Raw genomic sequence first — 72,089 nt, forward strand, 5'->3', positions numbered from 1 at the left:
CATATGGACGAGTGGTCGTTCATATGGGCGAGTTAGTCTCCAAATGGAGACTACTCATAGCCTTTGCTCTAAGAACACACTTAAGGACAATTTTGCTAGCATGTGACAAAAACTTTGCCTTCCAGCCCTGTAAAGCATCGTAATATTTACTAAATAGAAGTTTAAAACTAGTAGTTCTATTTCTATACAAATAACATGGGCGTGCCTAAATATTTATCATTTTTGGAAATTTGCATGACCTTTAATATTATACTAATAATTTTATAATGACTATTATGGAGTTTAGGAGAAAGATAAATTTTTGACTTTTGAAGGCTAATCACGACCATACATTTCACTAAAAATATTAAGAGTGTCCATCGAATCCGTTGCTTTTGAGAATAAGAATTAGTCATCTACAAAGATTAGATGAGACACCAGAGGGACATATTTTCACACTTTAATTCCAGAAATTTTCTTATCACACGCAGCCTTATAGAGGAGACCGACAATAATTACATGCACATATTAAAAATAAGGGCACAAAGGATCCATGTCTTAAGCTCTTATCAACAGTAAAGGTCTAAAGGTCTGACCAGGTATATTGTTGAGAAGAACAGAAAATGAAGTAGTGGCAATACAGGTATAATGATTTGACACAAATTCTCGCTGAAACCAAGTGAATTAAGATTTTCTTCAAGGAAAGGCCATTCAACTATATTGAAAGCTTTCGATGGATCAAGTTTATGAGTAAAGTGACATTTTTTAATTCCAGAAATATTCATCGTTTGCGGAATTTCACGAACAATGATGATATTATCCGTGATCTGACGACCAGGAATGAAAGGAGATTGGTTTTAGAAAACATTTTACCTAAGTAAGGATTTAACCTATTAGCTAGAATTTTCCAAAGGTCTCTCTCACTTTTTATTTATTTACAACAAGAATCAATGGGCAATTTTTCAACCACGTGCCAAATTTCCATTTAGCTATTTCTAAGGGTTCTTAAAGATAATTGTTTTGATATTACACACGCGTGACTGCACGTGCAAAATTAATTGCAAATTAAATTAAATATATATATATATATATGAACAGTATTAAATTATTATTATTGGTATTAGTTTTTACTAGATGTGCGCCCGTGCTTTAGTAATTGAATGGAACAATAATTCAAACATTTTGGTCAAATAAGTTGTTCAGAATTCAGATGCCCCAGAGTTTATTTGATAAGAACATATAATTCTATTATTTTTTATCTTAGTTCAGATTAATAATGGAAGAAATAAAGTGATAAAAAACGAAGTATAATGTTGCTACAAAAACATCAATTAAACAACTTAAAAGATGGTACAAAGCAAGTCTTACGCTTAATAATAGAATGAGAAGTTACATTTTTGAAGTCTTTAATAGTTGAGTAGGCTGTGGTAACTTGGATTTAAAGATTCTTAAATTGCAACCGATCCAAAAAGTCAACAATATGGCTGCAGAGAGGAGATCCAAAATGGACGGCATGAATGAAAATAGGCCATTAGTTCATCCATCACAAAGCTTTCGTTGTAGTAAATGATCCTGACTTGCCATCATCATCGATTATGAAACCAGAATTGTTCCATCTACCTTTTGCGATGGCGCTATAACCCACTTTTGATGTCAATCAGTACGTGCTTGAATGATACTCTCCTTCCCTATAAAGACAACCAAGAATTTTGCAAAAGGTAACAATACATATGTTCCAAATTTCTTTTTTGGTGGGTAGAAAGTACATTGAACACTAAGAATAATCATACATGGGAATCAGTATGTCCATCTTCAAATACATGGAGAACCAAACAATAACGATGACCATAATTTTCTTTGAACAACTCTACCTACTGCATTGTCATAAGAAGTAACTGAGAATCAATCAATAGAATAATTTAGTTTCAAGTTAGCCCCCTGTCTATCGTTCATGACAAAACACTCTTATGAAACCTAAATAGTATAATGTGATGAAAACAGTAACTTGAGCATTCACATCGATAAATAACACCCATTTACTGTATTTAAAATTAAATCCTAATGCAATTATAATGGAAAGATACATATACTCATATATCTTACACCCATTCAGTGAGTAATAACAGGAAAAGAGTGTCTTATTAATTGTTTGTTGTATTTTGGAGTAACACCAACTGCATTCAGTAGAAAGATACATATATTCCAAAATGAACACAAAAGACATAATGGACACATCTTGACATTCAGGGCAATATTCCCTGTCTGATTTAGTTAGTGGAAGACATTGAGAGTTACTATAAAAATGATGTCTTGACTACAATATGTATTGCTTGGGTTTAGGCATGTAGCCTTGTTGTAATGTCTACCCAATTTGAATATAAAACCAAAATTAGTTTGTTTTGGGTTAAATGAACAATGAAATTCATTATTCAAATGAATTTGTGTTTCTAATTCTTTTGGGATGAAATGACAAAACTAATAATTTCCATAAAGAATGAGTACTACTTGCTGATTTGGTGTAGTTGTACCGTTGATGATAGTGGAGAATAACATAAAGATGGTACTGATGGAATATCGTCTATCCGAAATATGTATAGGTTCCGTCCAAAGAAGGAATAATTACCTCTTATGGTGGTGTGTTTTCAGCTTTACTTACAACCAGTGTAGGTCTCCTGCTGCTCGCATTAACCACACCTAGGTTTACTCTAGAAACAGTGCGAACAATGGATTCTCGTTCTCGATCCAATGAAATAGCCATAATCACCTGAAATCACATTTTATCTTCAAAAAACACACGGATTAACAGAATCTACCTATTGTTGTTATTTGGTCCACGGAGACTAACCCTCACCTGCAAAATCAAAACGGAAAGAAGAATCAAAACACAGTCAGATACATCAAAAATCAATAATTGATAATGAACAATGAAAAAAATGGTTAAGAACCCCAAACTACATAAAGTGAAATTTACCATAGAGCTTTATTCAGCTAAGTGCAGAGAAAATAAGCACACGCGATTAGAAGACTGAAAGTGAGAAAAAAGAAAAAGAGCAGAGATGCGACAAAATTAAATATTTAGTCGTGGGAGAGTTCGAGAGATTTTAATGTATTTAGGTTTTCTCCTGTTAGTCCTGAGAGAGTTTGAGGGAGTCTCTCCAAATCTCCGTTAGTTGTGGGGGAGTTTAGAGGAGTCTACTAAACTCTCTAGAAAACACCTGTTAGTCGCTTGGGAGTTTTAAAAAAGCTCTTGAACTCCCTGTTAGTCATAAAACCCTACAATACTAGAGAGTTGGTTGCTTTGGGGAGTTCGAAGGAGTTTTTAGTGTATTTTGGTCTCACAACAAATCTCTCAAAAGAGTAGAGATTTGGGAAGGAGTTTGGTGCGTAGAAAACCATAGGAGAAAGAAGAGGAAACGTTTTTTTCCAGGTATGTTTTTTTTCTTCTTTGATCTCCATGATTGTTTATAATAGTTTGATTTGTGTACTATTTTGATTGTCTTTCATATCTTTGATCTCCATGATTGTTTATTTTGATTGTGTGTATAGTTTTTTTTTGTGGGTACTCTCTCTCTGTCAAAATCCTAATTTGTGGTTCAAAAGATCTTGGTAAGAAATTGCATGATTTGATTATAATGATATCTTTAAATTCAACCGTTGGAATATGATTAAATTTGAGTATGTCGTAGTTTACCTTGTTATAGAAGTACAGTAAAATTTTCACGCGGATCAGGTCACGTTTGCTACTGCAAAGCTTGCACAATATATGACTATGGTCTGCTGAGTTTAAATCCCGAATAGGGGACTGATTCCTATTTATCTCATTCTCCGCTTATCGGACAAAGCTGAAATTTTAGTATGATGTTTGTATATATGAAGGTTACCTACTGTAGAAATTTCATGAAGTTATAATCACTTTAGGTACACCAAAGTGTGAGAAATCCGGAACTGAATTCTGTATGCACGTATTGAAAGTAGTCGGGTTCTGAGTAATGTATCTTTTTAATGAACTGTTGGAATGCTATGATTTTTGAGTGTGTTGTGGAATATTGAGTTGTAAGTGTACCATAAAAATTTAAAGAGGATCAGGTAAGTATTAGTACTGCAAAGATTAGACAATCTGAAACTGTGTTTCGGTGAAACAAAATTCCTTTACTGCTATCTTCATAATTTGTTATGTCATCATGCATTAATTGGCTTGCTACTTTGCATGAGTGTCATAGATAATCACTATCACTTGTTAAGTCATCTTATTTAGACACATACTTCTCTTCTATTCTATATGCCAAAGTTCAATACAGTGGCGTACTTCATTCCGTATTGGCGTGTTTTAGCCAATTCATACGGTACTTTTGTTGCAAGGAGTTGCTAAGGGATTTTCTTTGATTAACAATTTGGCTAAGTAGCTCTGCGTGTTAGTATTGTGTAATCTAGTATCACATTTTTTTATCATGTTTACATTAGACTGTTTGGTGTTATTACTATCCTTGCTTTGTTAAGTTCTAGTATTAGTCTAAGTACTAATGTAGCTAACATGTCACACCATAGAATGGAAAAATCCAGCCAACCTGCTGAAAACAACAAGAAGAAAAAGAATGTTAGGAAGAATAAGAATACGGAACCGGAAACGGAAGTGACTACGAATTACAAACAATGGACAACTCGAGAGACTGAGAAATTATTGGAACTGTTGGTAGAAGCTACACTTGAGAAGAAGAAAGACACTAGTGGATGTTCGTGAACAAAGGGAGTTAGAATTGTATGGAGACCGTTAAATTGAAGGGAAAAAAATTATCTCGTTGCACAAAATAACATACTATTGATACATAGATATGATCATTTTCATTTATTTTTTTCTTTTGATTAAAGATCAATGTTATTTGCAAATAAGGGTTTATTGTTTCTTAAAAGAGAATGAGTTAGGAGTGAACTCTCTCAAACTCCCCCAAACTCCCTCTAATAAACTCTCTCAAACTCCCTACACTCCCCCAAACTCCCTGAACTCAAAAACACAAAACTCTCTCAAACTCCCTACACTCTCTCAAACTCTCTCAAAATACCTGAGATTTAAAATACACTCAACTCCCCCGAAATCACTCGAGGACTAACCCCCTGTTAGGGTTTTGCAAATTTTTTTGTTTATTTTCTTTCGATCGGCCTGAACCCGAATAAAACTCGTAAATAGTAAAATAAAGTTTGGTGGTGTTCGCAGATGAAATATTGGTGGTGTGAAACAACTGGAGGTTTTTATTGGTCGAGTACTTTTTGGTGAGGCCAGAAGCTCTAGAATTTGAGCTTGATACAGCTTTTAACCACAACAGATTATTTTCACCCGAAACTATATATATAATAGTTTCAATCACGATCAAATTATTATTATTATTACAAAAATATTTTTTTATTATTGAATAAAGAATATTATTACAAGAAACTAGTTGGAAGCCTCACAAACTAAGCTCCAACATCGAACTACTACATTAGTTGAACAGGTTGCCGTGCTAGCCTACCGGCATCATGCGCCTCATTATTATTATTACTATGAAGACTGCCACATAGGCTTTTATTGAAACACAAATAGAGTATTACACATCATTTTTTGGTAGCAATTTCCGTTTTTTTTCAAAGGAGAATATTATTACTACCTCCGTTTCAAAATAAATTTACGCACAAACCTGCCTATTATTTTGAAACGGAGGGAGTATTATTATTATTGTAAAGAGAGAAAGAATTACAAAGGAGCAGTTGGTAACCTAGCAACAAGCTGGGCACCAATACCTTTCTGTAACCAAACTTAATATATGAAAAAGAAAACTACCATGACCACTACAAGCATCAAGGTTAGCCAGATAATTCTTAAGTCTCTTTAGAAACACTAAAAAATCCTCACCAAGTTCTCCCAATGTAGTGAAATCCCAAACCCCCAAACCATAACCATGAGATGCACATTTATCTAAATATTTTGTACGTTTATGCGAAACTGCATTGGCAATGGCTTGGCCTGGTATGAAAACACTCCCAACAACAGTAGTGAAAGGTGAAACACCAGTAACATCATAACACATCCTGTCCATTCTCCCAGCCATAAACGAGGATGTCTGCGGTTTTCAAGGCTTTGCCATCCGAAAGAAAGCCCAACGACACTTCTTTCCTAGCATGAACACCAGATTGATAACACATGCATATCAGCAACATCATCTCTAACAAGGTCATGACAATATTTGAGACCAACCTCACTGGCACAATGAATCGCATGATCACAAAAAATGTCCATATCTCGCTTACAACAAGAACACAAACCATCTTTTGGAAAGAGCGGGATACCGAGTCGATAGCACAAAACAACCCTAAGCTATCTAGGCCCAAGACACTGATGAAGCCCACTAGTAGGTACAGACAAAAGATACCCCTGCTCATGTTTAATTATATTGGATTGCCACAAAATCGAGTCTCTCTTAGACATGATAAATTGGTTCGGGATTTTCTTCTTCACCGCATCAAAGTAAGCAACTGCCAGCGTATGCATGGATGGGGGGCAGTTTTATTATTATTATTATTTTTATTAAATAATAAAGTTTACAATATTATTATTATAGAGATATAACTATTTATATTATTGTCAAAAAGTATTATTTTCTTAACCACCTTTTACTATAAATATAATTTCCAAACAAAAGATAAAACAAAAATTATATACTAATTTAATATTTTCTCTTATTTTGATTCATAATAGATTTTTTTCCTTCATTGAAATGGTATATAAAATATAGTTTCTAAATGAAAAATAATAATTTTTAAAGATTAAAAATTTGATGGTATATAAATTTAAGGGTAGCGTCTGTGATTTTCATAAAATAAAATAGAGATAAAAAGTAAAAATAAGATATAATATTAGGATGGGACCATAGCTTATGCTTTCCCCAGCTTTTAAAATTCGATTAATTTGAAAGTGCTTTGCATATAAAGTACTTTACAAAAACTTTACCGAACACTATGATGTAAAAATATTACTATATATATGTTTTCAAAGTGGATCTGAAAAGAAAAAAACAATACCAAACTCAGCCTTAATGCTAAACCTGTCTTTGTTCCGCTGCTTCATATTGTTCGATAAATTTCTCAATTCTTACAACCTAGTCTCAGTTAGAGGAATATATATAAATATATATTATCCCCGATTAAACATCAGAACGGATCCCTTGACTTAAAGTTCCCGATTAAAATATTTGTTCAGTCTGTTGGTAGCACCCTTCTTATAGTACTATGACAAGACCTTGGTGCATGACTGTCCAAGGTTTTTATACGAGTCTTCTCCTATTTTATACTTATTGTTGCAGTGTAAAGTACGGAGAAGAGATAGATGTACAAAAAAAAGTAAGAGATCATAGAATTCTATACCATTAGAGCTTCTCCAATGGTTGTTGCATGTATTTTCTATGTGGCAACACAAATAAGACATTTTTATCCAAATTTTCCTTAAATTTAGGTGAAAAAAGTTATTCATCTCCAATGGTGTTGTTTGTGATCACTTTCTTATTAAATGTAAATTTTATGTTTAATAATTTTAAGATTTTACTAGATCTAAAAATTATTATTTATTGTATTAGAATTAATTTTAGTAAATAAAATATATTTTTAATTAAAAAAAACTGACTAGGAAGGTAGACAATGTCAAGGGGAATGTGGGAAACTAGACATTCCTCTTGACATTTTCTACTTAATGTCATGCATAGATTGATTTATGACATCCAGGTTGGATAATGATTTTAGAGAAAATGGATGTGCATCATAGGTGGATTTTGACATTTATCTCCACACACATGCCATTGGAGAAGCTCTCATATGGCTTTAGTTCATTATATACATTAAAGGGAAAACCCTAACTATTTAGTTGGGCAACACATTTATGAGTTGTAGTTCCTATAACACTCCCTTTTGTGTGATTTAATAGTTGAACTTTATGGGTAATGCTTCGAATGCCATTCTCTTAATGTAGTTCATCACATGTAATTCTCTCCTCGATGAGCATTGCGCCTAAGTCAATTACATCAATAAAACCTCGGTAGGAAATTCCAAAGGGAAAAAACTTGAATTAAGGAAAAAGAGAACACTATTAAAAAAAATTTTATGATATGGTTGGACTCGCATATGCTACCTCGTTAAAACCTTGACAAGGAAAAACTAGGTGGGACAAAACCTCAAAGAAGAGAAAAATGTACAACGTGATAATTGAAGAAATATGCCTTTACCAAATAATTGTACATAATATCCTTTCTATGTTCGGTGTGTGATTGATGGAAACACATTATTGATATGCTATAGTTATGTTACTACTACTATATGACTTGCCCCCAAAAATGTTGCCTTACAATTACTGCTTCGTTGTGCTGATTTTGAAGATGGTTTCACTTGACAAGCTATCGTGTTTCATTTCTTTGATTCCGAAATTGTTCTGCAATATCAATGCTACAACGTATATGTGGTGTAGTTGTTGTTGTCTCACAAAGAAAATTATCGAGTAATAAAAATCCTGTGAAAAAAGTTAATCTGGATCGAAAAGAAAAAAAAGAGTACAATACAACTTCACATTTTAAAGTAAAATATGTCGACATTTCACATTTCAAAATAAAATATAATGACATCGTATAATTGAATCCTCCCTTGATTCCATAAGAGGAATGTGCAAACAATTTCTTTAGTCATGTACTTTCCTTAAATAAATCAATCATGTCTGTCCTTAATTACTTTTGTAGGAGAAGATTATTGTTTTTCTTCCCGCGTAACAACTTTTGAATAGCATTTTCGTTAAAAGTAATTCCTCCTTTTCTGATATTGAGTTACAAAACTTACAAAATCTAGATACGTTGGATGTTTGACGTATGTTGATTAAGTTACAAAACTTACAAGATCTAGATACGTCGGATGTTTGACACATGTTGAAATCGAGGGCCAAAAGTTTGGGTCAGATTTTAACGAAAAGTACCGAAAAATTACCATTGGCTCGGTCTTAATCTTATGGAGAAGCCTCTCTCTCTCTCTGCTTCATCATTCATTTATTCATTCACTCACCTCTCTCAGTCTTAGAGCTGGCAAACGGGCGGGTCGGGGCTTGCCCGTTGCGGGTTCCACGAGTTCGGGTTAATACGGGTTGAAACCCGCGGGTTGAAATTCTTCAGGGGTTGTTATTTCTTCAACCCGTGCCCGTAACGGGTTTAACCCGCGGGTTCACGGGTTAGCCCGCCCGTTTCGGAAATAAGTTAAGACACCACAGTGACCGCACGTGGTGGAGTTCGGAGATAACTCTTATTTTCTTTTCTATTTCTTCTCTATTCTTATTTTCCTCTTTCTTCTCGTTTCTTCCTTCTTTTCTTCTGCTGATTTGAGAGACGACTGTGAGGTTTGATTTGAGAGTATCGATTGAGGAATTTGTATAATCAAAGAACTCGTGTTGATGTGTACGATGAGGTAGGTGGTGTTGTTGAATGTATTTGAACTCTGGAAGAAGAAGAAAGAAATCAGTTAATTAGGGTTACAGAATTGATTATGAGATTGAGTATAGAAATGTTGATGGACGAAGAATTATGGGTCTTTTACTTAATTAACGTTTTGATTCTTTTGAAGTTTTGAAGATGATCTGGTAGTGAATCGGGGAATTTGGGTTATGGTTCCGGAAAGATGAAATTCATTTAGGATTTGTGTAAAGATGGGGATAAAGTCGAGTAGTAGATGAGGGGTTTTCATTACTGGGAATTAAGAAGTGGAATTGATAGTTGATTTTCAGATTCGTGGAAGGTATGGAGAAGTTAGGGTTTCTGTGATGAAATTGAGAATTAGGAATTCATGTAAAAGCTCAGGGAAGGATTTAAAGATGAAATTGATGTTTTAGGAGGGTGATTACTTCTTACTGTAAATTGGAGGAGTCTGCTCATGCTACAAAATCAGTAAGTTGATATAAAATTAATTCCTTGTTGTTTCTTAATTTAGTTCTGTGATGGATTTATAAAAAAAATGTGGAAATTAGACTATTTATTCTTTTCAATTTCAATGAATTCTTTTTTGGAGAATCGGAATTGTTCACGGATGTATTTGATTGTTATCAGTAAAAATATTCAATAAGATATCGATTTTGTTAGCTCCGATCGAGTTCGATCGAGATTTTTTGATAAAATATGGAATTGGACCAACAACAAATTGATTGATTTTCTGGGTTGTAGAAATTGATTAAGAAAATGATTTTCATTTAACTTGATTCAATTTTTATGGCTTTTAAATGATGTCTCTGGGGTGCATACTCATGGTGTATCATAGTTTTGATAGTAGAGATTAATGGAGTTGAAGAATGGTTTTACTAAACTTTGACAGAGATATGAGATAGTGCACGGAGAATTGGAGATAGAGAAAGAGAATAGTCTTCACGGGTTTACGGGTTGTACCCGCGGGTTCACGAGACGGGACGGGTTAACCCGTTTACTCACAAGCCGACATTTCTCCAACCCGAACCCGGCTTGTTTTGAAACAAGCCGAGCCGGGTTCGGGTTTTCACGGGCCGGGCACGGGTTAACCCGCGGGTTTTGGTTTGTTTGCCAGCTCTACTCAGTCTCTTACTCTTCGAAATTTCTAGTCTCCAAATCCAAGAGATCCGGTATGACCACTATATCTCATCACTGAAACCCACCAATCCAGTCTTATCTCGCTCTCCTTTGTTCTCATTTATCGTCAATGGCAATTAGAGTAAAAATTAGGGTTCAATTTCATCTTATTTTTGAGGATTTACTCAAAATTTTCTTGCGACGATGATGGACAAACTCGGCCGACTCAGCCGAGTCTTTCACAGGAGAAACTCCGCTGAGTCATCCAAGTTTGTTGGAGTGATGATACAGCAGCCAAGTTCGTTGGTAGTAAAGTCAAGGTTTTTTGTAACAGAATTCACCTGTCGGTTTCAGGCTTGGCGCCAATTCAAGAAAATCAAGAAGGAAGAAGAAATCAAGAAGAGATGATTATACAGGTAATTTGTTCTTCTATAAAACCTTATTCTCCTTTTGTCTATCACTTTCACCCACATTCTACAACAACATGCATACTTACTTCATCTCTTCCAAACCTTCTCTCAAGTTCTTTTGTTTTTCTACATTGTTTCACGCATTTCTTTTACAATGGCCAACAGAGGTGCTAATACAGTGTTAGCTAGGGTAAATGTGATTGCTAAACCCAATTCTTCTAAGAATGCAGTGATGAATCGAACTTTAACTGTTAGTTTAGGTTCATCAAACTATAACCTAACCGTTGTTTCTACTAATGATCCTAGCGTTGTAATTTCTTGGTTAAGGAACCATGTTTCAGGAAGTTTGGGTTACAATCCTGTATGTGTTATGCATAGCCATGAAGACCTTGTTCTGGGGTTTATGAAAAATAAGCAGGAGATATTACTCTATCAACTGAATCAACCACACAGGATCCATGAGTCACATGTTGATTTCTTTAAGGATGAAATTGGTCTCAGGTTTCTTGGCTTCAAACTTCATAATAATCTGATTGAGGGTTTGAAAGGATCAGGATTTGAACTGAAAATCCTTAAGGCAGATGAGGCAAATGTTGGAAAGCTTTTTAAGGATAAGTTCATTGCATTACAGAGTTATATTGCTGGGAGAAGAAGTTTTGAGGAATACGTTGATGGGACTATTATGCAAGAAGAGTCTATAGTTCTCTCGAGCCTTCATTTACTCCTAACATCTTTCATGTAAGTAGTTGGCTTTTTTTTTTCTTGATTTTTGATCTGAGTTTTGATTTTCCTTGATTTCTACTTAAGTTTTCTGTTTTCTGTATATGATCATGTTTTTTATGATGTTGTCAAATGTGAACTTTAGTTGGATTTAGTGAAACTAGAGAAGCTAAATGAAGAACCGTTTTAAGTTAACCATTGATTTTTTGTCTAGTACTATGAAACATCAGTGTGTTTGGAGAAAAAGGGGATTGTTTCGTCACAAAATTGATTAGGATACAGATTCGAGGGACAAATTAGTATCATATTAGGAATGGAAAGTGATGATTGAGTTGTTGGTAATTGTTTGAAAACCGGGTATTCCTGTTTAGATGTTCAGACTAAGACATAATGCAGTCGACAATTCTAGGCTGCGTGTCTCTTGCATGTCAGTTGCACGCACGCTGATGTGTATGATGTCATGCGCTAATCCAAAACCTTAAATCCTTGGCATGGTTTGTAAATGTGTAGGTAAGTTTCCGGGATCTTCAACTGATGGAAAGTATCGCTGGTTTTGGTAAGATTTCCTAACTTTTCTTTTTCCTTTAATGTCATATTGACTGTTTCCATACTGAATAAATTTCACTTGGAACTCATTAGAGTTGTTACATTAACTTTTTCCCTTGAGGATAACTCAAACAAGATTGTCCTCACAATGTAGCTATTTTCCTACTGCAGTCTCATTTTGTTTTTCTTGATTCAATACATAAGACCAGTTTGATAACTTCTGTTTTTCTAGTATGAATGATTATATATGTTTGTTATGTATTGGAACATGGTTCACTCCAGAGAGCACTTAGAGTTGAAATAAGCGAATTTATGTTTTAGTGAACTGAGGGATGGTTAGTGAATCCGTACTGATCCAGGATTTGGAACTGATTTTTTCTTTAGAAGCAGGGATATCTTCATCTGCTGATAATCCAATAACTGATCAGATAACTTACTCGTAGTTTGTATTACATGTTCATAAGCAAATTTTTACGGTCTTTAATGCAATCTCCAAATATAACTGTTCAATTAGGAGATGCAGGACCAAGTTCTTCCTTTTCATCATATTTCTAAAACACCAATTTCTTACAAATTGCTAACCGTTGGTTTTCTGTCTTCAGTTATTGACAAGGGAAAGAAGAGAGGACCTAAATTTTTGGAGAAGTCAGTTGGAGATACAGTGTGAGAAGATGCAGGATAGCATATATCTTTTGGTATCATGCTTACACAGAAGTACTTTTACTGAATTCATGATAAGTTCAACCTCAAAGTAGGTTTCTAAGAATTTGTAATTACATCACTAAAACATTCTATATGAAGCTTGGGGTCAAATCTCAGTGACTTGGTTCATGTTCGATCCATCTAGGAGGTGTTAGAAAAATGCTTATTTTCAATATCAGATGTATGCTGGTTTCTTTCTTTTTTCTTTCTTCTTTTTTTTTTGTTCACTTTGGTAAGCCTGTCATCATCGCACACGTTTCCCTCTGTGGAAATGGTGTTTTAATACAAGTCGTGTAGACTAACAGTGGTAGTAAACATAGCTTATCTTGGTCGGATGGCTTCTCAGAGCTGTTATGTCAGGTGGACCAAGACACCAAGTAGCAGTAGTACATACCAGAAAGCATAGCTAGCATGACAGTATATGGGGATGCTAACTTGTTGGTTTGCAACATTTTTGCTAGTTGCAGTCCTTTTTAACTCTTTACTGTGTTATCAAATAACTTGATTGCTGTCGCTGCATCCTTTACTAGGATCTAAGTGCAATTATGAAACATCAACGAGTTGCAGTGGTTTGTAAGAAACTTGCCAACATCAAATCAGATGATATACTAGTCATGCTAGCTATGTTTGTAAGAAACTTGCCTAGAAGTACAAGTAATTTTAGTCACTGATTGTATTTATAGTATTCTGCTGCGACAAGTGTGTGATGTATAATAACTACACCTTAGACTTATCTAATCATAACATCAACAAACATGTAAGATGCTCGACCTCGACTCATAGTACGTGAATTTAAAATGGGCCTTGTAGGCCGAAGTTATTGTCGTACTTCTACTATGTATGAGCCTAATTTCGACCAATTTTATATACGACGATCATCGGCACTTGAGTTAGCATAACTTTTAACAACCCCCTGGGGATTCAATTTCCAAAACCCTTTGGGATTGTTCTTTCGTTCTATATATTTTGCATATATATAGGTCACCTCGTGTCTATACAATAGCCCAATAACGAGTTTCTTTATCACCAGACACCAGCTAGCTAGGGAGAAGAAACTCAGCAGCAGTAGCGTTTGATTAAGGGCCTCATACTATTTTTCTCGAGTAATTTTTGTTTTAATGGAAAATCTTCACGCGGATATATTATCAAAACTTCTTTCACATATTCCTCGCGAATCTGTCTTAAGCTGCAAACTTGTTTGCAAAACTTGGAACACTCTCCTCCTTGGTAGAAAGCTGGAAGTTGGTATCCTCTTATGTGTTGCGTCACGTGAGGAAAGAAACCTTCAACTTCACTACGGATACTACGATGAAATCATTACGCTTACTGACGACGACCATGAGAGTTTTACGTATAAAACAGTAGAGAGAATCAAGCATCCTGTCATTAATAAGCGAGAACGAGAAGTCATAGATATCATGGTTGGTTCTTGCAACGGTTTGGTTTGCTTCTTAGTACCCCATCATCGTGTTGTAGATCCCGTTTATATCTGCAATCCAATATCTGGTGAGTACATTAACCTCCCGAGAATAGACAGCAAAAAAGGCCTCATAGTAAGCGGATTCGGCTACAATCGCTCAGTAGACAGATACAAGGTTATTAGAATTCACTATCCCAACCGATTTGGTTATGGATGGCCTCGAAGCCCAGGACAGGTCCAGATATATACTCTGGTAGGTGGTGACAGCGGATGGAGAAATCTTGGAGACATCAAGTATTCCTTGGCTTTTAATGGTACCCTTCTGAATGGATCTCTGTATTGGTTGGACTGGAATGACCAGAAGATTGTGTCTTTTGATTTGGCCGATGAAGAATTTCGATTGCTACCAACAGCACCCCCATGTTTCATATGCGTGAAGCACGCTTATTATCGACTTGCAGTGTTGGACTGTTGGGTGGGCATTTGTGCTTTGTTCACTATAAGTGGGAGGTAGGCGTGGATATATGGTCCTTCAAAAGTAAGCGGACAGATAATAATTCTGTTACCGAAAAGGGGTATGAATCTTGGAGTTGGAGTTTGGAGTTCAGTGTACCATTCCCGTACGTAACTAGCGACATTGATTTCTATACGCCTTTTGCCCTCACGACGAATAATGAACTTCTGTTGTGGTTCAATCACACGACTCTTTGTTGTTACGACCCCAAAACCAATACATTTAGCAAAATTTTGGTTGGGGATTATAAACTGAATTATCTTCGAGGAATTCCACATGCTAGTAGCTCTGTCTCATTGAAAGCTCTTGAAGTAAATTCTAAGATGAGAAAAAATGCAGATCAGGTGAAAAAGCAGTGCCAACAAGCTCAGCCTTAACGTCAGATGCAACATGAGAGAACCCGATGACTAATCATCACTAACATGGGAGCTCAATTCATAGTTTATATACACAAAATTGGTTAAAAGATCAAAATCAACAATTTCCGGGTGAAAAAGACATGTAAAATTTGATACTGTTTAAATGGACGAGAATGTGAAAATAGCCAGGATGTAAACAGTTTCATCCTACCCATTTTCAAATACTTATTCTTATTTTTAATTTACATCAGGATGCATCCAGTTTCATCCTCGCTCCTTTTTAAGTTTAAGCCAGGATGAATCTAGTTTCATTTTTGCTACTTTTTTGGTGTTCATTTCACCCATACTAATTTTTACTCGTCCATTAGAACCATGTTTTAAAAATATTTGGAAAAATGACCCATTTTCCGGTTTATATATACATGAGAATGAAGGTTTTTTTTTATTGTAAGTTCAAATGCATTGAAAAGACTAACTTAGGGAGTTAGGAACCCTTACATCATTGATAATAGAGCCTTCTAATGCTGGGCTAGGATTTCCATCCCTTGCATTAGATTTATCTACTTCTAAACTTAGGTGGAGTACTGTTCCAATCAACAAGTTTAAATAAGGTGGAGTACTGTTCCAATCAACAAGATTAAATACTCTTTGCAAAATACTGTTCCAATCAACAAGTTTAAATAAGGTGGAGTACTGTTCCAATCAACAAGTTTAAATAAGGTGGAGTACTGTTCCAATCAACAAGTTTAAATACTCTTTGCAAAATACAATTAGGTGGAGTACTGTTCCAATCAACAAGATTAAATAAGGTTTTTGCCTCTTTTGCAAGAGTATCTGCCACATTATTAGCTAATCTAGGAATGTAAAAGAAACCCAAAAAGTTTTGGCAACGATTAAATTCTCTTTTCACTTCATCCATAATTGCTTGATTCTGCCAGGAAATCTGAGAAGGTGTCCCATTTAAGTAGTCAAAAAGGTTCTTGCAATCTCCTTCCACACTGAAGTTTGTCAATCCCCTTTCTGTCGCCCATTTGGCTCCCTGCAACAGTCCTAAAGCTTCCGCTTCTTCTGGGATAGAAGCTGTGAATGGTCCTGCTCTTCCTTGTTCAAACTTGCCTGAATTTCGAAAAAATAATAAGGACATCCGAAAATAAAATAAAAGTTTCGAAGTTTTTTTAATTTTGCAAGACAAAAAAGCCCTTAGGCCTATTCCTATGCACATGCCAAACTCATATATTTGACATATATGCACCCACTATGGGTATGCCAAACTGCCAAACTCATATGCTTATATGTCAGGAATAACATATAGACATACACGACAGACTTTCCAGCAAAAGATAGAGTGTCCATCGCTCGATGGTCAAGCCAACGCTCGCTTGTCATTACAGCGCCAACCCTAGTCAAGCTGACGCTCGCTGGTCTGATCAACGCTTATTAGTTCTTCATCTAACGGCTACCAATTTCCCCTATAAATACCTAATTTCAACTCATTCCAATCCAACTTCAAATTCATTTCAACATGCCTAGTGCTCGCATAACCGAAGTGGATTTTACTCCAGAGGAAGATGTTTCTCTAATTCGATGTTGGGTTTCAGTTGCAAGCGATAAAGATTTCAATTTAGAGACTTTTAACTTATTGGACACCGTGTTTTAAAGGTTTACGACGTTAAGTTATGTGAATCAAAGAAGAACAAATGAGTGTTTTCAAAATCGTTATTGCTTCATCAATAACAATGTTAGAAAGTATCAGCAAATTATGTGGTTGATAAAAGGGGATAATCCTGAGTTGTCAAATGAAGAACTAAAAATTAGATCTCGTAAAAAATTCGCCGAAGACAACGGAAGATGGTTTAATCACGACGAATGTTATGAACTCTACAATGTCATGTGCAGGGATTCAAATTTTAAGTATTGCGTTATGCAATCAAGGTTAATTTTTATTTGAAATGTAAAACTAGTTTATATTTGAATATTAATCTAAAAGATAGTTTCCATTAATTTTTAATGAAATGTAAAACTAGTTTACATTTCAATTAAATTGCTTACACTTAAACTACTAATTACCTTGTCCATTTCCTCCCTGATCAAAGATCCAATTGGACGCGTTTTCAGGATCAAAAGCGTTGTTCAACATATCAGTTAGCGAGCCGGTTTGAGACTCACTTGGTGCTTGAGTCTCATCAGAATCACCATAACCTAGATAAACAATGGGTTCAGAGCGCATGAGAACACGATACAAATCTTGAAATACGTGTGGTTGATATTCTTGAGGAGTTTGCTGCAATGGTTGCTGGAATGGTTGAAATGCTGATGATATTGAGGCAATTGAGGGGGAAGGGGGTGGAGGAAATTAGGGTATACAAAGTCGATTGCCTAATTACTTCCATGTTCACACCACCACCTGGAGTCATTATGTCAGTTGGCAAATGACTAAACATATGTACAGGAGTTGTATCCAATCCAATGTTTTCATCACCACCACGTACTACTTGAGTATTTAACACTTGGTTTGGAGTAGAACTTTCTGGTACATCCTGCATAGAACGAGGTCTTCCACGACTTTGCTAACTTCGAGTGGGACTCAAATAAGTCATTCCTATACCACTGGGACTCATTCCTCTACTACTACTTGAACCATCATTACTGTCAAATCCTTGACTTATGTCAAACATCATGGTTTCCCTCAGTTTTTGCAACTCATCCAAGTGGAATCTCTGAAATCCATGTAATAGAGCATGATAATCGTTCAAATGGGTCTGATACTGCAACTATGTAGCATTGACCCCCCAGTATGGATAAGTCCGATCGAGTGCACTGAAAGCAATTGTATGAGTAACAATATATCCATATGTGGTGGATATAGTCTGTATATCCCAAGAAAATGGTGGCATTGATGACGATGAACTTTGAGAAGGATATGCAAATGCGTCACCCGTCTCTGGTAGAGGTTGGGAAGGAAGAAATTCATCGGCAAGTGGCATCCTACCTAAAGCTGGGAAATCCATCTGACCCACACTTTGCGGTTGCATAGAAATATTGGGCTTGAAAATAATATTATACCAAGATAGGTAGTCATTTCTATCCATTGGCTCCTGGATCAATTCATCAGCTTCTTGCCAATGATGACTTTCCCTAATCAATTTGAAATAGTCTTATTCGGAAACCTCTGAACTTGGATAAAGGTTGACGGCTATCATTGATCTTCTTTGCAACTGAAGAAGTTTTCTTTCACCATAATACCAAACACCCTTTTCAGAAATATGGCTGTATAACACCATCCTTGTAAGGCTTAGCTGTACCATTCTCTGAGCTTGTTCTTCTTCGAACTCAGGTATTGCTTCATACGAATGGGATATAAGGTTAAGGCTTGTTCTACACAACTGCTGAATTTTATGAACAATAGAAATATGTTGACCATCTTCAATCTGTTCTCGTTGCCTATTCTCTGAATCGCACTTCAGTATGACCGGAAAAACCATGGTATGATTCTTAAGAGAAGGTTCCGAAACATGGAACCATGTGTACCACCAATACTGAAAATAATAACATTATTGGTTACTAAATTTCCATGTGAAAATAACAAACAAATAGTGTGAAAAATATTGGTTCTTACCTCCAGAACTAAGGGTGTAAATAATACCCGAAAATACTCAGCCTGCCTGTACCCGAAGTAGCCCAAAGCCTGTTATGGCCCGTCACGGGCCCCTGGCCTGGCCTGGATTAATTTATTGGCGGGCTCGGGCTTTGCAATAAATTTTGTTGCCCGGCCTGATACCCGGCCTGAAAGCCTTCTTTATGCCATCAATCATTTAGTATCCTCTTAAAAAGACTTAAAAGTTACAATTTTATAATTGTCAATTGTGTATCTAGAAAAATAAAATATATAATTGTTTTTACTTATAATTAACCTTTCCAAAACATTAATGGTAATATATTTTCTTATTTAGAAGTTTATTGTACTCTAATTAATTATTTATTATAGGCTAAAATAAGAAATTTGTCATTGTAATTTAAATATAAAATAATACTATCACTTATGATATGCAATGTTAGAAAGAAAAGGATATTGTATTAAAAATAAATAAATTGAATACCATCCATTTGAAAATTTAAACTTTTTTAACAAAAAAATATTTTCAAAATAGTGGCCTTTCCGGCTCGATCTGGCCTGCCCGTATGAAAAGCAGGCTTTGGGCGAACTTTGGGTAGGAAAATTTTACTTTTACCCGGCCTGCCCGACCTGATTTTTTGTACGGGCTCGCAAATATTAAGCCTGGCCTGCCCGACCTGTCTTAGTTTTTGGGCCCGGCGGCCTGGGCTCCCCGAATTTAGACCCCTATCCAAAACTTCCCAAAAAGCATTAAAACTATCTTTGACACACGCGAGCAATCATCGAGGGACATGTGAATCTCTGATAAAATCGGAGACCCCCAATCATATGTTGGTGTTTGCTCTAAATCTTCTAATGCTTCGAGAAAACCAATTAACACCACTGAGCTAGCATTTGGAAATAGACATTGTCCTAGTGTCTACAATACAAACAGACGTTCGAGCTTTCATAATGGTCAGGGAAAAAATATTATTACCAGCTACCCTGTTTTAATCTATTTTCTTAGCATAACGCTTCAAAAAACTTTTCAACCCAGCCACCTTTAACCATGCGCTTTTATTTGTCTATGTGTATCATTTCCTCATAATTCATTTGAGTATAAAGGAAGTCTTTGTTTCCATTTATCTTCTGATAACCAATTTAGTTTGTTAAATGGAAGTAAGTTTCCAGCATATGGAATTCCCGTTAACACGTACAAATCTATCGGTGTAACTCCTAGTAACAACAATTATTCATCATTAGAGTTTGTTGATATTTATAAAACAAAATATATAATTTAAAAATTAAATTACTAGAAAAAACTAACTTACCGCGTTCAAAGTCCTTGAAAAAGAACGTATTCGTAGTCTTCCACCACCATTCTAATATAACTTGAACTCCTTGAGTCATGTGGTTTCTAGGTTGTATATGATATAAAAGTCGCCAAGGGTATCTTATAACTCTCTCTTGAACAACAGGGGGAAGTAACTGAAAATCGTATTAACTCAGACCGTCCACCTCTTAGATTTACTGAATTAACTCGCTCCTGATTGTCAGATAGGTGATTAGAGAACATACCTTCACTGGCTACTTGTCTAACATTATCAACCTCATAATTTGTATCCGCAACAAAACTTAATCCACTGACTGGAGTATTAGTAGATCTTTTGACTCTTCTGTTTCTTTTTTTTCTTCTCCATATTTGTTTAAGAAGTAAAACGAAAGATACTTTCTTTAGAACAGAAGAGTTGAAAAGGGAAGTGTGAAGGATATATAAACAAGGTGCGGTATTTATAGGCGTTAGAAAGTCGTATGTTAGCGATAATGAATAACGCCAGCAACCGAGTTAATAGCGAGCGTTATTAACAATAACGCCACTGATAAAGTAGAAACTCGTTCGCTCCGTGGTTTTCCCATAGTAATACAATTGATTTGCCATGCCAGCTGGTATGCCAAACAACTTTTTTTTGCCATGTGCATATGAATAGACCTTATAAGTAAATCACTGTAATAAAAAAAGATGGTCTTTGACTTTGAGATTTGAGAGTCATTAGACGGACAGGATTTGACGGAGACCCTGATCCGGCGGTCAAGATTATCCGGATCGAGCTATGACTTGGACGGCTGGGAAAGACTCGGGGTAATGTTAAGATGGGGGCGTGTGGGTGAAAAGTAAAGGTTTTGTTATACACAGATTAATATTATCAATATATGGTCCAAAGAAAGAAATCTTTGTTCTGTGTTTATCGATCGCGGATTTCTTGCTCCCCTAAATCTCTTCCACGATTCTGCATTGAAAGAAGATCGGCTCCATCACGATTCCACTATCATAAGAAACTATTTCATCCATTAAACAAATAATCAACAAAGATTTAGAGGTATGTTCCCCATTATCCCTTTTTAAAACCCTAATTTTCATCGTTGATTAAAATCAATTTTGTTTTACATTATTGCCTAATTTTGAAAAATAGGTTTGTTCAGATTTATCAGCAGGAATTTTCAGAGATTGGTCGACCAGATATCGAGCTTCAATTCGTTGTAAGCTTTTGATTATTTCTTTTTTTCTTTTTGAGGTTTGAGATTGTGCTGACAAAAGTAGAGCGGAAACCGAAAGGTTTGCTGTAGGTAGAAACTACTTGCATATGGTAGAAAAAACATATAGAAAAAAACAACAAGCTGCAGAAGATGAGCTAGAGTTTTTCCATGTGAAGCAGGATTTTGAGTCATCGAGATCATACATTAGTAGTTTAGTTAATGACATTTTAGCTTAAACTGGCGAGGGGGGCATTGTCGATTGTGAGCTTCTCATTTTAGTTTTCTCTTTTAGGTGAAATTTTGTGGCAGAACTGTCGACAATTAACCAAATGCTATTAAGAACACCGAGTTCACTTTGGATTTATAAGGTGCTGTATTCAATGTCATATAGGTGTTCAACAAGCATGACTACAGATGACAAGTTCTTAAATAGCTAAGCATTTTAGTTTTTGGTTCTTAAGAAGTACTTGCAAAAAAACACCATTGATGTCTACCATTACTTTGTTAAGGGGAATTAAACATGGCAGTTCTTTATCTGTAAGACTGTAACCTATTTTTTCTAGGTTTTAGTTTGTCTGTATATATTTTGGAGTAAAGTCTGATTAGGAGATAACTACCTTGCATTTCTAATAATTTGATTATCTCTTTTTACTGTTCATATTGATTTCCAATTAATATAGAATCTGCAGTGGAATTGAAGGATATTGGCTTTAACAAGCGAAAACGGCAATTATCAGCAAGTCAATTAGAAGGGAAAATGGCTTTAAGAACATTACAGATAGTAGCTTCCCAGCTATCTTTTTGTCTCCCCTGTGTCTATGGTAAGTGTCTTTATGCTATAGTATGCTATTACAATTGCTCTCTTACATAAGAAATCTATGTAAATCTTTTTAAAAAGATTGGTGCAGATATGACAAAAATTTATGTAAATCCCATGTTTTCCTCACTAGAAATTGATCAATCTCAGTGATCTTTGCAGGCAATATATGATAGTAACCGGAGTGGACTCATCCGGATGGAGTATTCAAATGGACGGCCCAAATTTACGATGGAAACACGGCCAAATTTATTAAACGCAAGAGTTGGAACCAGGGGAAAATTAAACGCAAGAGTTTTACCTATATATCAGCTCCCGTTTCACATGAATAAACGAAAATAATTTTTATTTTACTTTTTGGCTTCTTTTGATTGTCCAGGAGGAAAGGTTTGATCAAAAAGACGATGCAGAGGTAATGAATCTGTGTTTATTTATTTTCTCTCTCCTTGATTGTTGTATTCTGATATGTGTTTGCTTTATGTGCTTGATGTAGGAAATTTAGGGGGCAAAAGTTTATAACATTGATTTAGGAGGCAAACTCTAATTTCAAAGACGCTGCAGAGGAAGGGAAGAACAAGGTAAACATGTGGAGACCCTGTATTTATTAAAAAATCATATTGGGTTTTAATTTGGTGTATGCAGATTCGGATTGGATTTTAATTGGGTTTTGTAGATCGGGTAACAAATTATTTTTGAAAAATAGGTTAATTCGTTAGAAGATTTTGATTTGGTTTTTGAGGTTTGCTTATGGGGTTAGAAGATGATTAGTTTTGGGGAGCAATGTATTGACTGGATTGTCGTTTTTCTTTCTGATTTTTGGGTAGATGCACGCATGGTCATGGAAGACACAAACATCTTCCATCAAACATAAGTTTGATACTTTGATGCTGCAAGATTGCTGAAAGATTATCAAAGACTCAAATATCTCCATAGAACATAGATGCAATCTTTATATGGAAGTCCCTATTTTAACACGGAAAGATCATATTAGCTTGGCTTCTTAAACACGGGAATCAGGTGGAAGCATTCTCAACCGACATAACTTCTCGATAAGTTACTTTAAATTCCTTGGATAGTTTGTTCTGAGGCTGTGGTACTCTTCTTATGCACTTCTGCTTTCTGAATGGACTAGATATAGAACGATGGCCACTGAATTGTTGTATTTGTAATTGATAACTTTAATAGTTTCATATTAATTGATGCATGGTACTTAAAATTAAACTTTGATTTCAATAGTATGTTCTCCCTTATTAGTTTTCTGTTGTTATTGCTGATATTGTACTTCTAATAATCTTGATGATGGTTAGTTGTTTATCTTTGTTTTCCTTAAAGGATTTAGGATTATTATGGAAGCTCGATGCAAAGTTTTTATGACTTGCATGGGTTTGCATGGGTTTGATGGAGAACACAGTCTTAGACTGGCTAACCTGCTGGAATGTTCTACAGTACCGGGTCTCAAGGTGGTGGTCAGGAAAGAATTGCGTACGTCTCTATATCTTTAAAATACATCACTACTAAGATGATATTTGTGTCATTTTTCTAGATGTTTTTTCTTGCCTTTTAGGTAGCAAGTAGATGGTCAGGTATTACTATGTTTTCAAGCTCTCTGTGAGCACAACTTCCCTTTTTTTGTACAAATAATCATTTCATTTGTTGGGTGCAAAATGTTGGCAATCCTGCATTGCAACCTTCAATAGTAGTGCGGCTGTTTATATCTTTTTTTCCTCCGGGCAGTAACTTATAGTCATAGGGTTCCACAATGTAGGAATGAATTATTGTATGGAATTGTAGGAAAGAATATTGTCAGAAGTACCTATTGGCTTCTTTTATAAAGTCTCTGTTGGTCTGAAATGAATAAAAATCTTTTCTTTAGACAAATCATGAATCATTGGATGTATACCATATGCATTGTTATGTTGCTTTACTAAATGATAGATCTGGGTTCATTTTTTTTTTTTTTTTTTTTTTTTTTTTTTTTTTTTTTTTTTTTTTTTGTGTGTGTGTTTTGTAGAGTTTTCAGTTGTTGCAGCACATCAGAGCTTGGATGAGTATTATATAGATTGTTTGGGGCTGTATTATGCAACGACCTAGTGGGGCTATGGATGGTTATTATGCAGGTCAAAATCTTCATCGCAGTTGTAGGTACATTTCCTAATCAATCTGTTTTCCTTTCATTAATAAACTTATGAGTCGTTTTTGTTGATGTCTTAATTGACTATGTAGTTCGCAGTAATTGGTAAACTAAAAATCAATAACCTGTGTTCCTTTCATTAATAAACTTATGAGTCGTTTTTGTTGTTGTCTTAATTGATTACGTAGTTCGCTGTAGTTAGTAAAATAAAAATCAATGACTACCCGTGGTCAATACCATTAGGATGTGTTGCTGGAAGGCTAATCGACACAGCTTTGAAATGTAATATTTGTTCCTTCCTTCCGTCATTTGCGGTCTCTTGGAAGTGAACTGTCTCTGTAAGTGAATTTTCAACTTTAGCAGGAATCAATTAGTGACACCACTGGAAATTTCAGTCTAGTGAGGGTATAAAAGCGCAAGACAGATATCGGTAAAGGAGAGAAAGATAGTTTCTTTTGTTGTCATTTGCTTTGCTTTTGTTTATTATTGAAACATGAAATGAAGGGAATGGTTAGATCTCATAGGTGTGTACAAAATCTTAAACTCTGTGAATGGTTGCTCTTATCCATATGTTTTAACCAAAGATTGCAACTTCATTCGGAAGTTTACTCTAAGAATGTTGAGCAATGGTGGGATTGTAAGAGAATGGTTGTTGCAGTTACTACTGTTTTCTTATTGTTGAGCATTGTCTTTTTTGTCTCTTCATTGGTTGTTAGAACACTTCCGCTGTCACATAATCTTGCAAAGACTGTTATACTTGATTTGGCAGTAGAAATTGGACTATTATATCGATTCGCTGATGCATATGATGAATTTACAGGCAAATCCTTTAAACAAAATATTCCAGGCTATGATGAATTGGACTATTATATCGATTCGCTGATGCATATGATGAATTGGACTACTGTTTTCTTATCCATATGTTTTAACCAAAGATTGCAACTTCAATCGGAAGTTTACTCTAAGAATGTTGAGCAATGGTGGGATTGTAAGAGAATGGTTGTTGCAGTTACTACTGTTTTCTTATTGTTGAGCATTGTCTTTTTTGTCTCTTCATTGGTTGTTAGAACACTTCCGCTGTCACATAATCTTGCAAAGACTGTTATACTTGATTTGGCAGTAGAAATTGGACTATTATATCGATTCGCTGATGCATATGATGAATTCACAGGCAAATCCTTTAAACAAAATATTCCAGGCTAATCAAATCTATGTTTATTATTCATGTGAATAAATATATATGCACCAGAATGATGTTTTTCGTATTCATTTTGTAGAACAATTGCAAAAGACCTCACTGCTGGGAAATGCAGAAGTTCTGCTGAAATATGGTAAGTTTCATTTTCTTTTTTCTGCATCAACTTCTTCACTATTTTAGTCTAGGCCTCGATAGAGAAGTTGGCATGCCAGGGATTTGTAGCCATGTGTTATTATTCGAAAACTTAAAAGTTTACTATGTTCTACATGTTTTGACCTTTTTTTTAGGTTGGCATTGATTCAATTTTTTGTGGGCAGTGTTTTGGTTTGCTCTGTGATTTTGTTGCATTTTTAATTTTAATCTTTATATATTTATGATTTCACTCTGTCCTCTTAACTTTATCAATTAGAAATTCAGAATCAAGAACAAAGGTCACTAACAATATACTATACAAAGAGAACTATCCTTCTTCCTCAACCTTATCTAACATTGGGTTTCTTTACTGTTTAAATGTGACCGTTGGATACGATGTGTAATACCTTTATAAGTTTACTACAAAGGGAATTCCAACCCTGGAGTTCGCAGTTTAGTAGATTTGGTTTGTTACTTGGCTCTTTGTTCTCTGAGAACTCCAACCCTAGGATATTTTCTTTCGTCTTTTATCTTTTTTGATTTGTTTTGTTTGATTTCTTCCTCATCTTCTTATTCATTGCAGGATTTGATGTTTAATCACAGAGGTCTGTCTCGAGTACATGAATTCTGATTTTGAAACGCCTGTGATGGTTCCAAATTATCTTTTGGTATAAAGGTATTCACTTTTAATCTTCTTCCAATTTATTCCTATTTGTATTTTTTTTTCGTGCTATTTGATTCTAGGTTTATTTCATGAAACCTCAATATTGGCTTTGTGTTCCTGCATATTTTTGATTGGCTTCGATCCACACATGCAGAGTGTATATTCTTTGTCTTTCCTTGGTAATACATATTAGGAAATCTATCTTGAATTTTTCCCAAAGTCAAATCTTAAATTTTGCCAAATCTCTAACTTAGAATTACTTCACCAGGAGTCATGCCTCGACCTGTTTCAATGTCTAGGCAGGTCTATTGGTTGCTAATTGTGTGCACTAGGTCAAAGCAAAACCGAAAAACATAGACTAAGAAAACATTGACGTTATTCGGCTGTCGGCTGTGCAACCTGCAGTCTGATGATGGCTTGTGGGCCTTAGGCATTTGAGTGTGCAGAATCTGCCATTTGTACGTGAAGTTGTTGAAATTTAGGCGGTGCGGATGGATTAAAATAGTTCTGATGATTGATTATGGGTGGATGATTACGGGACTAATGCGACGGAGGTGGCAAGAGAAAGCATAAGTAACTCTTAGATACTTTGAAGAATAAATTTTCTCATGTTTAGACCAAGCGGTTATTATGATTTCTTGATTTTGTTTTGTAGGAGCATCATTGTATCAGTGTATTAATTAGTTTTATGTTTACACTTGCGACCTTTACTTTCCTCGGGATAGTGATAGGCTGATACAGGGTGATGCCAGGTTTGCCGGAAAATTAATGTAAGCAAGTAAAAACAGTCAGTCAAAATCATGAGCTAATGCTAGACTTATGTCAATTCATATGCCTTCAAGCCCATTCCCGGTGGACTAATAGAGTATAAAATTATAATCTGATCACAAGTAATGGTCTTTAGGACATGTGGGTGTGCATGAATCTACCATTTGTTAATGAAATTGTTGAAATCTAGGCGCCATGGATAGATTCAGATCTTCCAAACAATTGTGAAAGAGAACGAGCTCTTTGCGTATTCTCCGGAGAGAACTACTTCTCGGGATACTTACTAGGTATCATTGGTCTTCTAATAAACTTGGATTTACATGTAATTTAACAAGAGTAAATCTTAGTGCCTTATAACTAATTTTTGTGTTTTTGCTATTTTAGATCAAGTTCCTTGAAGTTGCTAGGCCAGCAAATTTGAAGTGATGGAGAAAGATCACAATGCCTTCTATTAGTAATGTGTTAATCAGTATTGTTTACGGGTTGAAAAATTTACTTCCTATTGATTGTGATTGTGTGATATGGGGTGATGCCAAGTTTGCCAGCGGAAGAGATGACAAACATTTTGAGAAGGAGGGGCCTATACTCTGTGCTGCATCGGATAACTGAAGCAACTACGGTTCCCTAAATATGAAGTAAGGCTCAGGTGAGTGTTCATAGTTTTGGATATATGTTGATTTGAGCTTGGAATAACCTTTCGTGGGTTTACTATCAGTTACCGGCCACAAAAAAATCGGTGAGCAATTTACCACAATAATTCTTTCTGAGATATTATAGATACTTGAATATAGGTAGAGTAATAGAGTGCTTATCCCTTCTAGAATGTCAACTCTGCGACTTTCATATAATTCAAACTTTAAGGACGATACACTTTTACATTTTTGTATCTTAGTTTCTAGAATGTCACCAACCAGAAGTTTCTAAACCATATAGGAAAGGCTAGGACCATGATTGGCGAACCATGTCACTTGCTCCCTAGGATGTGAATGAAGTCCAAGTTGATAAAGCATAGGCATCACTTTGTAGGGGTCTTCTTTGATGACCTTGAAAGTGGATCAAGCGCAGTCGCAGCAACACCCACTTCAGGTGGAGAACACAATTCGTCAATTTGTTGATTAGTATTTCAATTATACAGAATAATACATATAAATGGGTTGAAATACTGCTTTTACTGTTTGGAGTAAACCGATTGCATTCTGGAAAAGAGTGTGGTGCAAGTCAAAGCAGGAGTTTGGTGACAAACGAGACGAGACACCAGAGTTACGACTAAACCAGTGGAGTTCTGGACCTCCGGTATGGAATGATGGCTCCTTTGTTGGTTCCACAAGATGCTTCAGATAAACTCCTTTGCCGATCTCTGCGTACTTGAATTGCCTACAGATTGTCTGTTTAAGTTGTTTGAAGAAGCCAGAAATGCAGAACTTTTAAGAGTTTCAGAAACCCTTAAAATTTGACGCGCCATTGTCAAGAAACACCAATGTAGAACAAGCCTTCAAGTATGGGTAGTTTTCTAAATTTTGATTTATGTTGTAGCTTTCCTTTGTATTGGGCCTATTGGAATGTTGATCAGTTTAAGTTTCAAGAATTTGTATTCAAGATTTTGAAATAGTGCAGATACAGTAGTGAGATCCAAATTTTACACAAAATGTTTGAACGATAGACATTAGACAAAAATAAAAACAGCCTTATCTATATTTTCCTTGGTATCGTTGGCTAATGCTAAATTAAGTGCACACTGAAAATTAATGTCGTGTGCTATCAGCAGAAACCTTTAAAAAGTAGAAATATCTCATTTATCCTGAAACTACAAGGAATGCAGATTAACCGTGTACATGAATTATTGGATGAAAAATAGATATGTACTCCCTCTGTTCCATTTTATTTTAGAGTTTTTCACGCAGATTAATACCTTTAAAAAAATTAAATGACATAGTAGTTTTTAGTTCCTAGATTTTAGGAAAAGTTACGAATCCCATTGTAATTTATTTGGGATGTACCACATTTTTATAGATTAGAGTATATATCCTCCATGGAAAATAATGAAAATTGGAGTGATTGTTTATGGGTTGATTATGATGAGAATTTATGCTCGGGAGTGATTCCAAAACAAGGGTAAATTAGAGAGAATTTGGGGAAAATACTAAAATTCTCATCTATTTTGGAACAAAAAATAAACCCTAAAATATCAAGTAAAGTAGAACGGAGAGAGTATTAATTTTATGGAATCAGGTCACAACATAAGAAAGGCAAGAATTTTGGCTTGCCCTTTCTTCAAGATTTGTACTTACATATCGTAAAAAAGTATATTCTTTCTTCTCATTATGTCATTAAGCATCTGTGTTGCTTTGCCCCCAGTTTCTGGAGCAGACATATGCCGCCAAAGCATGATTACCTTAACCTCAGAAATAAAAGGTCCATAAGCCAGCGTAACAGACGTTGAGAGAGAGAGAAAAACAACACCTGTTCATTGGTCCGACAGTCCAATGCACCTTTTGTAGCACGAGAAAAATCAGCCAAGTCTACATGTCTCATCTCCCCAAGTTAATATATAAATTTTATCTTTTAGCAATTAATAAGTAGTATGGATATAATTCAATAGGTTAGATTATTGTTTGACTTGCCAGGTGACAGCTTAATTTATCATACATGCTTCTAAAGAATGATTATCTTAACTTCAGTAATGAAAGGTTGATAATCAAGAAGAACTGTTGGGAGAGATACAACAGATACTCATCGGACTCGGAAAAACATTTTAATTCAAATTTCTGCAGAAGAGGATCGTCAATATATGCATGTCTTATCTCCCCCAGTTAATGGACAATTTTGTTATATTGGTATAGGATGCATTGATACGTGTAATTGATATCCATGTGAATATAGTTAGATTATTATTCGACTTTCCAGGTAATATGGTTTAATGTATAATTCTCTGTTGAATATCGTATAAATATGGGTAGATAGAATTTTTTATTGCAACAAAAAAACCAAAAAAACAGGTAATAATGCTCATTAAACACCTGTCATGAAGCTAAAATATTTTGTTTGTCTTTGTATTAAAATCAACAAGTCACCCAACAAGCACGTCATGTTAAGGAAGCCCATCATAAGAGAGATAAGTCTATCAAAGAAGTACAATGTTATTGTTGTTAATATTGTTATTGTTTGCTATATGTTCCTGATAAAATTTAACCGCGTATGTGACAGATTCCCCATCCTAAATGAACACATACATGTTATTCCAATAATTTGTGCATGGGTATTTATTGTCTAAGAAAGACATGTAAATCTTAACATATTATCTTTGTGGGATATTTTATCTTCATAGACTTAGAGACTTAAGAATATCTCTTTGAATTTATACCAATTATACCAAAGAATTTAAGCATACCGGAAGACAATGACAATGTGATTGTAGGCGCTGGAATGGAGCATGCAAATTCAATTGTTAACTCATTTGAGTTCAAAGTACAATCAAATATAACCTCTCTGCGGAGTTATTTTTTTTTATTTTTTTTATTTTCTTATGTTCGTCTAAGTATAGTTGGCGTTGGATATATATCTATAATTGTTGTTGTGTACAGTCAGATGTTGTCGAATATTTTACATCAGATGATACTGATGAATTTTGTAGTCAATCAGATGATGAGGAAGACTTTGGTATAACACTGTAAACCAGAAAACTGATATACAATTATCTGTTCTTCATTATCTTGGAAAATGGATACTAAATGTCCAGTGTTTAGATCGATGAGAGGTTATCCCATTCATCCAAGAACGAACCAACCTTTACTAAATATTGTCGCAAGAAAAATTAATGCTCCCTACGCTGCTTGAGCCTCCTGAACCACTAATAGATTTATACGACAGAGACGAAGAACAAAAAAATATTTTTTCGAGATCACATCTGAGAGTATAATGCTTCGAATGCTTTTACCATTCATAGTTGCAAAGTGGATGAGAGAGCTCTGAAAGGTAAGCGTTCGTTTCAATATACGTGGAACTTTGGCGCAGGACAAGAACTTTACCACCCGATGAAGAAAAAATTCCAATTTATTCATAGTTGTATGTATATGATCCCAACCATTCCCTGGATGTTCGTGCGAAATGAAATCCCCAGTTGGATAAAGTGGAATAAATCAGCCACAACTATTGGATTTTATTTAGATTCATGGGGTTGTATGACATATTTTGCAAATATAAAAATACACATGCAACACAATTGTATAAGGTTATCAAGAGTAGTTATATCTACTTGGGTTGATGTGATATGGGCTATAGCCCATGAAGTTTTTTATATGTCTCTGAGTGGCGCTACTACCAAGCCCATGAGTTTAACGAATGATCTGATACATGAAAGAAAAAACTAGAATATTGAAGAATTTCTCAAGACATGTTCAAATAAAATCTTGAACTTTAAATTGTATTTGTTTAGGTATATGTATTATTTACGTTCATGCGTTTGAGAAGTTAAGCACTGGTTTTAGAGTAGTATATCTTTTTATCGTTGTACCCTACAAAAATATAATGTCTACGAATCTAAGTAGCAACATTTGTACCTTAATAAGGTTTGCAATCAAAGATATCAATAATCTACGTACAACTTTATCACCTTATTTCTTAGCATTACATTGGTGACGTCCGCTAAGTTATTGTCTTGCTCGAAAACTTCTGTTAACCCCGGTAACCAAAACATTCGGGATGACACGGTTAATGGTAGTGGCCAGGATAAGATAACTCGACTAAATATATACATTTTTTTTTGACTAAATATATACATTTAACAACCCTAGAGTGCAATTCCAGACAACATCTCATATCCCAAAAACGATGTGAAATAAAAATGTCTTCAATTCGTACATGAATACACAAACATATTTCTAAATTTTTTTTGCAAGTTACGGCATAACATTCCTAAGGTACGTTTTTTTTCTTCTTTTTATGTAACTAAAGTCTACGAATACATAATTTTCGATTTTCAGCGTCAATTTTATTATTTTTAATAGGATATACAAACGCTATAACAAAAAAATACTCACAGAAATACCCAAGGTTAGAGATGGTTTATTTAGGTAAATATTCATATGTATATAGCTATTATTTTTTAATTGTGGTCTTAAAATAAACTTATTACGTTTATGCCTATGATGTGTAAAAACAAGAGTAACGATCACGGACTATATTTTGTTTGGTAACCTAAATCTAAATTAAGTTTGACAACAGAAGTTGGTCAGGGAAAGGTTTTTAAAGATTCGAAAATCCGTAAATTAGAAAATAAAAGAAGTGCATGTACTAAAACCGCACTTAATAGAAGAAAAGTTAGAAAAAACCCTCAATTGTTTCATATTTGTTGAATTATATCCAATATTCTTTTCATAATTTTGAGAGTTATTTCTTCTTTATTTTTTTGGAACAATTTTTAAAAACAAATAAGAAGAACTTGCATTTTAGAAAAAAAAAAGTACTTGATTCAAATTAATCGTTTTTAACAACTTATGTTGCAGTCGTTTGGCGTGTAACTAAAATCAACTTTAACAATATAACATTGTTAAAAGGCCTTATAAAGTAATATAGAATACAAGCTAACCTTATTGTAGTAGATAAAATTAACATATAATCGTTTTTAAAGATTATCCTTTGATCTTAATGAACAAAAGTTATTAAGGTGGTACAACGACTATTCAGATTGTCTATTTCTGCGCCGTTAAAGATAAAACTATGTTACTTATTATTCAATAAAAAATAAAAAGTATATTTTTTCTCAGTGACAATGATTTCAAACAATAATAAAAGATGTATTTGGCATTTCCATTAAAAGTGTAGGAAAAAAACATAAATATGTTGTCACTCACTCCATTAAACTACACTACATATTTATGCACAAATTCAAATGATGAAAATTCGATAATAAATTTGATAACATAAAAATCAATTTAGCTAAAATACTTCAAAATTACATCAATAATATTTATTGATCTGAATTACTTTATGAAAGTATTTACATTTTTGATCTCTTACACGGAGTATTGAATGTAACATCACATATAGTATCTTGCGGTATGAATTGCATGATCATAGCTCGGTTATTTCATCTTAGTTAGGGGATCGATTAAAAAGTCTTAATGAACCTAATTTTTTATTATCTTTTATGTTAAACCACAAACCTATAACAAAAGGTTGAACCTGGGTGATACCTACGGAGGGTGACGCTTAATCGATGATATTAATCCAAAGTGCAGAGAGAGGTTTATTCTTCCGCGTATTTCAATCTTATTTGGTCCACATCTTCTCATACGAAAAAACTACGTACACCAGCATCTTCTCATACATGAGCAAGTCCTTGCTACATCTTCATCTTGTTTTGTTTATCTTAGTGGAACTTGAAGGGATTTGTTTGGTAAGAATAAATTTTGGTAATAGTAATTGATTTTTGTAATGATTTCAGAATTGAAACCTAGGGTTTCATATATTTAGGAGTAAATTTGGGGGCGTTTCAATATAATAATAATAATAATTAATTTAAACAATTGAAGCATTTTAATGGTTCTTGGGTTATCTTACTAACAAATACTAATTTATCAATTTGATATCTAGAGTTTTTGTTTCAATTTACTGAGTCACATGGATTATATTTGTTTTTTTATGCAATTATGTTGATGATTTTTTGCAAATTTTGGGTATTTGAATTATGTTTTTGTAGATTGGTGACAACCTAGGGTCAATGGCATTCAATATGAATAAGCTTAAGTTAAGAGGATTCTATCAGATTTGTGGTTCTAGGCACGTTAACAAACATGAAGGTGATTGCCCCAAATTATTATCTTTGGGATGTTCGTGGCCATCCAGATATTTTTATATGTTTCCGGTCGTTGGATGCAAATTGATGTCATATAAAAGTTGTTTTCTCTTTCCACCAGTATTTTTTTCTTTTTTATTTTGGATAGGGGATACAAAGCGAGGAATGGTTTCTTCTTCGTCATCTTCGTGGAGTTACCCTAAGAACGACAGTTCTTACTGAGGAAAGACACCAAGCAGGTATATAATCTTCTCTGTGATCTGTATAAGTAGCCTCTCATTCAGGTTTTTATATTAAATCTACTGGCCAAGCCCCAAAGTAGTTGATAATTTTTTGATGCTGATGTTCAGTTAAACTAAGAAAGATTTTTTTTCTTTTTTTTAAATTTATATTTGGATATGAAATAGTTATCTTTTCGACGTTGTTAATTAAAAAAATCAGTGGAAATCAATGAGAGACATCGAGATTGTTGTTTTCGGAATTATCTATGACTATTATCTTGCATGTAATATACTACCAACGTCCATTACATATACTCACCATAAAAAATTATCGATGGATGATGAAGAGTTTCTTATGTCTCTCAACTGTTATCTAATTCAATAATTATTACGCATACTTTAGCCAAACTTAAAGGTGTTGGAAGATTTTTCCTTGGTTAGATGTCGGCATAATAAATATTTTTTATAAAATCATAACTTCTAGGAGTCTATCATCAACCAAGTCGTGTCTTTAGTTTAAAACTAATTGAAGTAGTAGTGTGAAAGAAAAAAGTGCAGATATGTATTGTATTCTATCCCTTTGGATGTCTTAGCTCAAAAGGTAGAGTGTATGGCTTTTATCCATGACGTTGTGGGTTCGACTTCCATCGACAGTGACTGAATCCATGTTGTATTGATATTACTCTTTGAGGTTATTGGTGTTTTTGAGACCTCGCTCAGGTTGCATGGTACACATTGGAAGAAGTTTACTATGAACAGTGCTATATATAATGAGACTTCATTTTAGGATGGAGAGTGCAGACGAAGACGACAAATTTTTTAAACCTTTTGAATCATTTGCATAAAAAAAAATTGTTTAAATATGAAATGGAAGAGAAAAGTATATGGAAAATTATGAACGAAAACAAGAGTATGAGATAGAAAAATTTAAATGATATAATAACCTGACAAAAGATTAGAATGTCGGTACATTTGTTTCTTCAGTTTTTAATGTTGCATTATTTTAATCAGGTTAAGTATGACAATAGATGCCATTCTGACATTGTCATCTCACTGTCACATAATAGTTAGATATTTGGTGTTTTATTTATAGAATGAAATATTCATTGAAAATGACGAAATCATCTGCAATTAACAATCAAGGAAATCAACAAGCGTATGATTGCAATTTTGGGAGATCAGGTCATCGAAAAGGTATGTGAACAACAAGCATACATCAGTCTTTTCCCAGGAGGTGAGTCCGAACATGAAATTTACGAGTACATGTCATCAGCCCATGAAACTACGGATAAGTTAAAATTAAAACCGAAACACAGGGTTACGCCAATTCAAACAACGTCCAAAATCATTTCCTTTCGAGAGTTATTTTTAATTCAGTGTAATTCTTTTGTTATTTTAGTTATTTATATTCTTGACAAGGTATGCTATAACTCAAGCTTACATTGTTTACAATATCATATGGTTCATCATGGTTTTGGCTGTGTGAAAAGGCATTCAAAAATGCATGACCATCTTCAATATCTTTTGTATTATTTATTACCTAATTATTTACCTTATTGTTTTTTAGTAATTTTAATTCTTATTCGGATCAGACGGTTTTTTTCTTCGTAATATAGATTGTTTTCTTTTAAATATTTGGACTTATTGCTTTCAAAATCTTTAAAAAAATTCTTCAGAATAATTTAAAGCAAATACTTGAATTTTTCATTTGTTATCATTTTGAGTAAATAAGTAGAATTTGGTTAGAAGATTCCATATATATTTAGATCGCGCAGGCATGTTCTAATTTGTTAGATAAAAACACCCAACGTCATCCACATAAGTCAGGTTGTAATTTGACTGTCATTAACTTTCACAAGTGATGTTTACATTAATCGATGGTGACCATTTATTTACACTAGAATCGACGAATAAAACGTGCATCAAGGAAAAAATTTAAGTAATCATCAATGGTGATAAATCAGATTATATTAATGAGGATATAGATATGGATAATAAAAATATGTTAATGATATTTTAAGAATTTTGACGCAACATACCAAGCTAATAACCCAAACTTGAATACCATAATCTGCATCACATATGACATTATATCAAAGGTTGATCCATGGCCATAGGCCCAATGATATACATTGTGTAAGGTTCACATAAAGGTAAGATCGGAGTTACTTTAAAGATTTTTATATATGTATATGTGTAAGTAATGAGTTTTTTGGTTTGAATAAAACTCTCCAAAGATAGAATTAAACTCGGTAACTAGGAGACAAATGATAGATATAATTTGTGTTCAAATACTAAGTAACAACACTTATTTTCGTTGTTTTCTAAAGACTCTGAAAAGGACACATGATACCTTTACAATGCATCTTCAAAAAAAAAATTGTTGGTCATACCATCACAAAAGTTAAGGTTTGTTATCCATCTTTTATTTATTTATTATGTGTATATATAAGTTTTGATATGTATATGGATAAGATAAACTTTCTTAATTCATGTAGCATAATTTTGCGTATCATTTATCACTTATTATTTTAATATGTCTGATTTTCCACAACACAACATTGAGTTTCCTTATTGGCCCTATATTTGGTATTTGCATAAGTAGACATAGCGGAGAAACATGAACAATACCCACCACACATAGCCGAAAAATCATTTTTTTAGTATATAAACGATAACATAAAAACAGCCCCGCAAAAGACTGCTAAGTTATTTTTCACAATATGTTAGAATAGCTTAACATAGATAACCTAAAGGCCTTACAAAATAACCTAACACGGATAGAGTTTGCATTGGGAGGTTCGTGGTAAAAGAGTGATGAGGAAGCATTAATATAAAGGAACCTGGCGTGACGTTTGGTCTTGGTCATGGGATGATTCTTCCTTTGAAAGTATTAGAATGAAAAATATGCAAATTTTATTTTAGTGAAGGATTTCACCAATTAATGACAACGAAGTTAAAAATCAAGGCATGGCTTATATTACCTATTAATTAAGCTTCATTATTCATTTATGGAAGGGGCAGATCTACAACTTAACTTAGGCTAGCTCAAGCCACCCCCAAAATTCCAAATAAGCATTTTCCTCACTACCTAATTTGGTTAGAGTGATAATATATGCCTGAAAAATAAGCTTAAGCTAGGCCTAAAATATGGGCCGAAGCCTAGCTAGCTTCTCAAGCTAGCCCTTAACCAAATTTCCAACTCCGCCACTGATTTTTGGGGAACTATTATGGAAAAATAAATGCGCTCTTAGATGGATGACCCATTTTTCAGCTGCGTGATCAAGATATCAAGATATAATTTCATTGTAATATCTCATTGCATTGTAATTTGACTGAGTTCACATAACATTGTGCAAAATCCATCCAAGGTTGAGATCACAACACAAAATTCATGGAACATCCGTAGGTTTTCCATGCCAGAATGTAAAGATTGACAATATTAATCTTGAGGTAATGGAAAAGGACGAGCTATCCCCAAATATGACTTTAGCAGGAAAATTTTGATTGCCTCTTGATCAATAAATATCGTTCTCGACATATATATGAAAAAAAAAAAATACATAAGATATTGATCTTCAAATTCATATGTTGTAAATATATCTTACGAATCACGATGAATGTAAAAATGCACAATCTACAAATCTCGTTGTAATATTCAGGTTTGGACATCAATCAATGTAACAATACATAATCTACAGTTCTCATTGAAATATTCAGGTTTGGACATCGATGAATGTAAAAATATATACATAATCAACAGGTCTCATTGTAATATTCTGGTTTGGACATTGTATTACTCCAAAGAGGAAATTCTTAATTTTATAATATCTAACACCAAAAAGTATGTATCTGGATATCGTTCATGCTTGAGTTTATTTATTTCAAATTTTTTGATATCTAATTATTGATGAGAAATAATTCAACTCAAATGTTTTAGTGTCATCCTACTTGCTAACCTTACATCATGCATTTTTTAAATGCAAAACATTTTGCCAAAGCTCGACTAAGTCATAAAAGTAATTTAAAACATTAGTAATATACCTTTTCATTATATATATATATATAACATAGGGACTGATATAGATGCGTCTTTCATTATTCTCTGCAACCCTAAAAACTGTTGAAAATTTCTTTGAATCTAACTGATTGATTAACCAAACAACTTTTTTCTTCTCTCATATTCTAAACAAGAATGGAGCTTTAAGTTGAGAGCGTTCATGAAATCTTGCCTGGAGTGCAGAAATTAAATATCCACTATTTGGATACATTAACTAAGATAGTCTAATTTTAATTTATTAGTATAGTGAAAGAAATAAAGTACGTTTAAGACTATAAAGAGAGGTTGAGCCAGGGCCGTAAGACTTCGGTGATACCTAGTTTTAAATATAAAATATAGGCCTTTCCAAAATTTCCTTTAAAATTGCCTTGCGTTCTAAAATCTTCACCGAGACCCACAGTTTATGTTCAAAATTGTATCAATGGTTTTTTCTTTTTTTAAAAAAAAAAAAAGATATATGATTATGTTCAATACACCAATCCAATGATGTTATGTCGGCATCGAGAGAATGAAATATTTGGCAGACTATATTATAAAATAATGGAATTTCATTTCCTGACACATTTTCTTCATCTTGTGCTAGACGAAATGGTAATTTACCTACATTCGAATCTCACTTAGTTAATCATGGGAGTGCTAGCAGGATGCATGTCCTTGTTAAATTTCCAGACAATTTTGGACATATGCAAACTTGTAGAGTAATAATACCGCAAACTCGATTGAGATTAAATTGAGTTTTCCCTAAATTTTTCATCTCAAATTCAGATTTCAACTAGCTTGTAAAATTTCTTATTTCATCAAGATTATTTTTCATGTCCTTAGAATGGTATACCAAATGTTTCAATCCATAAGAGAGCATATTGCAAAAGTACTTTGTTGTTCAAAGCCTAGTTAGCAATTCGGGATACAGAGAGGAGTTCGGGATATCATACGGATTCGGAACAGTTCGTTATTCGGGGAGTAGTTCACAACGGATACGTATGTGTTCTTCTTAGAAAGGATAAAAGGGACATAAAGTAAAAATGCACTTTATTGCCCTCATGGCTCATAACAAACAAACAAATAAACCAGCAAACTCACAGCTACATAAAAAGTCTCATTGCAGTGTGCCCTGAGGATTGACAGGTTTATCTAATTATCTTCAAACACTTTGTTACACCTCTCTCCAATACACCAAATGGAAATGGCTAAAATAGCACAAGTTTGTGTCAGGTCTTTGTTGTTAATCACCTAGACTACCATACAGAAAGGGCAATGAATAAGGATATTCTCATTAGTATCGATGCTCATCACACATCACATGTAGGGTTTGGCATGGTGCTCACAAAAATTTCCATGATATGTAGCGATAAGCGAGTCGTATCTTATGTTGGTTTATCAGAGCAGCAACATATGGCCATATGAAAAGGGTTAGAGGAACAAGTCCATGACTTGACAATGACATCATGCTCCACCAGTGACATTTGAAAAGGCATATTAAAAAGTCGTACTAAAACTTGCTTCATTCAGCTTTTTATAAGTTCTTTGCTTAAAGTCATACTGAACACTCTTTTTGCAGCAGAACACAGGTTTGTTTCTTTTCCTAAAGTTTAGCTCTAAGAACATAAAAGGCACAAAAAAGAAGCTGTTCATTTCAACTGAAGAACACAAAAAATAGTGACAGCTTTTCTAAGTTCAAATGCAACCAACTCCATTTCCAAGCTCTACTTTCACATTGCTCCCATGTTCCATTTGTTTTGCTGCTGCTGCTGCTGCTCCAGTTTAACGAAAAAATAAGATGTCGTCAATATTAAAGTGTAGTCAGAATGAACTAGCTAATTACAACATTGAAGGACTAGTTGATCGGGAGAAAGAGTGACGGATACGTACATAAGTGAAACTGAGACGCTTATTTTCCTCCTCTAACAGTCTTCCCTGCATAGAGAAAAGATAACAAATGTAAATCATCAACAGGAAACGGCAGCCGATGCATTTAAAAGATACGTACTACTTAATCATGTTTTATTTGTTTACTTACATTTTTCTTGAGTTTTCTATGGTGCTCCTTCTATTTGCAGTGCACCAAACAACAGAAAAATAACATTCTTTAGAGACATATATGATCATAATAATTAGCACCATTTAAGCTAGAAACTGAATGCAGTTAGCAAAATAAAGAAAGACGCGGGATATATAAATATGGGATTCATAATAGTTCAATGCAGAAGCAGTACTGGTACTAACACTACTTACAATTTTGGCACGAGGACAAGCATATCCATCTTCAAGGGCATTTTCTAAGGCATGAAGCTCCTGAGGAGATAGGGGCTTCAGATCCTCACCTTTCAGGTGCCTGCAGCCAATTGATTATACATCAATGTCACTCGGTGATGAATAATACAAACTTACAAGATTAATTAAGCTAGCTAGTTGGGCATACAAGAGTACAAGTGCAACATACCTTAGCTCGGTCTGCAAATTGCTGTTCTCTTTCCTGACTCTATCGATTTCAGCGCTGAGACGCTGTAGTTCATATCAACATATGCATACATATTAGTTCAATCAAGTTTCATTAATGAATAAATTAGATTAAAAAAAAAATCTATGAGAGAGCTTCAGCTCATTGAAAAAAAATCTACTGCAATAATACAACTAGCACATAGAGTATGAGTTGAATTTTCAGAGAAAATATAGATGATACAATGTGCATACATGTCATGACATGATTAGTCAGGACAGGGCAGGAAGTATTTGGCACAAGGCACATAAAATAAAGATGATACAATAATGCATACGTGTCGCCATGTTATTAGTCCAGGGCAGGAAAGTTTTGGTCATAGTGATCTGGAGCCGAGTTTTATACTACCCAAGAAACCTTCTTCTATTAGGAAATAGTGTTGGAGAACAAGTAAAAAGAAGCTCCCGAGACTTATAAAAGGAGCAGTCAGCAGGCTATCAAAGCAAAATACAGAACACCGCCTTGAGCTTTTCTTCTTTCTTGCAACAATATGGAGGGGTCGTGGAGAAATCATGGATGCTCATCTTCATTAATGGTATTCTTAATCCTCTTATGCAGTTCTTTATGTGTATTTTCCATTGCGAAAGAGGAAGCAACAAAGTTAGGAACAGTGATTGGTATTGATCTTGGTACAACATATTCATGTGTTGGTGTTTACAAGGATGGACATGTTCAAATCATAGCAAACGACCAAGGTAACCGTATTACCCCATCATGGGTTGGGTTTACTCCTAAAGAACGTTTGATCGGTGAGGCTGCGAAGAATCAAGCTGCTTCTAATCCTGAAAATACAGTCTACGATATGAAACGACTTATCGGAAGATTGTTTGCTGATAAAAATTTACAGAAGGATATGAAGCTCTTCCCATATAAGATTGTGAATAAAGAAGGAAAGCCTTATGTTCGTGTCACGATCAATGATGGGGAGACTAAAGATTTCAGTCCTGAGGAACTTAGTGCTATGGTTTTAACTAAGATGAAGGAGACCGCTGAAGCATTCCTCGGAAAGAAAGTTAAGGATGCCGTTGTCACTGTACCTGCATACTTCAATGATGCTCAGAGACAGGCTACCAAGGATGCTGGCGTGATTGCTGGTTTGAATGTCGTGAGAATCATCAATGAGCCGACAGCAGCTGCTATCGCCTATGGCTTGGACAAAAAAGGAGAAGAGAAAAACATTCTTGTTTTTGACCTTGGTGGTGGTACATTTGATGTCAGTATCTTGAATATTGATAATGGAGTTTTTGAGGTTCTTTCCACAAACGGAGACACTCACCTGGGAGGTGAAGACTTTGATCACAGAGTTATGGATCACTTCATTAAATTGATCAAGAAGAAGCATGGAAAGGACATCAGCAAGGACAAAAAGGCTCTTGGGAAGCTGAGGAGGGAGTGTGAACGTGCTAAGAGAGCCTTGAGTAACCAACATCAAGTGCGAGTTGAGATTGAGTCTCTATTCGACGGCTTGGATTTCTCAGAACCACTGTCCCGTGCTCGTTTCGAAGAATTGAACGCTGATCTATTCAAGAAGACCATGGGACCTGTGAAGAAGGCTATGGCTGATGCTGGACTAGAGAAACACCAGATAGATGAGATTGTCCTTGTTGGTGGAAGTACTAGGATTCCCAAGGTTCAAGAGCTCCTTAAAGAATACTTCGATGGAAAAGAGCCAAGCAAAGGTATCAACCCAGATGAGGCTGTTGCTTATGGTGCTGCTGTACAAGGAGGTATCTTGAGTGGAGAGGGTGGTGCTGAAACCAAAGATGTCCTTCTATTGGATGTCGCCCCACTTACTCTCGGTATTGAAACTGTTGGTGGTGTGATGACCAAGGTGATCCCTAGGAACACAGGCATCCCAACCACGCGATCTCAAGTTTTTAGCACTTACCAGGATCAGCAGACCACTGTCTCTGTTCGTGTTTTCGAAGGTGAAAGAAGTCTCACAAAAGACTGCAGGGAGCTTGGAAAGTTTGATCTTACTGGAATTGCTCCAGCTCCAAGGGGAATCCCTCAGATTCAAGTCACATTCGAGGTTGATGCCAATGGTATTTTGAGTGTAAGGGCTGAAGACAAGGCAAGTGGAAAGGCAGAGAAGATCACTATCACAGCTAACAAGGATCGTTTGAGCCAAGAGGAGATTAACCGAATGGTTCAAGAGGCAGAGGATTTCGCCGAGGAAGATAAGAAGGTCAAGGAAAAGATTGAGGCAAGGAACAAATTGGAGAGTTATGTGTACAACATGAAGACCCAGGTCAATGATAAGGACAAGCTTGCAGACAAGCTGGAATCAGATGAGAAAGAGAAGATTGAGGAAGCAGTAAAGGAGGCTCTTGAGTGGCTTGATGAGAACCACGAAGCCGACAAGGAAGACTACGACGAGAAATTCAAGGAAGTAGAAGCTGTTTGCAATCCAATCATCACTGCCATGTATCAGAGATCTGGTGGAGCTCCTGGTGCTGGATCACCAGAAGATGATGATGATTCACACGATGAGCTTTAGGAAATTTCTGTTTCTCTTTTAAGTTGTCTAGTACTAAAGGAAATTCTATGAGCCTTTTTTTTTATGGTTCTGCAATTTTATTTGCTCTTGTTCATTATTAACATTATAATTAAACACTTTTGTCCAAAAAACTAATCTTACTAGCAAGCAAGAGATACTATCACCACTCCAGGCACCCAAAAGCATTCATTCACCCTGGTTTTAGGCATTCAAATGCTAGCTATCTTGCACTCTATCTATGGAAGTGTTGATACAGATTGCAGAGTAGCAAGAATATTCTTTATATAAAACCATGAATTGGCAATCTAAGGCATTTTCCTTAATATAACAATTATTGTTACACAGACAATACAATGAAAAACAAGTATAAAGAAGAGAAACAATAAGGATGAAACTGACCTCATGCTTAACATCCCATAATGTTTTCCCTGATTCTTTCTGATATCTAGCTAATTGCTCAATCAACCTTTCATATGTCCAAAACCAACCAAAAATAAGAATCTAATGAGTACAGGACGGATTCTAATTAAGAATATATAGCAGAGAATGCAGACAATGAATTCAAGAACCCATATATGTATGAAGGAAATACTTACGGAGAACTAGAGTATTCAGTCATATTTCCAGCTTCAGAGAACATAACAACAGAAACATCAGCATCACAGAGAATGGAAATCTCTCTAGCTTTCTTCAACAACCCATTTTTCCTCTTTGCGAAAGTCACCTGTCTGTTTGTTGAGTTCTCAATCCTCTTGAGCTCAGTCTTACCTCTACCCATATCTCTTCTTTCTTCTCTCGATGAGCAGGTACTAAGATATGTATGTATGAGAGAACCAGATGAAAGTAGTAGTACTAGCTGAAGTACTAAGATGAGGAAGGAACAAGGAAGATATATAATAAAACAATTTAAGTTGCTAGCTAGCTAGACTGCTAGAGTACACAGTAGTCAGTAGATAAGAAGACCAGAAAGGTTTGAAAATGATGCAAATAGTATGTATGTTTAAAATGGGATTTTGTGTTGGCAAAGTAAAGCAAAAACCAACCTATTTTGGTGAAAGAGATGTGAACCGTGAACAGAACAACTTGCAGGAAAAGGTGCATTACACAAAAGATTAACGACCGTGTATATACGAATGACTAGGAGAGGAAATCGAAAAAATCTAAGTAACATGCATTAAATAATCTACTCACTTTTTTAGTCATGCATTCAGCTTTAGTTTGATGGTCTGATATTAGTTCCAATTTGTTTGTCATTCTCTTTCAAAATCCGAAAGACAAAGACCTGATGCGAAATTTGAAAGGCTTCAGCGTATGACACGTTCGCTACAGGTCAATATAATTGGTCCCAGCCTACAAGGCGTGAAGAAGAGAAGTTAATGCTGCACGAGAGATTTGGTGTGGATGTGAATCTCGTGCCTGGGCTTAATAAGATCATATCCAGGTCTCTCAGAGTCATGGTTTTTGGCAAGTTTGACAATGTCATACACTAGCTACATGATGTCATATTCACCTTAATCCTCATTCGGGACAACCCAAAATCAGTTGGAGTGAGAACAAACCGAGTGCCGTATACCATTTGAACCGGAAAAATTACAAAAAGAATCAGTGTGGTGGTCTTGGAACTTGGAAGTAGTTTCCTGGTAGATGCTCCCTTTTCATAGCAAAACATGCTCCTAGTGAAAACAAGATGTGACTAGAAGTTGCATCATAGTCTTGTATAATTTGACATTGTAGTGAAATAGAATAGGACCTTGTTCCCTTTTGTTACAGAACATGAAAACATCCTAGTTTTGAACAAATTCACACACTCAATTACTTATAAAACACAATAATGAGTTTACAAACTGAGGATGTGCCATAATTGGATGAACAACTTAACCAAAAAAAGTAAAAATAAAAATTGGATGAAACGAGCAAAATTCCTAACACCAAGAATCTTTAGCAGACTAAAATGTGTAACACCTTAAGCAACAAAATCCCCATGCCAATAACCAAGAATTCAAACTAATATATTTTGCATTTTGAGAAACGGAGCAAAATACCGTTAAAGGAGGTCAGCATACACAAATCACAATGATGTTATGCAATTTAGTTACCTCTCCTGAATAGTTGAATTCCAAATAAATTACAAAGGCATCGAGTTATCTAGTGTAGTATATAAACATGGACGTACTATGTTAGCATGTACATAACCTAATTGCACGATAGACAAAACGGTATTAGGTCATAACACAATGTAATATTAAGTTGCAGCTAATTAACATTTAGTTATTATTCAGAAGTAGTTATAGTAGCAGCTATGATCATGATCTAGTACAACCCCTTTATCAAAGGGCTGTAGGCATGAAATATACTTATCATAGAACATGAAGAAACGATAGAGTAGAAGGTATTATGGTTTTTCCAGATCATACATATATAAATGCAGCCAACTTAATCTAGTAGCTGGTATTTGTTGTTGTTGTTGTTGGTGGTGGCCGTGGTGAGATTAGACTGAATTGGCTGCATCTGGAAGGCAAATGGCACCTGATGATGATTATCGTTATGAGACGGGTAATCCCTGGTTCCATCTGCTGCTTTCTGATTATTATACCCGTTATTTGCCCCAGTGTCCATCTCCCCTCTTCCATGAATTTCCACTTGTTGCTGCAGTTCAAATTTTACAAATAAGATTCCAAAGGTTAATTATCAAAATACAGTAGCTGATGAGAATGATCCAAACAATTACATTGAACGATTAACTGATTGAAATAATGAGTGATAAATACGTACTAGTTTGGCAATGAGGCGCTTATTTTCCTCCTCTAACATCCTAGTCTGTTCAGGAGGCCCCAAAAATCGAATACAGAAATATTAGAATTAGCCATATAAATGGATAGTATATAGAAGGAATTAGGAGATACAAATACATTTATATTATTCATGCTTTACTTACTTTTTTCTCAAGTGCTCTACGGTGCTCCTTCTGTTTGCGATGCAAGATAATAACAGCGAAAGAGAGTAAGCAAGATTAATCATCAAGAATAAGTATATTTACATACAAGAATTGACAATTTAAGCAAAAAATTACTATGAGTACTACTTACAATTTTGGCCTTAACGCCAACAAGACCATCCTCAAGGGCAGCTTCAATTGGTATTAGCTCTCTTGGGTTCAAGGGGGTCAGATCCTCGCCTTTCAGGTGCCTGCAAAGAGATTGCAATGTAAATCGGCCGGGGATGAAAAATTATAATTACGGAAAATAGGTCATTTGTCCAAATATTTTTAAATCACGGTTCAAATGAACGAATAAAAAATAATTTGGATGAAATGACCAAAAAAAAAAAAAAATAGTAAGGATGAAACCAGTTTCATCCTAGCTTAAATTTAAAAAATAGCAAGGATGAAACTGGATACATCCTGTGTAAATTAAAAATATTTGAAAATGGGCACGATGAAACTGGTTACATCGTGCCTATTTTTACATTTTTGTCCATTTAAACAATATCAAAATCTAACTGTCTATTTCACCCAGGAATTATTGATTTTGGTCTTTTTAACCAATTTTGTGTTATAATTAAGCAAAACCCAAAAACATAAACCACTTTGAAAAATTAATGAGCACATAAAAATCCATTGACAGAATTAAGCTAGCTAGTTAGCTAGGGTAGTATCACTGTTAATTACTTGTTTCTTTGATCTCTACATATGCAACACATACCTGAGCTCGATCTGCATGTTGTCGTTCTCTTTCTTGACTCTATCCACTTCAGCACTGAGATACTGTAGTTATATACATATATACATGTTAGTTCAATGATTTTTCAGTAACTCATAGATCCTTAATTATTACCCTAAATAACAAAAATATGAAATTTAAGTGTTTGCTAAAAAAGGGAACAAAGACAAATAAAACACCCATGATATGCATACACAAAAGTATGACTATTTTCTATTAGAAAGGGAGACAGATCGACCCAGAGTTTGTTACTAGATCTGCTCATATTTTTATGTAAGAAGTCAGACTCTTATATAAAAAACATGAATCATAAATCTAGAGCATGGCTGGATCGGAGATATAGGATGAAACTGATAACCTCATGCTTAGCATCCCATAATTTGTTCCCTGAAGCTTTCTGGTACCTATCCAATTGCTTTATCAACCTTGATGAATTTCACATGTAGAAAGAGCAGCAAACAAATATAATCAAGAGAAAATAAAAAAGAAAGCTAAACAAAAGAAGAGGTGATCATAATTAAACTATGAAGGAAATACTTACGGAGAGCTACAATATTCATTCATTTTCCCAGTACTAGAGAAGATAACAAGAGAAACATCGGCATCACAAAGAACTGTGATCTCTCTAGCCTTCTTCAAGATCCCATTTTTCCTCTTTGAGTAAGTCACTTGTCTGTTTGTTGAGTTCTCAATCCTCTTGATCTCAATCTTACCTCTACCCATCTTTTCTCTCTTCTTTTCCTTCTGTTGAGTTCTCAAAGAAAAAAGAAGAAGAGAAGAGATCAAAAAGAAAGAAAAGGAGTACTGGTGTGGTGAGGTGAGGGATTCTTTATTGATTATTAGGGTTTTGAAGAAACAAGAAGCAACAGTAGATGGAAGGACCACTAAATGAAAGTGTATAGTACGTACTAGCTAAATAATATACTCCACTGGTCTGTAAATGGGTGAAGAAGATAAGTTGCTAGCTAGCAACATACCCTAATGAGTTATGAGTTAAAAAACTTTCAAAATGATGCAGAAAAGTATGGTCTGTAAATGGGATATTGTGTTGACAAAGACAAATGCAAAGCAAAACCAAATTACTTAACTTGTATGTGCATGCCATCCATCCCATCATGCATCCATAAGATTACCCACCAGTATAACAACCATGTGAGCATGTTTCTACTTTTTACTGTTACTTCGTTGAATGGGTCTTTTGATCATCCACTGGTCTCAACAGTATTACTATGTAATATTGCTTTAATGATAGTTAAGAAAATAACCAAAAAAATCAAGATCAGGTTGTGATTTGGGTTTGATTGATTTTTGACGTTGTACTTTATGTCCACGTGCCATGTGCTGAAGTCTTTGAAGTTGTGAGTCTAGGTTTTTGTCTCTTGGGTTTTGAGAAGGAGAGGGGACAATACGATGTAATGTCAAATTTAGGTTTTTAACCATCAAATCAAATTTTGATGGTTTAAACTGTCTTATTGTGTTAAGAATCGAACTGTTAAAGATAGCTCAAGCCTCAAACCTGTCTTTTCGTTTGAGCATCACATAAATTCCAGGGAAGCATGTGAAATACCGTGGCACAAAAATGCACTCCACGGTACCAAAAATAAATAAATAAATAAAAAGTTATTATTGACGGAGGATCCCTTGATACTTATATTCTCACAGTCTCATTCTTTTGACATTTTTATTTTTGTTTGTGAATAAAAACCAAATGGCTACCGATTTGAAGCTAATTTTTTTCGACATATGTTCCTCTTATAAAGCTCTACATATCCACATAAAAATTGGTCTATTATGATATATTGAATCTTATAATATACCGTCCTTAATTAAATGGTTAAAATTCAGTTAATTAGTTTCAAATCCGTAAAGCTTTGTAAAAATAACACATTCCCAAATTATTAGATAGTGAAAGAAATAAAATTGTGGAAGTATCTTCCTTTTCCATTATTATATATACATGTATTGCTTTCTATACGTAAAACTAATAACTTCTAAATTCTAAAAGCAATAAACTAGTTCATAAGAACATAAAAAAAAGGAACTGATGTTGTAAAAAAAAATGATCCTAACTTTCATTTGGAAGTGAAATGGATAATGTTACGTAAGCCATTCATTGAAGTACCAAATTCTAGCTAGTTCACTCTATCTTTTAGATAAAGGGGGCAAAGTATTATTAGAGGTATGACTTCATCGAAGTTTTGCTATCTCAAGCTTGTTGTCAATGTTAGTTGAACAAAACGATATCTTGATTTCTAGTCTATTAAAGTTAAGTCTCTGACTAGGATTATAAGTGTGTAGTTGAGTATCAGACATATCACTGAATAACCCCCCGAAGATTGAAAATCAAACGAATACATCAATGAGCACTTCATCAACAAAGGTATGTGGTGACTGATTTTATTTGGACTCTTGCTCAATTCTATCTTTCTAATCTATCGAAATAAGTGGTCACTCTATGGAACAATTCCTATGACGGTAAACATGGATTTATGTATGGAAGCGGGGATATTCGAGCCATGACTTTAGTTATGATGACCTTTATCCCTGAAAAGGTCCTTATGTCGTAGTCAATGTGATTACGAGTTTAACGAGCCAACAATCACTCAATTCCGAGTTATAACGAAGAAGTTATAAGTGATTTATTAAAGCAACTCTTACTAAGTGGTGCAGTTCGTGAAACACTCCACGAACTGTTTGTAACAGTTCACAGACCTGAGCGTGAAAACATGAATATATGCCTTTTTAGTCAAGTTTTTTATGTTTCCTTATCTAAGCAAGATGGATATTCTTCCACACACATTGATTACCATATTAAAATATGTGTGATGTTTTAAACTCCTTCATAAGATAAATTATTATTTATTTTACAAAAATACAATTTATGCTAAATTAATTATTTATTTATTCAAGAGTTGTAACTTAGAAAACACTCTCAAAATAAGGAGGGTCTTGAAAAGGGAAAATTGATCATGAACTTTCTTGGGATTCAAGCTATCGTTCACCATAAATAAAGAGTTCATGTAAGTTATATATAGAATTCATCCCTTGGAAAATTGGTGTAAGATTCATAAGGTTGTTTTCCACCACTTTTGTTCTTCGTGAACAAGAATAAGACAATAAGACTTTTTTTTAGGGATCACAAAGCACGAGTTGGTAATAATCCTCTTGATAGTTACACAACTTGTAATCTAGGTTAATTCAATAATTCTTGTATATTCTAAGGTCATTCTCTTCTGATATACGGCAATTCAAGAATTGTTGATCATAAACCCTAGATTTAATAGATTTCAGTTCGCGATCGTATACTGACACTTGTTGGTCGAAATATGGACTAGAAATAAAACTTCAATTAAGGCGTCTCATAAATTCGTTAAGAAGTTTTAACAAGATATGTCTAAATTTATTCTAGTTCTTTTTGTAGAATAATTAGGTTTCTCTTCCAATTTTGAAGAGTATAATAATCCCTAACCTACAAGTTTGTTTTGATATTACTTTTACCTTGTAATTATTCAAAACAAACACAACATTTCCAAAACCTTGGTTCACACCTAAAACGGAAATGAAAAACTGTGTTTTGTGGATTCTGTGAATACCAAAATTTCGTGGAGCACGCGTCACGATCTTTGTGGTCGCATACAAATCCAAATATATAGCCTTCGCTGGACAGAGAAACCTAAGTAGCAAAGGATACCTCCGCAGATCTACTTTACCCCCAGATCTACTTTATCTCCGCAAACCTAAGTAGCCTTCGATTGAGATAAGAAGAGTAAAAGCCTAGTCTACAAAGAGGCAGCTGGCGAAGGGACAGAGGTAAATGACGCATCTAATCAGCAGTAAATGCACAAATCTCTTATATACACGCATGAATCAAGGAAGGTAAAAAGAGAAGGCGTGGCAGAACCCAGTTGGTAGAAGCTGGCGGTGAACGAAGGTACAACCTGTACTAAGGTTGGGTAGTTCCCGAAGGAACGTGGGCCATCTTAGGTGGCGGAATACGACTGGAGAAGGTACGCGGTGGACGAAGGTACCATTGGTACGAAAGGTATATCAGCAAACGATGGACCCGGAGGCAGCAAAGAGATACCTGGAGCAGAAGGGGCTATAAATACTAAGCCTCACCAACAAACTAAAGGCATTCAATATCTAGGAGAGAAGATCTAGTCTTAAGATTATACCTCTTTAATGTTTAGAACTTAAGTATCTACTTCAACTTGAGTTCTCTCTATTACTTTGGGAAGCATTTAAGATATCCTGTAACCACCACAAATTAATACAAAACAATCACTCATTACCCCGTGGACGTAGACAAATGTCGAACCACGTAATCTCTTGAGTCTCACGATAACTTAGAAGATTTTACATTATATTTGTGTTCTTCTTTATTATTGTGATTTTGAATATCTTTTATTACTTAGCATTATCAGTTCAACAGAGGTATCGATACTACTTAGCATCAGATCCTCTGAACTGTATACATTACATAGACTACGGTAAAACGAGTAGTCACAGTTTGGCGCCCACCGTATTTTTCTCACGAACCTGAGTTTAGACACAGTTTTACCTTTAACTTATGCATCTTCTGAAACGAAGGGATCTGTATTCCAGAGCGATGAATCTCACTCTATAGTGCTCTGTTCATCCATTGTTTGTGTAGGTTTTTTGAGTTCATAGCCTCGAAAAAGGTACCCTTTTACAGATCTATAACAAAAAAATTCAAAAGCGTACTCACAAAACGCCAAAATCTTTGTTTTATACTAAAACAACACTTTTTTAACAATGCATATGTCAGATATGAGAATCTTTGACTGACAGAGGAATCTTAGTGAGATTTTAAAGAAGAAAGATCTTCTAAAGCATTTAATAACCTTATTTTTCACGAGATCTGACACCCTTTTTTTATTGGTTTTCAACGTTTAAGGTTGTCTTTTCCAAGGGTGTCATAAACATTTAATACTTGTCTTTCAAAGACATTATTTCAGTCATTTTTCTGAAAAAGTTGTTTAGCCGTCTTCTATGTCAGAGCATTAATTGCTACTTTTAACGAAGGTACCCAAGTAGGAGATTTCTTCCCTTTCTCTGTGACCACAGTATAACAAAAGCTGAAGGCATGCTGAAACCAAATGACGTACCAACAATCTCACGACAAGCAATCACCAGAGGAAGATCCCAAAAGCCATCTCAAGCAAATCAAAGGAATGAAGCAGAGGACGGACAAAGTGAAATAGAAAGAAGAACAATTGCTAATAAATCACCTATTCCTGCTGAAGGGATGGGGCAGACATCGGGAGCTCAACCAATCTACAACATGCCGTTACCGGAGCATCCTACCACTACAAAGCCATCTGCGGCCAACGCAGGGTTACCCAGAACCTTAGCTCCTACGGGACGAGGGTTTGGAAACTTAACCCCAATTCAGATAGATCCAGACGCACCAATTATAGATGAAGGAGTGGAAAACTCTAAAGATCCAGCTGACAGCACTCCTCAGGGATGTGGAGCCCACAACGAAGATCAAATGGCGACACAAATAGAAGCTTTGTTACCCCGTAACAAGGAGAACGGGGATGCAATGCACGAAATGGCCCAAGAGAACCAGAACCTCAAAGGTATGCTAGACATACATATCGAAGGTTCCCAAACTCACCCCCCACCTAAGAGGCGCGATAACGGAGCTATCTTAGGAAGACGAAGGGTGGATCTCAACCTACCAAAGGTCAATCAACCCAAGGGAACCAGGAGAGCGCACCACGATCCAAGCGAGATGGACTCGACATACAAGCCTTCTCAGTCCTACTACGACGAAGCATTTTCCAAAGATGCTCACGATGTGAACATGGTCATGGAGCAAATGAAGAAAATGCAGAAGGAGATACAAGGCCTAAAAACTGGCCACGCAGGCGCAAGACTAGAAGAAGTTCTCCAAGAAGCAACCACGTCCCCACTATCTTTTTTCATTTTGAGGGAACCCATCCCTCCGAAATGCCCGGTACATACGTTCCAAGAATATAACGGTACCTCAAATCCCGTATCCCACCTACGGTATTACACTCGTGTCCTTGCCCACTGGGAAAGAGATGAGGTAGTACTCTGTAGGTACTTCCCTGCAAGCTTGACGGGATCAGCACTAGCCTGGTATGATGACTTACCAGCAAACTCAATTGACTCATTCGATCAATTTTTCTATGGTGTTTTTGGAGACATACATGTACAACAAATCAACAAAGGCAGGGTTAGATAGTCTATTTCTTTAGCTATCGGACCCCGGGAGACATTGATGCAGTACACAGACAGATGGAAAAAGACATGCCAAGCAATCGGGAAAGTCAATCCAGAAATTAACATTCACTGCTATAAGTACGGACTTGATAGAACCTCAACCATCTTCGTGGAGCTTCACAATAGAGCCTTTGATTTCGAAGGAGAGCTCAGGGTTGTCCAAGACCGCTACATCAGACTCGAAGAAATCCAGAAGGACAACCTCAGGGCACAAGAAAAGACGACAACAGCTCCGCAACGAACTAACTCTCTGGAACCAATTCCGGAGGTACCTAAGCGACAAAATGAAGCCGGGGGAAGAACTAGCTCTCGAGACAAACGATCCAAATACGGAGACGGAAAAAGAGGCAAAGGAAGAGAAGAATTTATGGATAAAATGAATCTAAATACAACTTTTCCTCACATCCTAAGCAAGGAGGGGGAAAAGCCAGGATTTCCTTACCCTAATACTAGGGGAAAGCAACCATAAAAAACGAAAGAGGCCAAGGAGAATTGTGCATACCACCAATACTATGGGCATACAACTGATACGTGCTACCACTTACGCAATGTGATCCAAAGATTCATCGACGAAGGCAAATTCATGGAGTACGTACAGCTACAACCTGCGGAAACTGAGGAGACCCCAAAGAAAAGGGTAGAACTACCTCAGGACGGCAAATACATCAACATGATCACCTTCTCCAACGGAGACCAAGAAGAAATGCTCGACGATATCCTCGAGTTAGATATAAATAGAAATAAGATAGAATTCATGAGGTGTTCAAGCTAAGTGGACCACCTACTAGCACTTGGGAGGACTGGATGGCCACGCCATTAAATTTCTCAACAAAGGACGTCAACCAGGAGGTTGAAATGCACAATGATCCATTAATAATCACTCTTCCAATACACAGATGGAATGTTATGAAGGTCCTCGTTAATGGGGGTAGTTCGTTAAATGTGCTATTTTACGAACCCTACCTACGCATGGGTTTGACATCGGAGCAAATGGATTCCTCCACTTGCACAATATACGGTTTCAATGGAGCAGTCTCTAGACCAAAAATAGAAATTGTCTTGCAGGTACATGCAGAACCTTTGGTAACCAATACACGGTTCTGCATAGTGGAAGCACCTTCACCCTACAATGTCATCATGGGCAGGATATGGGTCCATAGATTGCGAGGAACAACTTCGACATATCACCAATACCTACGCTTTCCTACACCTATGGGTGAAATGGAAATCAAAGGCGACCAGAAAGATGCAAGGCTATGCAATCTAGCGGAAATCAGATTCTAAGAAGAAAGAATTGCTGCTCAACAGCACGAAAGAAAGAGACGCAAGGCAAACACCAAGGAAGTACATGACGAAGCCTCCTTAATACCCAAAGCCGTCTCAGCACCGGAGACAAGTACCTCCGCCACTCCAGGCGCAGATGTCTCCACCAAATGACAATTACATAAAAGCACTCCTCAACGACCTCAGCAACAAATCTGCTTATCGGTGGAACTAACGAAGAAAATCAAACATCGGGACAGAGGCAGAACCAAAGATGCTCAACATCAGAACTTTGCTTGAAGAGGAAGAGGAGGTGCAACTATAAAGGTTACTAAAAGAATATGCAGGCGTCTTTGCATGGTCAATGGAAGACATGCCAGGAATTGATCCAAATTTGGTCTCACACTACCTTCGGCTCAGACCGGAAATACCACCGTTCAAGCAACGCATACGTAAAGTGGCGGACATCTACCACGAAGGGCTAGAAAAAGAGTTGCAAAAGCTACTTACAGCTGGATTCATACGAGAAGTCAAATATCCCATGTGGATATCCAACATGGTCATTGTTCCTAAGAAAAACGTAGGCGTGCGCATTTGCATCGACTTTAGCAATAATAACAAAGCGTGCCCCAAAGATAGCTACCCACTTCCAAATATTGACCAGCTGGTCAACTCAACTGAAAGCCACCAAAGACTATCTTTCATGGACGGATACTCAGGATACAACCAAATAGCCCTCGCGGAAGAAGATCAGGAGCATACTGCGTTCTTTACCCCCACGAGGCCTGTCTTGATGTACAAGGATGCCTTTTGGACTAAAGAACGTGGGGGCAACATACCAGCGATTACTAGACAAAATATTCAAGCCATTTATAGGAAAAATACTGGAGGTCTACGTAGACGACATGCTCGTCAAGAGCAAAGAAGAAAAAAACCATCTCTCAGACCTAAGGGAGGTATTTGATACCATGAGGAACTTCCACATGAAGGTGAACCCGGAGAAATGCACGTTCGGAGTTACCTCAGGAAAATTACAGGGATATCTGGTGACTAAGCGAGGAATTAAAGTAGACTCCGAAAGGGTCAGAGCAATAATGGAGATGCCATCTCCACAAACCATAAAAGGAGTACAAAAGCTAAATGGAATTTTAGCCTCCATGGGAAGATTCATAGCAAGATCGTCAGATAAATGCAAAGCATTTTTCGACACGCTAAGGGAAGGAAACAGGTTCATGTGGACCGCATAGTGCGAGCAAGCCTTTCACAAAATCAAAGAGTACTTAGCATCAATACCCATTCTACAGAAGCCGGAGCCAGGTGAGATACTCACCCTATACCTATCAACAACAAGCTATGATGTGAGCGCAGTGTTGGTACGAGACCAAGGACAGGGAGAAAAGCCCGTATACTACATCAGCAAGACACTCAGTTCAGCGGAGCGTAATTACACCAAGGTGGAGCAACTCATATATGCCTTAGTAATGGCAACACAGAAACTAAGGATATTTTTCGATGCGCACACCATTCGAGTTTTCACAAAAACTCAAATAAGTCAAATCCTCGACAGCACGGAGAAAATTGGAAGAGTGGCAAAATGGAATGCCATGATCAAACAGTTTCACATAATCTTCGAAACCAGGAAAGCGGAGAAGTCACAAACCTTAGCATACTTCTTAGCGGACCTACCTCTGAATGACGAAGCAGAGATAAACGACATCCCAGGAATGGAGGAAGAAAAGCCGGAACCAGAAGACCTCTTGGAACCGCAAAATTCACAAAGGTGGGAAATATTCGTAGATGTCTCCTCCAACGGAGAATGTGCAGGTATAGGGATTGTAATAACAACCCCTACCGGAGATCGACTCATCTACGCATTCAGGTTAGAATTCGAACAATACACTAACAACATCACGGAGTATGAGGCGGTCATACATGGTCTACGCTTAGCACAGGAGCTGGGCTTATCGGATGTTCATTTAACTAGTGACTCACGATTGGTCATTAGACAAATCGATCTCAAATATAAAACTCTGGATCCAATACTATCTTCGTACCTAAAGCTAGCACAGGAGCATGCATCAAAGATCAACAAGGTCACATGCAGGCATGTCTGCCGGAAAGACAAAAGACACGCAGATGCCTTAGCATTTATATCATCAATGCTGAGGGACAGAAATACCACCTCCGTCCAAATTGGGAGAATTTATGAACCTTCGATATAAGGACTAACCTCAGCAGTTGAGGGAACCCTGGCCGTCCAGACCAGGGCCATGAGAGAAGCAAAGAAAAAAAAAGAAGATGAAGGAATGGAAGAACCAGATAACGAAGCCGACGAGGCTGACGAAGATCAATCCATGTAAGGCAGAAGCAACGAAGACGAAGCGGAAGACGATTGGAGAATCCCAATTCACCAGTACCTTGAAAAAGGTACCCTCCCGCAGATGTCAAAGAATCTCGAAAACTCGAATCAAAGACAACAATGGACAACCTACGAGATGGAATACTGTATAGAAGGTCATTTCTTGGGCCTCTGATGTTGTGTCTCTCACAAACCGAAGGTCGAAGAATACTGCATGATATACACAGCGGAGAAGCTGGCAATCATAGTGGAAGAAGGTCCTTTGCAATCAAAGCCAAAATGCAAGGATATTATTGGTTAAGCATGGATGAAGATGCAAAGAACGTAGCAAGGCGTTGCGAAAGATGCCAACGCTTTTTCAGGAAGATTAAAGCACCAGCAACGGAGCTTAACTCGGTCATAAGTCCATGGCCATTCGTCAAATGGGGAGTTGACATTGTTGGACCCTTGATAGAGGGGACATCGAAAAGAAGGTACCTTATCGTGGCTACGGATTACTTCACCAAATGGGTGGAAGCAAGGGCTTTGGCAAGAATTAGGGACACAGATGTCTTTAAATTCTTGTTTGAGCAAATAATTGATGAGTCCTAAAAAGTGCATATTTCTATATATTTTTCTTGGCATTTAACTCATCTTTTGTGCATTAATTCTACATTTTATCCCATATTCTGTATTTTCATTGTTTTCAAGAATAAATATTTTTCTTACTTAATTTTGCATTTTTAGGTAATAAATAAAGATTGGATGAGTTGCGGAGCAAAAAGAGCAGAAAAGTAGTGAAAAGCCAGGAGGAATTACGCAAGGAAACCGCGAAGAGTGATGTGCGGAAGACCAAAAAAAGGATAGAAATGGGCTTGAAGAAGAAAGTTGTTCTTAAAGAAGAAGTGGGATCAAGGTTTTCCAAGCCCAAACTCATTTCCCAAACCCATATTCTATACCCAAAAGCCTAAAACCCAAATCCATACCCGCTTGCGTCTTCAGCCGTCAGATCAGTTCTCAGAAGCATCCGACGGTCGCTCCCTTGCTGTGCATCGAAGTTTGATATCTCCGCCTTACACTACAGCACCTAACTCCATCTTGAGCCGTCAGTTTCGTTGTATTTTTGCATCCAACGGTCGCTCATGATCTGTCTCAATTTCTCCGTTAGATCCGTTTCAGAAGTTATCATCCCACAGTTTTGCTTTGCGATACATCAAACCTTGTTGATCCCGACACACACTATAACACCTAACCCTATATCCCACCAAACCAAACGCACCCTTCCCCTTTCTCCATCGAACCCATCTTCTCCTCCACCCCGTCACAGAGAACCACCATCACCTTCACCACCAACTCCACCAACTCCACTGCCTCAATCACCACAACGAACACCATCATCACCAAACCAACCCTAGACCTAAACCCATCACTACCATCATCACCCCCCTCTTTCTAGCCCCCTATTTGATTGATTTTTCTTCTCACCTTTCTCTGAAACCCTAGAAGAAAAATCAATCGATTAGGCGAGTCTAGAGAAGCAATTGGCGCGTGGGAATGGAGCAGGAAGAGATTACAAGGTATGGGTCGACATCAATTGGAAGAAATTGCATCAATTTAGGTGATGTTCAACAACCCTAATTTTACTGATTTGGGGGATTTGTGATTTATTTGGTTGTAACTATAAAAGGGTATTAGGGGTTGTAACTGTGGACATGCCCGGAGTAGCCGGTGCACCAAGTTGTAGTAGTTTATTTTCAGTAGTGTTCATCATGTTATAATTTAATAACTAGGGCTTTGATGAACTCATAATCATATGTTAAGATAATTCATGTTCATGTTGTTGTTCTTGATTGTGCTTCATTGCTTTAGGAATGACAGGAGGCTAATTAAACCAAATGAGCCTGTGATAGGTTGTGCTGTAAGAAGACAGCTTATACTAGGGGTGAGTTAGTGAAGTTGGTTGATAAGTCTTCCATTTGAGACCTCTCTGGAAGAAGAAATGTGCTTCATTGTTTTAGGAATGACAGGTAGCTAATTAAACCAAATGAGCCTGTGATAGGTTGTGCTGTAAGAAGACAGCTTATACTAGGGGTGAGTTAGGGAGATTAACCGATAGATCATTCATTGTAGCTTTATCTGGAAAGGAACAAGAACACAATTTGAATAGGTATTGCCTTAGTTTAGGATTATTGGGTGAATTCAAATGCCCTAGTGCTTTTAGTCACTAGAAAGATTTAGAATACAACACCAGCTCCCTCCTTGTCCCTGTGGACTTCCCCTTATTTGCTCACTCACTACTTTAGATCCTGTATACTTGCAGGTTTAGGTTAAAACATAGTTTTAGGACTTATTCCTTGAGCTACCAAGTTTTTGGCGCCGCTGCCGGGGACTCGGTAGCGGTGCCATTGTTGTTTTCTTTTTCTTTACTTTACCCTGTACATATTTTGTTTAGTTTTTTTTTTTTTTTTTTCTTTTCAGTCATTGCTACTGCAACTGTGTAGTTCTGCATCATTTGCATACTACTTGTATATATGTGTTAGCTGTACTGTTAGTTGTGGTTTTAGCTGCATCATTGTTTTATCTCACTGCATCATTGATAGTGTAACTTAGTGTAACTTGCATTAGCATCTTGCATATTGCATATTAGTTTGCATCTTAGTTTGCATATCACTGCATACCTGCAAATCATCACTGCATCTGTAGCATTGCCCTGTTGCTTTGCTCATTGTCTGTGATTTTCTCATTTTGACATTGGCTTTGCTCATTGTCTGCATATTTGGTCACTGCATTTGTAGTTTTGCTTAGCCCTGTATCTGCAAACTACTAATGTGCATCTTAGCATTGGTGTGCATCACTACATCTGAAGCATTGGTGTGCATCTTAGCAACATCACCTGTACTTAAGCATTGAGTCTTATCATTGCAACTACCATTGAGTCTATGTTAGCTGTAGTTGTCTCCCTGTAGTCAGCTGCACCTTCTCTTTGTTAGTATATCCATCTTGATGTGCTATGCTTCGCTTCAAAGAGACTGATCTTCTCTTTTGAGCCAACAGATGCTGTTACAGCCAGCCTCTGGTGCTGCTGCTGTTTTTTTGTGGTGCTGCTATTGCTGCTGAGCTGCTCCACCTGCTGCTGCTGGTGCTCTTGTGCTGCTGTGGTGCTCCTGCTGGTGCCAGGCCAAGAATCCTGTGAGCTTCTGCACCTGTTGCTGTTGATCTGCTCCTGCTGCAAGGCCCTGAGCTGGTGAGCCTGCTGAAGACCAAGCCCAACAGGACTGTGCTGCTGAGAAAAAAAAAAAAAATCACAAGCCAATCAGTAGCAAATCACAAGCCCAACTGGGCCTGCTGAAGTTGCTGCCAAGCTTAACAAGTTGAGCCAAGCCCAACTGGGCCTCAGAAAAGCCAAAGCTTAGGATGATCCAAAGCCCAACTGGGCTTTTGCAACCAAACTGAGCAGCTGGGCTGTGCTTAAGCAAGTAAGCCTAAACCCATTAAGAGAACCCAACCTGTGGGCTTCCATTTTTAATTTGTGGGCTTGTAATAATTTTTTCCATTTTTCTGTTGGGCTTGTAATCTTAATTACTTGTGGGCTTGTTTGTTTAATTGCTTGTGGGCTTGTGATGTTAGACTGATTTGGGCCTGTAGTTTTAAATTAGAAAAACTGAACTTTTGAAAGCCCAACTGGGCCTCCGACCAAACAAGCAACAGTTAGGCTATTTCAAAAGCTACATTGGGCTTCAGTTTGCATACACATTGTGGGCTTAGTTCACCTTCCCTTGGCAACACAATTTCTCCCACCAATGTGGGCTTGCTCCCAACATTAAAAACCAAATTTCTTTTCAAACCCGACAAAACCAAATGTTACCCATAAAAACCAAATTCTTCCCAAAAAGTCCAATCCCTTAAAAACCAAATTTTGAGCTTTGAGCCCAATCATGTATAGATCTTTTTCTACAGTTGGGGAATACAACGAATCCCTTAGAGAACTTGCGTGTGGACAAACTTCACGTTATGCACCTCCCATAGACCATGATGTCAATAGTCATAGGAATTATTATGGACATTTTCAAAGTCCCGAGCCTCAATACATGAACCCTAATGACTATTCACACATGCATCATTCGCCACAACGTGAAAATGAACATTTTGCTAGTGCCTCACTCACACAATCACTGGATCAATTAGAAGCTCGAATCGCAGCTTTAGAAATGCAATCACATGAGGAATCTGTCACATCTAATTTTCTTAGGCAACCTGAAATCTATGCATGTCCGCATGTGGTAGTTTAGACCACCCTGTTGAGAATTGTCATATTTTGCATAATTTTAGGCATCAAGAGAAAATCCAAGGTATGAAATGCCCATGAATTGTGAGAATGGTAGTCATTGGGACCATAATCAATCCTTTGAGGGTTGCGATCAATATTTTGTAGACCCTAATGACCATGCATACATGTACCATTCACCACAATTTGAACATGAAGAATTTTGTACTCCCATGAATTTAGACTCCACCACAGAAGCTTTAAGACTTAGTGAGCAAAACTTCGATAGATCTACATCACGAATTCAGGCATATTTAGATCAGATTTTGCTTCACCTACAAAAGGAGGAAATTCATGAGGAAATGTATGTTGTCCCTAATGAAGTGTCTAGTCCCATTCATGTAAATGATGTTGAATATGAACCTAATTTAGAGGAACATGAATGACTAACGACACCACCACTTTAATGAGGACCAATATGCATGCTACCATGATGATGATTATGATGATTATGATGATGTGTTAGAAGAACATGAAAATATTGTGGAACCTGTTGGTTCAAAACATATGGCTTCTCGCCCTCGACCTTCATGAATGTTGTTTTTTCTGATACTCATTGTAATTCATATGATTTTGATATTGACATGGGATTCGTACAATTATTCTGTGAAGATGAGCATGACATAGGAATAGTTGAATCTTCTGTAGACACTAATATGCATGAAAATATATTTGATGTGTCTGATTCTCTACCTAGGTCACATTGTGATATTTCTCCTGATTTGCCAATGCATAAGAATAAATTTGTTGATGATGTTGATGATTCTGAGTGTGAACTTGCTAATTTGATTGATGATTGTGAGCATGATGTGACATGTGTAGATGATTTAGGAGATTTTGATTTGATTAATAATGATGTGCCTATCGTCCTACATAAGTCACAATCTGATGGCCTTCCACCCAACCTAGATTTGGTTTGTACCCATATTGTCAAACCGACTTTTCTGAGAGTCCCTAATCTAGGTTTGGAACTGTGTGCTTCCCAAGTCCTCTTGGACTATTTTGCTTCTAAGTATAATACATTTGAGGAACCACAGTTGGAATTAGCATGTTTGCCCGTCCCTAGCACAGTTCACTTTGAGCTAGACCTTGTACATGATGAACCCCCAAAACTGCGAGATTTTGTTTCCAAAATTTTATCCGTTGAAAAATCCAGGTTTGGGGGTAGCTCATTTTGTTTCACAGTTTCACGTGCGTTTCTTCATTTATTATTGTGTGAAGCTGTTGAAACCTACACTTTGTCTTTTGGGTTGATCCTCAACTCTTTAGATTGTTAGTGTATGGTGAATTTTTTGTATATAATCCAGTAGATAAATTTTAAAAACCCTTTTGTTCTTTTGTATATATTTTGCTAATCCAATATGATCTCGGTTGAAATATGTTGGATTTTTGCCTTGAATAACGGAGTTTTAATCGAGCTCACGAATCGGGTATTCTCTCTCCTTTTACTCTACTCAGCATGTCCCTTTCCATATGTTGCATTTTAATTCTTTCCATATTTGAAACATTGAGGACAATGTTTAGTTTAGGTTTGGGGGTATAGAGTAGATGCCACGATAATATGCTATAATTAAAAACGAACTCCTTCTTCTTTTGAAAAAAAAATTCCAAAAAAAATTGAAAAAAAAAATTGAAAAAAATTAAAAAATGAAAAAAATCATAAAAATGGAGCTCATTTACCTTGAAATGTTGACTCTTGTGCAAATATGTATTTTTATTAGGAGTCTTAGTCTAGATATTTAGGCACCCTGATTCTAGCACAATTCACATAGTGATAAGAAATTTGCACGCGCACGATCTACCAATACATGTATGGCCTCGATCTTCAAGGTGTTGGATAGGAAGTACGATTGCCAATCACTTTAGAATACTGAACGAAACTTGACTAGCTTGTTCTTTGGTTGGTTGGGATAGAAGGTGGAGGTTACATTAAGAAAGACAACCATCGAATTTAACTGGGTGCATCAAAAAGGGCTACCTCTTGCAAAGTGTCATGTAATTTTTGTTTCCTTTTGTATTGTATCAAAAGTGTTTCCTGTTCTAAAAAAAAAAAAAAAAAAAAAAAAAAAAAAAAAAAAAAAAAAAGAAAAATCAGAAAAAAAAAAAAATCAGATATTTATCAATTCCATTCTCTCTTGTTCCAAAAATAAAAGAGAATAGTCAATGTAAATAAGAGTCATGTAATAGTCATCTTTGTGTTTTGTGTTGTAAGCAAGGAGGGTGTATGCCATTGATGTACAACGCGAGTAATTGTGAAATACCTCCAACTCATTCACAATTCTCGTAAAGTCCGGACAGCTAGCTAGATTTCGACCTCAGTTCTTAGCCTGAGAAACTATCTCTTGGTGATTAGTAGTCATGACTTCAGATCTTTCTTTACACATGTGTAGATACACTTTACACTCTTATCACATGTCCTTATTTGTTATCAGTGCTAGGATTGTGCCTTCGATAGCTAGATTGACATCTCCATTTTGCTGTGAGCTTAACTGTTTTGCACATGTCACGTTTGATGGAATCTGAGCTTATATTTTGTCCTTAGGTTTTGTAGGCACACCTCTGGTAAACCTTCACGAGACTTCAACTCGTCCACTAGGGACACTTAGTGGTTTAAAAGGCTTAGTGCATACGCTAAATGCATTCGAGAGACCAGCGACAGTGGTATAGGTAGGATTTCCTTAGTTTGTTTTACTTGAGGACAAGTAAAATTCAGGTTTGGGGGTATTTGATGAGTCCTAAAAAGTGCATATTTCTATATATTTTTCTTGGCATTTAACTCATCTTTTGTGCATTAATTCTACATTTTATCCCATATTCTGTATTTTCATTGTTTTCAAGAATAAATATTTTTCTTACTTAATTTTGCATTTTTAGGTAATAAATAAAGATTGGATGAGTTGCGGAGCAAAAAAAGAGCAGAAAAGTAGTGAAAAGCCAGGAGGAATTACGCAAGGAAACCGCGAAGAGTGATGTGCGGAAGACCAAAAAAAGGATAGAAATGGGCTTGAAGAAGAAAGTTGTTCTTAAAGAAGAAGTGGGCTCAAGGTTTTCCAAGCCCAAACTCATTTCCCAAACCCATATTCTATACCCAAAAGCCTAAAACCCAAATCCATACCCGCTTGCGTCTTCAGCCGTCAGATCAGTTCTCAGAAGCATCCGACGGTCGCTCCCTTGCTGTGCATCGAAGTTTGATATCTCCGCCTTACACTACAGCACCTAACTCCATCTTGAGCCGTCAGTTTCGTTGTATTTTTGCATCCAACGGTCGCTCATGATCTGTCTCAATTTCTCCGTTAGATCCGTTTCAGAAGTTATCATCCCACAGTTTTGCTTTGCGATACATCAAACCTTGTTGATCCCGACACACACTATAACACCTAACCCTATATCCCACCAAACCAAACGCACCCTTCCCCTTTCTCCATCGAACCCATCTTCTCCTCCACCCCGTCACAGAGAACCACCATCACCTTCACCACCAACTCCACTGCCTCAATCACCACAACGAACACCATCATCACCAAACCAACCCTAGACCTAAACCCATCACTACCATCATCACCCCCCTCTTTCTAGCCCCCTATTTGATTGATTTTTCTTCTCACCTTTCTCTGAAACCCTAGAAGAAAAATCAATCGATTAGGCGAGTCTAGAGAAGCAATTGGCGCGTGGGAATGGAGCAGGAAGAGATTACAAGGTATGGGTCGACATCAATTGGAAGAAATTGCATCAATTTAGGTGATGTTCAACAACCCTAATTTTACTGATTTGGGGGATTTGTGATTTATTTGGTTGTAACTATAAAAGGGTATTAGGGGTTGTAACTGTGGACATGCCCGGAGTAGCCGGTGCACCAAGTTGTAGTAGTTTATTTTCAGTAGTGTTCATCATGTTATAATTTAATAACTAGGGCTTTGATGAAGCTCATAATCATATGTTAAGATAATTCATGTTCATGTTGTTGTTCTTGATTGTGCTTCATTGCTTTAGGAATGACAGGAGGCTAATTAAACCAAATGAGCCTGTGATAGGTTATGCTGTAAGAAGACAGCTTATACTAGGGGTGAGTTAGTGAAGTTGGTTGATAAGTCTTCCATTTGAGACCTCTCTGGAAGAAGAAATGTGCTTCATTGTTTTAGGAATGACAGGTAGCTAATTAAACCAAATGAGCCTGTGATAGGTTGTGCTGTAAGAAGACAGCTTATACTAGGGGTGAGTTAGGGAGATTAACCGATAGATCATTCATTGTAGCTTTATCTGGAAAGGAACAAGAACACAATTTGAATAGGTATTGCCTTAGTTTAGGATTATTGGGTGAATTCAAATGCCCTAGTGCTTTTAGTCACTAGAAAGATTTAGAATACAACACCAGCTCCCTCCTTGTCCCTGTGGACTTCCCCTTATTTGCTCACTCACTACTTTAGATCCTGTATACTTGCAGGTTTAGGTTAAAACATAGTTTTAGGACTTATTCCTTGAGCTACCAATAATCTGCAAGTTCGGAATACCAGCCGCCATAGTCTCTGACAATGGCAAGAAGTTGGAAGGAAAGAACATAGACATGTTGTTTAACACATTAAACATTCATAAAAAAAAGTCTACTCCAATATATCCTAATAGCAATGGACAAGCGGAGGCCACTAACAAGATGATAGCAATAAACTTAAAAAAGAAGCTGAGGGCATAAAAGAAGGATGGTCCTACCGTACTACGAGAAGGATGGCCACGGGAAAAACTCCATTCTTGTTAACCTACAGAGCCGAAGCAGTCATCCCAACGGAGATAATACTGCCAAAAACGAAAACAGAGGCACGGGAAAAGAACCTGACAACGGATCTTATGCTAGAAAATCTTGATGACCTTGAAGAAAGGCGGGAAGTGTCTTTGCAAAGGATGGTGAACTACCAACGAAGGATGGCTCATGAATACAACAAACGGGTAATTCCTAGAAACTTTGTGGTTGAAGAGTACGTACTACGTCAAATACCACCATATCAAAGGAAGAAAGAGTGGGGAAAATTAGCTCCGACATGGGACGGACCCTACATCATAGACGATATTGTCGGGAAGGGTTCATACTACCTAAATAACCTCAAAGGAGAAGTATTGCAACACCCTTGGAATGCAATGTACCTAAATAAGTACTACCTGTAAGTGAATGGTTATCACTCAGGAGAAGAAGGGAAGGGGCAATGACCCACCATGTTCTATCCCTGATCAAAGGTATTATAAACCTAACTAATCAATGAAAGAAACTTTTTTCTAAGAAAAAGTACATGTTGACTAAATACAAATTGGGTTAGAATAGACACCCTCCGTCAGAATTGACGATGAGGCAAGGCACGACATAACTGCGCATATATCAATCTCGGATCCTAAGGGAAAATGAATCCCACTAAAAGGCAAATAATAAGCAATATATCCCCCAAAGAGAGATACCTTGTCGAAGTAAAGCAGCCATCGCACTGAACGCATAGAGCTACAGGAATATTATTGTCCACGTAGGAGCCCTCGCCACCACGGTATCTTCTGGCCAAAGGATACTTAGGTAGGATGATAAATGTTCCACCAAAGTTTAAACATACCTTAGCACCTTGTGATGACTCGAATGTGCAAATGATTAGACACAACACGTCTACATATATTCATATAATAATAAAGGTACCATAATTGTGTTACCAAAATACGACTAACATGTCTTAAAAGTTGCAGATGACAAAGGTTCAAAACGTAACAAAGAGTTGTTTCAAGGAAAGGAGGCAGCAAAGGCCCCTCAGGTGGGGGCATAATACAACAAAGAAGTTCAGTTGGAAACAATGCCAGCGTAACGTGATCATGGGTAAGGAAGACGGGGAAAGACAACTCCCTCAGCCTGGAGCTCGGCCTCCGTAAAAGCATCATTTATGTAATCAATGGCAGAATGCTCAAATTGCACCTTCATCTGTGAAGCGTGAGCCTCTAGATCCGAAGCCGACTTCTGATGGAGCTCCATAATCTGAGCACTAAGCTGATCATTAGCTTGCTGAAGTGCCTCAGCTTTAAACTTAGCAACAACATCAAACTGGCGAGATGTTTCCAACGCAGATATCTGACCCTTAAGGCGTCTAATCTTGGCATTTGCACCCAACAATTGCTCTTGGAGATCTGCGGATACGAAGGGTATCAACAACAAGAAAAAGTAATTGAAGACACAAAGGATGCTACGGACAAATAAATTTTCCTAAGCTACCTCCGGCATGGATAAGGGATTCTTATAAACTATGTTGAGCCTCAGCAAGATCCACCTCAGCCGCATCGAGATCTTCCACAAGGGTATCCCTTTCCGTCCGGAGATCATCAACATCTATCCGGAGCGAAGCATTCTCAGAGGATAAATCTTGGTACACACTCTCTAACTCTTCAAACCTTTTTACTAAGGATGCATGAGACATGGAAAAAGGAACGGAGCTGGCACCGACAAGTTTGTTCTTAAGAGAACAGACCTCAGAAGTTAAGATGTTACGCTCCGCAGTAACCTTAGCTAAGGAAGCACAAGCATCTTCAAAATCGGCATGATACTTCTTGTTAATAATTTCTTGAGCTGAGAGACGTTTCTCGACTAAGGCAGTATCCTCCTTTTGCTTTAAAATGAGACTCTCTTTCCAGCTAAGGGCTTCGTCACACTCCTTACGAAGCAAAGCCATCTGCTTCACTAAGTCATCATTATGGGCATACTCGAGGGAAAGTTGGGCCTCATTATGGACGGTTACGTTCATCAGCCTATCAGATTTCTTTTGATAATACCAAACGTCGGAGGTTAACTTGGCCACTTGATCTTGGAGATATCTAAGTTCATTAGAGCTACCATCTGGCAAACGAAGGATGTCTCAGGACTATGCAACCAAAAATGAAGAAAAAGCTAAGGAGAAGAAGAAACAAACCTATGAATTTAGACGATTCAGCGGCTAAGGCAGAATCATCAGATCTACGCCCATCCTTAGCAACCTTGGCAGCATTATTAGCTCTCTCAAGAGCCAATAAGAAAGCTTCCAGAGATCTCTGAGTCTTCCTCAGATCATCTTCCAGTGAAGATATCTTAGCAACAAAAGCAGCATCATTCGACGAAGGCAGTTGTGCGGTAGCAAGCACAGATTCTTGACGAGCACGTTCCAACAGAGTACTCAAATGGGTACACTTAGCTCTATAAACCTTGAATAAGGTATAGCCAACATCGATCTGCTCCCAAAGCTGCAAAACAAAGGAGTGTATGAGCAGACGGAGGATCAAATTAAGAAGAAAACCAATGAGGTAAGAACCACTTACTGAGAATGCTGAAAGACGAGGGAGGAAATTGGCGTAGGTATCCATGAAAGCCTACATATCTTGAATGCTACCCCTGTGGATCTCACTAAAGCTCTGACTGGAGTGAAGACAATTAGGGTCAAATAACAAGTCTTTAGTTGCACGATACTGGGCAGATAGCAGATCCAGCTGCGAAGCTATCTCGAAAGAACTACCAAGATGATGATGATCAACTCAAACATAAAAGGGACCCTTGGAGTCCCGCATGATGGATTCGAGAATAACGTCATCAGAACTACCTAAGCTCAGGCTCTCCGACAGCTTACCTTGGCTAGATTCAGCAGCAACTCCTTCGTTCATTTGAGCACGAACATGGGGCACGACTGCTGGATCCTCGCCACGACGAAGAGAAGGCTTGGTGGATGAGCTAGGAACAGAAGGAAGAGCTTGAGAACCGCCTAAATCCATGTCACCGGCAGAAGAAAGATTACCCAGTACGGTCCAGTCTGGTGATGAAGGTGGAGGTCGAATAGATTTACTAACATCGGCAGTAGAGACAGACTGAGCACTCCCTAGTGAAGCAGGGCAGCATTGAAGGAGAAGCTAGCTAGTGAAATCACAACCTTCTTCTTCGTCTGCAAATCTGAGCTACCATCCCTCACCGTGGGGGTAACAACCTTAGCAAACGAACCACTCGATTGAAGGGAGGTAGCAGGAGACGAGGGGCAACTCTTAGAATCCACAACAGCAGCTCCAACAATGGTAGAAATAGCGGGTAAAGCTTTGCTAGGAGCAGAAAACGAAGGCATCTTCAAATACAGTGTAGGATCAGGGGCTTTAACGCTAACAAGCTCGACCAACTGAGCACCAGTACCAACAAGAAGGTTCTCACCCTCAACTGAGGCAGCTCGGACGGGACTGGGGTTATCTTTGGAAAAATCCTCCTCAATATCATCTAAATGAGGACTAAGGCCAGTATCCTCGATATCCTCCATGTCTTCGTCACCTGGTACTTCGCCAGCAGCCTTTGGATCCTCATCCAAAGCATCAAGATCAATAACAGTCTTCAATTTACCCTTCCTCTGGGAAGACTATAAAGAAACACATGCGTAAGCTAAGAATCAGGGGCAAGGCACTAACGAACTTACAAGCACAAATGTATGATAATGATCCTTACCTCCGTAGGCGTTTCAACCAAATCCTTCCTCTTCCTAGTCCTTGTGGATACAGAGTTACCATCAGAGCCTGGAGCAGTCCCAACAGAAGAAGTAGGGGCAGACTGCAAAAGAAAACCATCAGAAAAACATCTTGGCGCATAAGAAGCCAAATACACCTAAGCAGACAAAGATATCAAAGCATACAAAGATATTAAAATAAAAGGTACCTCATGAGAAGCAACAGGATTAAAAATCCAAGGCCGATACACATCATACTTCTCGGGCAAAGAACGAGCTGAACGAGGGACAGAGGGATCTGCGGTGGTAAAATCATAGGCCCAAGAACCAACTACACGAAGAGGAGTATGAGCCCAACGATCATCATGATCAAGACGGATGCGGTCAGACTGCGGCAAAGGAAGCCTAGCAGAATAAGGGATGGTAGTCAAACCAGTCTTATCAATCTCCTCCAGCAAGCGAAGGCTGTTACCCTCCCTAATCTTCCTAGCAGTAACATGAATACGACGAGGGACAACACTCCAAGGAAGAAGGTTACTTTTTGAATGGCATCGGCATATGTAGCATTGAAGTTGGCGGGGGTATAGTCCTCCTGCTTAGATCTTCCTTCAACAAAGGGGTCATAAGACTTCAAAGTAGTCTTTTCCTTGCTACGATACCAACTCTCACGAAGGGCACGCCAGTAATTACCAGTATACTGCATGACTCCTCGGACCTGAGTCTTATTTTTCGGGTCATCCCTGGTAGACAATACGTCGTAGTAGAAAGGATCCTTTCTACTAAACAAAAGAAGGAGCATACCTGCGGCCAATTGGCCAACACTAATCAGAAGATTATTCTCATCGTAAGGAAAATCTTGAATAAGAGACTCGGTGAGAACATCGGGGCCGTTGACAAAGTAAATCTCAAATTTGTGAAGACGAAAAGACTTAGCAATCTCATCCAAAGTCATATGGGAATAGCTATCCTTGTCACGAAGTGTCAGCCTTTGCAGTTCATAATGAGGAGGAGGAGGTGGAAGATCCTCAATAACAAATCCTTCAACATCAGGGTCCACAACATCCTCAGGGGCCGTAGCCACCTCAGTACCAGCAGGCACCTCTGAGTCCTCAAGAGGAGGGGATGGCATAGCATCAGGATGATCCATTCGCGGAGGAGGATCCGTCGACGAGGATATCTTTGGACCTTTACGTGTAGGCTTCTTTGGAGCCTCATAATACCTAACATCAACAGAAAGAATATCTTCATCAACAATGGCAGAAGAAAATCACAATTCATTCCAAAAGAAAAAAAGGGGAAAAAACCGACATACTTTGGGCATGGGTTTTACTAAACCAACCAAAGGAAACGGTTTGAACACATCATAAGGCGAAAATGAATATCATACATCACGAAAAGAAAGATTGCAGGCAAAGAACGATCATGGCAAAATCATCATCAAAAATCAAAATGGAACAAAACCCAAGTTCCCATATAGCTTGAGCAAGTAAAAGAGAATGATAATTCTCACATGCAATTATAACATCAACATCAGTAATCCCCTAGTCAAAGAAAGAGAGACAGGGCCAAGCATGAAGAAAATCAAAACTAAAAGGCGAGTATCACTTACTTGTACGATCAAATGTGGATCCAAAGCACTCGAAGAATCAAAAGGAAGAAGGAGCAGTTAACAGCAGGAGAGGAATCTCAATGAAAGATATAAAGAGCGACAGTTCGAAGAAGAAGAAGAAGAAAGAGAATTAATAAAAATTCATTCTCTTTGTTCCCCTCTTATAGGCGGCTGGAGAATCCTAAAATTTGGATGTCCCAAAATTCAAGGGGAAGTTATTGCATGAAAGGACATATAGGGACCACCCATTCGGTACGTGCAAAAATGGCGGCGTAACGGAAATTTTCTTCCAATTCTACCAAATGGTAGAATATGAAAGAAAAAGGGCAAACTGTGAATACCAATATTCTGTGGAGCACGCGTCACGATCTTAGTGGTCGCATACAAATCCAACTATGTAGCCTTCGCTGGACAGAGAAACCTAATTAGCAAAGGATACCTCCACAGATCTACTTTATCTCGCCCCAAGAAAGGAGGCCTTGACGGTTGAGATGGGAAGAGTAAAAGCCTAGTCTACAAAGAGGCAGCTAGCGAAGGGACAGAGGTAGATGACGCATCTAATCTGCATTAAATGCACAAATCTCTTATCTACACGCATGAATCAAGGCACGTGAAGAGATAAGGCGTGACAAAACCTGATTGGTAGAAGCTGGTGGTGAACGAAGGTACAACCTGTACTAAGGTTGGGTAGTTCCTGAAGGAACGTGGGCCATCTGAGGTGGCGGAATACGACTAGAGAAGGTACGCGGTGGACGAAGGTACCATTGGTAAGAAAGGTATATCAGCAAACGATGGACCCAGAGGCAACAAAGAGATACCTGGAGCAGAAGGGGATATAAATACCAAGCCTCACCAACAAACTAAAGGCATTCAATATCTAGGAGAGAAGATCTAGTCTTAAGCTTATACCTCTTTAATGTTTATAACTTAAGTATCTACTTCAACTTGAGTTCTCTCTATTAC

General features: G+C 36.8%; 4 protein-coding genes and 1 long non-coding RNA gene across 23 annotated transcripts; 3 read left to right on the forward strand and 2 right to left on the reverse strand.

Moving 5' to 3' along the window:
• Positions 1-14,058: 14,058 nt before the first annotated feature.
• On the forward strand, positions 14,059-14,874 carry LOC113346244 (F-box protein At3g07870-like). Its single transcript, XM_026589802.1, has one exon. The coding sequence runs from the start codon at positions 14,059-14,061 to the stop codon at positions 14,872-14,874; it is 816 nt and encodes a 271-aa protein (XP_026445587.1).
• Positions 14,875-21,034: 6,160 nt separating this feature from the next.
• On the forward strand, positions 21,035-28,750 carry LOC113346427. Of its 18 annotated transcripts, XR_003358507.1 has the most exons (12): positions 21,035-21,203; positions 21,297-21,363; positions 22,041-22,181; positions 22,340-22,589; positions 22,671-22,755; positions 23,002-23,659; positions 24,189-24,319; positions 25,586-25,639; positions 26,222-26,314; positions 27,028-27,072; positions 27,261-27,357; positions 27,455-28,750. It is a non-coding gene; the product is annotated as an uncharacterized LOC113346427 (long non-coding RNA). The 18 variants fall into 18 exon arrangements; XR_003358502.1 differs by having other exon boundaries at positions 26,222-27,357; positions 27,455-27,716; positions 28,004-28,750; XR_003358508.1 differs by having other exon boundaries at positions 26,222-27,357; positions 27,455-27,716; positions 28,097-28,750.
• Positions 28,751-39,631: 10,881 nt separating this feature from the next.
• On the reverse strand, positions 39,632-44,036 carry LOC113346500 (MADS-box transcription factor 4-like). 2 transcript variants are annotated; one of them, XM_026590050.1, is made up of 7 exons: positions 43,738-44,036; positions 43,541-43,607; positions 40,585-40,646; positions 40,377-40,476; positions 40,162-40,191; positions 40,014-40,058; positions 39,632-39,892 (listed from the first exon to the last, which is right to left on the reverse strand). In XM_026590050.1, exons 1-7 carry the CDS (start codon positions 43,917-43,919, stop codon positions 39,854-39,856), a joined length of 525 nt encoding a protein of 174 aa, XP_026445835.1. In that variant the 5' UTR covers positions 43,920-44,036; the 3' UTR covers positions 39,632-39,853. The 2 variants fall into 2 exon arrangements, with proteins under 2 accessions (XP_026445835.1, XP_026445834.1); XM_026590049.1 differs by having other exon boundaries at positions 39,673-39,895.
• On the forward strand, positions 41,123-43,249 carry LOC113346498 (luminal-binding protein 5-like). The gene has a single exon (XM_026590047.1). It carries the CDS (start codon positions 41,132-41,134, stop codon positions 43,139-43,141), a length of 2,010 nt encoding a protein of 669 aa, XP_026445832.1. The 5' UTR covers positions 41,123-41,131; the 3' UTR covers positions 43,142-43,249.
• A 1,324-nt stretch (positions 44,037-45,360) lies between the features above and the next one.
• LOC113346499 (floral homeotic protein GLOBOSA-like) lies at positions 45,361-47,754 on the reverse strand. Its single transcript, XM_026590048.1, has 7 exons — positions 47,402-47,754; positions 47,219-47,285; positions 46,843-46,904; positions 46,228-46,327; positions 46,077-46,106; positions 45,914-45,958; positions 45,361-45,787 (listed from the first exon to the last, which is right to left on the reverse strand). Exons 1-7 carry the CDS (start codon positions 47,581-47,583, stop codon positions 45,575-45,577), a joined length of 699 nt encoding a protein of 232 aa, XP_026445833.1. The 5' UTR covers positions 47,584-47,754; the 3' UTR covers positions 45,361-45,574.
• Positions 47,755-72,089: the final 24,335 nt, after the last annotated feature.

The sequence above is a fragment of the Papaver somniferum genome, unplaced genomic scaffold, assembly GCF_003573695.1.
Source record: "Papaver somniferum cultivar HN1 unplaced genomic scaffold, ASM357369v1 unplaced-scaffold_99, whole genome shotgun sequence".
Taxonomy (NCBI): Eukaryota; Viridiplantae; Streptophyta; class Magnoliopsida; order Ranunculales; family Papaveraceae; genus Papaver; species Papaver somniferum.

Excerpts from the sequence above, each read along its gene's own strand:
- LOC113346499 (XM_026590048.1), bottom strand. The coding sequence starts at position 47,583 with ATGGGTAGAGGTAAGATTGAGATCAAGAGGATTGAGAACTCAACAAAC. Across the intron at positions 46,905-47,218 it reads TATGGGATGCTAAGCATGAG|TATCTCAGTGCTGAAGTGGA; the intron begins GTTATCAGTTTC and ends ATATAACTACAG. Across the intron at positions 45,959-46,076 it reads GTAGAGCACTTGAGAAAAAA|ACTAGGATGTTAGAGGAGGA; the intron begins GTAAGTAAAGCA and ends CCTCCTGAACAG.
- LOC113346500 (XM_026590049.1), bottom strand. The coding sequence starts at position 43,919 with ATGGGTAGAGGTAAGACTGAGCTCAAGAGGATTGAGAACTCAACAAAC. Across the intron at positions 40,059-40,161 it reads ATAGAAAACTCAAGAAAAAT|GGAAGACTGTTAGAGGAGGA; the intron begins GTAAGTAAACAA and ends TTCTCTATGCAG. Across the intron at positions 39,896-40,013 it reads AGCGTCTCAGTTTCACTTAT|CAGCAGCAGCAGCAAAACAA; the intron begins GTACGTATCCGT and ends AAACTGGAGCAG.
- LOC113346244 (XM_026589802.1), top strand. The coding sequence starts at position 14,059 with ATGGAAAATCTTCACGCGGATATATTATCAAAACTTCTTTCACATATT.
- LOC113346498 (XM_026590047.1), top strand. The coding sequence starts at position 41,132 with ATGGAGGGGTCGTGGAGAAATCATGGATGCTCATCTTCATTAATGGTA.